This window comes from Pinus tabuliformis, chromosome 2_2 (genome assembly GCF_031772625.1).
Source record: "Pinus tabuliformis cultivar Carrire ecotype Pingquan chromosome 2_2, CPIR1, whole genome shotgun sequence".
Classification (NCBI taxonomy): Eukaryota; Viridiplantae; Streptophyta; class Pinopsida; order Pinales; family Pinaceae; genus Pinus; species Pinus tabuliformis.
In genome coordinates this window covers 1,156,616,431-1,156,688,519 of record NC_142300.1, presented here as the reverse complement: position 1 = coordinate 1,156,688,519, position 72,089 = coordinate 1,156,616,431, and the positions used below count along the sequence as shown (strand labels likewise).

General features: G+C 38.5%; 1 protein-coding gene, 2 non-coding genes and 1 pseudogene across 3 annotated transcripts; all 4 read right to left on the bottom strand.

The window, feature by feature from the left end:
* Positions 1-6,864: 6,864 nt before the first annotated feature.
* LOC149197510 (DEAD-box ATP-dependent RNA helicase 42-like) lies at positions 6,865-8,904 on the bottom strand (annotated as a pseudogene).
* Positions 8,905-29,200: 20,296 nt separating this feature from the next.
* On the bottom strand, positions 29,201-29,272 carry TRNAG-UCC (transfer RNA glycine (anticodon UCC)). The gene has a single exon. It is a non-coding gene; the product is annotated as a tRNA-Gly (tRNA).
* A 103-nt stretch (positions 29,273-29,375) lies between these two features.
* TRNAS-GCU (transfer RNA serine (anticodon GCU)) lies at positions 29,376-29,457 on the bottom strand. The gene has a single exon. It is a non-coding gene; the product is annotated as a tRNA-Ser (tRNA).
* An 18,418-nt stretch (positions 29,458-47,875) lies between these two features.
* Positions 47,876-48,565, bottom strand: LOC149197507 (coniferyl alcohol acyltransferase-like). Its single transcript, XM_089408712.1, has one exon. The coding sequence runs from the start codon at positions 48,563-48,565 to the stop codon at positions 47,876-47,878; it is 690 nt and encodes a 229-aa protein (XP_089264838.1).
* Positions 48,566-72,089: the final 23,524 nt, after the last annotated feature.

Sequence of the window (72,089 nt, the reverse complement as noted above, 5' to 3'; positions counted from 1 at the left end):
TCAGCGCCCGATAGTCAATACAGAGTCTCCAAGTCCCATCCTTCTTCTGTACCAACATGATCGGGCTCCCACAATGCGATGAACTCGGACGGATGTGACCTTTTTCTAGCAGCTCTTGAATCTACCTCTTGATTTCATCATTCTCCAGAACGGAGCACAAAAGGGTATGAAAAACATTGGTAAACTCTGACACATCTTGGTCCCTTCCCTACCGCAGCGTTGTCCACCTTATGTATTTATTCTCATAGCTCCCGACACAGTAGTACTACTCCTTGATGGAATCTTGGAATGAGTTCCAAGTGGGTGTGGCTAAAAACAATGAGGTCATACTTTCATCCTTCTGCTCATAGTAGTTTCCCACCAGTCCTTGACATGGGGGGGCGACTTTGAGAAGAGAAAATGTAATCTTTTCTCGGCTAGAGAAATCATGAACATAAAAATATCCTTCTAGAATATTTAACCATTTATCTACGACATCTACATCTATTTGGACCTCAAATATGAGAATGTCAAAGTTTACTTATACATTTAAAAGAGTGGAGCCTCCAGAGTGGCTGCTGGATGTGGATGCACTGCCTATGGGCAACCATTGAAGGATCTGGGGAAAGCTATCCATCATCATGTTCCTTTGTTTCTCGAGGGCCTCCTCGAGAAATATTTTTATAGGATCTCCTGCCCCTTCATCTTTATTTTCTTCCCCCATGGGTGACCGTTGGGGTTTGTGAGAATGATCTTGCAAAGGTTCAACCAGATCAATACCTAACTCCTTATATCCCAACCTCATTTGGGACATGCAAAGAAAAACAGAGAAAGAGCAGGCCGCTCTGATACCACTGATCCAAATTTACACATGAACTCAACAAATTACAAAAATAACCATAAATACAAAGATGCAGTAGAAATAACACTTCATTTCATTAATATCAAATACTAAAATATGATTACAAACATGATAGAAATAAGACTAGCTCGGGCGATGGTAGCTTATCTTTGAGAAGAGATGTGGTGGCTACATGCCTCTGAACTATGTTACAATGAGGCTCAAAGGCCTGTTTATTATTGAGAAACAATGGAAAAGTTAAACATCCAAAAACATAACCGTAGGAGATCAAGCGCCAAACTATGGGCCTCATTTGGGTAAATCAGTACATCAACTTCCCGGGGTCGTAACTTTGGCATACGATTTTCGTTTGACGGGAACAATACCTTGTTAGAAAGATCTATTCGAGGACTAGAACTTTTGAAATACCAACATGGGTTTTAAATCCATGTTGGTCCCAATTTTCCCAAAAAACGTCATTTAGTGCCTGAAAATGGTTTTGGAAGTTCAAGACCCAAAAAACTGCCAAATATAGTAAATTGTGCTACAAATAAGGAAACTGAAAAACTGAAAGAAACAATAGTGGGGGTCCAAGTGGAATAGGCGGGTGGCCACCAATATCCACCTGGATCATTCCTCCCCCATTAGGAAGAAATGGCCCCATTGCATTGAGTTCCTCCATGAGATGAGGAAACTTCTGCTGAACTTGGTCTCCGGTGAGCCACTTGCCCTGCTGAAGGAGTTTGTCTGCTTTGATAACTCGATATAGTTGGATCCTTTGTTTACAGGTGTTCTTATTCTGCGTGTCCATGATCTGATTAGTTGTAGCTTGTTCCATGCAATCTTGATTTAACTCTATAGGTGTGAGTTGTTCTGCAATGTTTGATGTGTCTAGCAATGGTGGGAAGTATGGTCGAAGGCGGTCCACATTAAACACTGGGTGTAGGCCAAGGAATGGGGGAATGCGGAGCTCAAATGAATTATCTCCCACAACCTTGGTAATGGTGTAAGGACCATATCAAAGTGGTTTGAGTTTCCGATATGCTTCGGTAAGGCGTTCCTTATGCAAATGCAACCACACTTTGTCACCCACCTGAAACTTGTGTGACATTCGATGTTGATCATTTCATTGCTTTTACTTGGAATTTGATTTCTCTAAAATGTCGTGGACCTGTTGGTGGATATGTTGGATGTGCTCAATGAAGTTTTTTGCCTTATCAACTTCAGACTAGACATGAGCCAAATCTGCCTGAGTAGAAGCAAATGGTATGGCCACATCAATGGGACATAGTGGATGGAATCCCAAGCCCACCTGAAAAAGGTTGTGGCTAGTTGAGCTATGGAGAGCTAGGTTATTGCTATGCTGGACATAGGGGAGGATCTCATCCCATGTGCGTGGGTGCTTTGAGTTGTACATGCACAAAATGTGTATGATCATCATGTTGATGATCTCTGTCTGGCCATCAGTTAGGGGATGGAAAGTTGCGGACTTAGTGAGCTTGGTGTCCAGCATCGACCAGAGACTGGAACAAAATGTACTGTAGAACTTGCTGTCCTGATCTCAGATGATCGACAGTAGGATCCCAAAGTGTACCCAAACTTTTTCAAAGAAGAGTTTAGTAGTGGATTATGATGTGATATTCTTCTTGAAAGCTGCCATAATGGTCATCTTTGAGAATCTGTCGACGATACAAAAAAAATTCATTGCCATGCTTAGTGGAAGAAGGCTCGACATGAAATCCATGGAGATGGATTCCCATGTTTGACTAGGGGTATGCAACGGAGTATAGAGGCCTTGCTTCTTGATGGTAGGTTTGGAAATGGCTTAGGCCGTGTAGGATGTAATGTACTTCCTGACATCCTGTCGAAGATTTGGCCAACAAAAATACTTCTGCAGTACTGCCACCATTTTCTCGACCCCGAAATGCCCAACAGTTAGGCTGTAGTGCGCTTCCCAAATCATCTTAGCACACTCGCTTGAAGGAACAAAAAGGTGTCCCAGGTGGCATAACAGGGCATACCGGAGGTGAAAATCTAGAACTTGCTGACCCTCCAAGAGCGTCTGGTATGTGTGGCCAAATTCTCGATTGCTTTTGTAGAGAAGTGACCAATTAAAAGTCTCGTGCCCACAAGAGTTGAGCACGATGGTTAATGCCATGATCGATGGTCGACTGAGGCAGTCTGCAACATTATTGGTGCTTCCCTTCTTACACTTGATATTCAAATGGAATTGTTGCAGGTATGTGGACCACTTCTGATGGCGATCATTCTGCAACTTCCCTTGCATTTGTATGAACTGCAGGGGTCGGTGGTTTGTCTGGATGACCATTTCCTTCCCCAGAATGTAATGCTTTCATTGTCGAAAGGCCTCCATAATGGAATACATCTCTTTTTCATAAGTGGGATACTTCCGAACTGTGTCTGAAAGTGTCTCACTGTGATATGCCACTGGATGCCCCTGTTGAGTAAGGGCTGCCCCAATAACGTAGTCATAGGGAATCTATCTCGATCTCAAATGGTTGTTTCACGTATGGTAATGTGAGCACTGGGGCAGAGCAGAGGCGATATTTCAACTTTGGGAATGCCTTCTATTGAGATTCATACCAAAATAATTTTGCTTTCACTCCTCCCTTGGTGACTTGACTTAAGGGCCAAGTGATATGAGAGAATCCCAACACGAACCTGCAGTAGAAATTGGCAAGACCTAGAAAGCTGGAGAGCTCTATCATAGTGGTTGGGGATGAATAATCCCAAATGACTTGGATCTTAGCTAGACCCACATGCACCCCCAATTCATTAATAATGTATCCTAGATACTAAACCTGGGTCATGCCAAAAGTGCATCTCTCCAAATTGGCACACATCTTGTGTTGTCGCAGTGTTTGGAGAACCTGTCGGATGTGGTGGAGGTGATCTTCCCAACTATGGCTGAAGATCAGGATGTCATCCAAGTATACCACTACAAATGAGTTTGTGAATGGTTGCAAGGTTTCATCCATCAGCCTCATGAAGGGCCTCATGAAGGTTGCAGGAGCATTTGACAACTCGAAAGGCATAACCAACCATTTGAAAAGGCCCTCCTTGGCTTTGAAGGTAGTCTTCCACACATCAGAGGGTTTGATTGTCACCTAGTGATATCCAGACTTCAAATCAATCTTCCTAAAATATTTTTCCCCCTTGAGTTGGTCTAAAAGTTCATCAATCTATGGGATCGGGTACCTATTCTAGACAATGATCTTATTTAGCGCTCGATAGTCAATACAGAGTGTCCAAGTCCCATACTTCTTCTTACCAAAAAGATCGAGCTCCCACAGGGTGTTGAACTTGACCAGATGTGACCTTTCTGCAACAGCTCCTGAGTTTGCCTCTTATTTTCGTCGTTCTCCAGAACAGAGCGTTGATAGAATGGTCCATTGGGTAATGGTGCACCTGGGATCAGGTCGATGAAGTGCTTGACGTGAGAGTGCAGAGGCACCCCTGTAGGGGAGGTGATGATGTCCTCTTACTCCTCCACGACCTTTTCCATTTGTTGTTGTCATGGGGAGGGACCCTGTCTGGAGGTCGTGGCCACCGTCTTCTTCTTTCCTTGAGGGTGTATGATCACGAAAGAAAATTTCCCAATTTTGGAAATGAGCGTACTGCATTGTTTTGCAGTAACCAAAGAGATGGCGGTAGGCTATGCTACCTCTCGTATCGTGTACAAAGTATTTCCCAAAATAGCAATAAGAGCACAAGGCCTTGACTCATACACATCATGTCGCTTCCACAATTTTGGTTGGCCTAGTAATAAATCACAAAAATCAAGGGGAGCAATGTCACATAATACCTCATCCATGAAGGGCTTGATGCTATATGGAAGGCGACATTGCTGGCTCAGCCGAAGATCCTGTCCTTGGTGAAGCCACCCAATGGTGTATGGTTGTGGGTGTGATGTGGTTGGTAAGCCCAACCCCTTCACAAGCTCTACCGAAATAAGGTTCTTTTGGCTACTACAGTTGACAATGAACTGTAGCGAGGAACCCTTTACCCACATCTAGGAGTGGAAGAGGCGCTCCTCCTCCTCTGGATCTTCAGGTTCCTCCTTCTAGATCTTTGTGGTGGCAATGTTGGCGTTGGGCTCTGCATCAATAATCTGCTTCCCTTTTTCATTCTCCTTGTGGGGTTTTGACTCAGAGTCGGAACATGCATATGATTTTGAAGCCTTTAGCTTGACCACCGGTGACTGCTTGGCCCAACACTCACTTGTGTTGTAAGTAGAGCTCTTATGGAACTCACACCACTTTCCCGTGTCCTTCTTCAGTTTCGCGATGTTGTTCTTTTCTTGTGGCTTTGGCGGGTTATTCTGGGCCACCCCACCTTGGATTTGTCCTTTGTTCAACAGTTTGTTGGCACCTTTCCCTTGCTTCAGATTCACAGATCTAAAGTCTCGCTTCTTCTGTTTAAACTTCTGTTTGATCTTGAGGACATATCGGTATGCCGTGCGGAGCGAGGAGATATCCAGAAACTCCATCTCGTCCTGGATGTACCTATGTAGGCAGCCGCAGTACTTAAGTACCAAATGTTTCTCAGAATCCTTGATACCCAACTCCGTGCGAAAGGTATGGAAAACATTTTTAAACTCCAGCACATCTTGGTCCCTTCCCTGTCGTAGCATTTTCCACTTTATGTATTTATCCTCATACCTCCCGACAAGGTAGTACTTCTCCTTGATGGCATCCTGGAATGAGTTCCAAGTGGTGCAAATGAAAACAATGAGGTTGTACTTTAATTCTTCTGTTCTCAGTAGGTTTCCCACCAGTCCTTGACGGGGGGGGGGGGGGCGACTTTGAGAAGATAAAATGTAATATTTTCTCAACTGGAAAATGAACATAAAAATATCCTTGTAGCATAAAAACTTATGTTGATGCACGAAACTGATAGCTGGTAAACTTGAATGTTAAAATACACAGAAGGTATTTAAAAATAATAATTTATTATCATAGAAAAATGTATATGATGATTTGAATGTACAATGAGGACCCTACTTTTATACCTCAGCAGGTGACCTTTCGTGAATGGGCATGTCTTTTAGACATGTCTTTTCACTTAATTTAATGACTAATTAACCTAATTAATTATTAAATTATTTAATATTTATATTCATTTTATTTCGCTAATTGTTATGAATTATATTCATAACATAGCCTCTCCCTTCGGAAGCTTTGTCCTCAAAGCTATATTGCTGGCAATTGTCTTTGGGATGGTTGTCCTTTTGGCATATAATCTGAGCATTGTTTTCATCATGTAGTTCATCAGTAATATTACCTTGGAACATATATATATATATATATATATATATATATATATATATATATATATATATATATATATATATATATATATATATATATATATATATATTTTATTTAATTAACACTGTATTTTTTTAATAATAATTTTTTTATTATTAATATTTTTTAATTATTTTTTTTTCAATTATAAGTAAATGGTATACTTCATCTAATACATTATTATTATTTTTTATTTTTAATAATAATTTTATTATTATTATATATATATATATATATATATATATATATATATATATTTTTATAAGTAAATGGTATACTTCATCTCTGAATAGTTTATAAAGGAGTAAAATCTCTGTCTAATTTAACTTCTGTTATACACTTCTACTAGGAAGAGCAAATAACCAACACGCTCTTTAGCCAAAGTACCACAACTATGAATAACAAGCGTCGACGGAGGAGTGTTGCAGTGCCTTATAAATATTCGGAACAAACATTAGAGAGTCTATAGTCGTGAGTCATATTTTCTTTTTCTCATGGCGTCGTTTCTGATATATGCTTCCATTTCTTTTCATTTTCTCGTGTAGATTTCTTAATGGTTTCTTTTATCATTTTTTGTTGTTGTTGTTGTAGTAATATTCCCGTGGATATTTTAATTATATAATCGCACTATTATGAACTATATAGTGTTATAATTTTTATGTCTAATCCACCGATGTCATGCCTGACCATCACGATGTTTGACCGAGAGTCATGCTACATCGTTGACCTTTTTACGGATTTCGGAAAAGCTTCGTTATCTGGAGAGCGAGGAGCTTCTGACAATTCGTTTTCTGGAGAGCAAGTTGGTTCGATCGCCTCTTTCAAAAGGCGCAGGAGCTCCGTATTTCCTCTTAGAACGTCGGCGGCATCGAACCGATATGGCTGATATGGGACGCCCGCTGCAGCATCAGCTTTCAGTTTGTTTAATATTTCAGTCCCGCGTCTCATTATGATATCGAACGATGTTAACCGTGTCTCATTAGGGTTGTTGACACTAGCAGCAATTAAAAAATTACAGACATTGCTTTTAAAGTCAGAAATTGTAGACTCCCGATCTGTCTGGTCCTTAGCCCCATGAAGAGAAAGACATGGATAGCCATGTTTAAGCAATTCCTTGAACATAACGTCACATTTTTCCTCTGAATGTACAAAGACTAAAATTTTTCCCTTTTCATACCACTCACCACGAAGCTCTGAAAGTCTCAAGAATCTTTGACCTTCGGGATGAAACTCTATAGATTGCGTTATATTCTTATTAACAACACTACGTCCACCAACTTGAATTTCCACTAGCTTATTCAATACTTTGCGAGCAAGAACCTCTACCTGCCTAGGAAATGTGGTAGAGAAGAGCACAGTTTGTCTGTCTAGTCTGGTATTTTGAACAATTATAGTTATTTGAGGCTCAAAAACCATATCAAACATCCTATCAGCTTCATATATAACAAGGTAGGTGACTCTGCGAAGATTTGATATCTTACTGCCACTTGTACATAAGATATCAATCATTCTACCAAGTGTGCATACCACGATTTCAGTACCTTTCTTCAAATCACTAATTTGTTGTGCCACTCCTGAACCTCCATAGATAGGTACACAATTCAATCCTACAACCTTAGCAAATTTCTTGATATCAGAGTGAATCTGTTGAACAAGCTCTCTCGTGGGAGCCATAATCAAACCAATTGGTCCATCAAATACAGGAGTCTTACCCGAACCTGTTTTTGCTATACCGATACAGTCTCTTCCACTCATGATCACAGGAAGGGCCTGAGCTTGAATAGACATAGGATTCTCGAAGCCTAATTTTTTGATGACTTCGAGGACATTACGAGTCAATCCAGTCTAGTTCCATGTCTTGACAGCCTTCAGTGTGTCTTTTCCACGAATCTTCAACTCAAGCTGCTTTCTGTAAAGTGCAACTTTCTCTGATGTCATCAGAGATATTTCTCTTACTTCCCGGTAAAAGTCTTTCTTGAAGGGAGCATACTGCACCTTGGAGTGGTCCACAATAGATAGTTTCTCAATTTTAGTTTTCTTCATTCTCTTCATGAACTCGTCACCATTTTCGTCATCCACTTGATCTTCATTGAAGTCTTCATCTTCTTCGTTATCCGTATCAGACTCTTCACCTTGTATAATTCCCCCGAGAGTGTTTTTGATAGTCCTCTTTCCTTTGGAGCCTACACCTTTGGCTTCATTATCAATTTCATTACCAGACATGGAATTTTCTATTGTACTATTCAAATTTTCCATGTCAGATGTAACCAAGGTATTCATGAATGCATCCAGAGGATCAATTTCATCTTCAACATTGGCATCGAATTTATCAATCTTCATGGCCTCTCCATTCAGCATATTTTGAACCTTCGAATCAACCATTACAATGTTTCCATTTTCAAACCCAGGAACATCTCCATGTGTTTTCATAACAGCCAATACATCATCATCATCAGATTCTTCACCTTCAAGGGTCCATTTTTTTCCAGCTTTAGCCTCTGGTTCACCCTTATCCTCCCCTCTCTTTTCCTTCATTCGCTTCAGCTCTTGCCAATCTGATTCGGATGGTGAATATGTATTGATTTTTGCACAAGTCTCCTTAAAACATGTTGTAGCTTCAGCACATGATTTTTCTAAATGACAAAATACTTCTTGAATTTTATTAGAATTTTCCATGGATTCAAAACGTGAATGTAATGATATATTGTGCGGCCAACTACGTTCAAAGGCCAACATGATTATATCGTGTGCCATAGCTCTGATACCACTATACCATAAAAACTTATGCTGATGCACGAAACTGATAGTTGGTAAACTTGAATGTTAAAATACAAAGAAGGTATTTAAAAATAATAATTTATTATTATATAAAAATGTATATGATGATTTGAATGTACAATGAGGACCCTGCTTTTATACTTTAGTAGGTGACCTTTCGTGAATGGGCATGTCTTTTAGACATGCCATTTCACTTAATTTAATGACTAATTAACCTAATTAATTATTTAATTATTTAATATTTATATTCATTTTATTTCACTAATTGTTATGAATTTTATTCATAACAATCCTTCTAGCATATTTAACCATTTATCTACGACATTTGCATCTATGTGGCCCTCAAATATGGGAATGTCAGAGTTTACTTGTACCTTAAAAGGAGTGGAGCCTCCAGAGTGGCCGCTGGATGTGGATGCACTGCCAGTGGGCAATCGTTGAAGGATCTGGACAAAGTTATCCATCATCGCGTTCCTTTGTTTCTCGAGGGCCTCCTCAAGCAATATTTTGATATGATCTCCTTCCCCCTCGTCTTTATTTTCTTCCCCCATGGGCGGTCGTCGGGGTTTGCGAGGCTAATCTTGCAAAGGTTCAACTAGATCGAGCCCTAACTCCTTATATCCCAACCTCGTTGGGGACATGCAAAGAAAAACAAAGAAAGAGCAGACCACTCTGATACCACTGATCCAGATTTAAACAAGAATGCAACAAATTACAGATATAACCATAAATACAAAGATGCAGTAGAAATAACACTTCATTTCATTAATATCAAATATTGAAATTTGCTTACAAACAGAATAGAAATAAGACGAGCTAGGGTGATGGTAGCTTATCTCTTAGAAGAGATGTGGTGGCTACATGCCTTTGAATTGTCTTACAATGAGGCTCAAAGGGCTATTTATTATTGAGAAACAATGGAAAACTCTAAACATCGAAAAACTAACCCTAGGAGACGAAGCGCCAAACTATGGGTCTCGTTTGGGTGAATTGGTACATCAACTTCCTAGGATTGTAACTTTGGCATACGATCTCTGTTTGATGCACACAATACCTCGTTAGAAAGATCTACATGAGGACTACAACTTTGGAATGACCAACATCAATCAAATACCCATGTTGGTCCCAGTTTTCCCAAAAAATGTTGTTTAGGGCCTCAAAATGACTCCGGAAGTTCAAGACCCGAAAAATGCCAAAAATAGAAAATTGTGCTACAAATAAGGAAAATGAAAAATTGAAAGAAATAATGGTGGGGGTCCAAGTGGAATAGGCAGGTGGAGACCAATATCCACCTGGATAAAAAAAAGTGTTGAAAATGCAAAAAAGGTCCTTACCTTACCCTAGCATGGAAGTAAAGATGTATATAATCTTATGGTCGAAGACAACATATATGTTGAATCCTTAAAAGACAATTTATCTTCATTGGATCTTTGATCTATACAAAAAATCTCGCCTATGATCTCTTTCCAACACATCTGAAATGGGTTCTTTAAATGCAGATACAACATCCTTTGACACCAATTTTAGCTCTGTCAAATGCCCTAACGTCACAACCACTGCTAAAACAATGTGGAATTCGCAAACTCTTATGTGGATCTAATTGCGAAAGGCAGTGTTGCTATAGGAGTGGAGCATAGGATAAAAGATGTGAAAGCATGATTGAATAATTTTTCATATGCGCTACCGACTTATGGTTCATGTTGAATATTTATTTGAAGAATTTAATGGATAAATCCAGACAGATAGATACACATTTTTAAATCCTCTTTTTCGTATTTGGTTAGTTTTTGTTGTATTCATTTCTGCATTTGAGTAGTGTTGTTGGATTCATTTCTACATCTAGGTAGTGTTGTTGGTGGAATTTATGCTTTTGAGTTCTATGTTGAATGCAATTTTTTTATCTTGGGTGGTAATTTGAATGCTATCATGTATTCTGGTTATCAGAGAATGTGTACACTTCTTTATTGATTTGAAATGTTTTGAAATAGATATGGCTCGACAGATATGCCTCACAGGACGTAAGAAACATAATTGATACCTGAGGTAAGAAACATGAACTTTATTATAAATCTACTTGTTTGTTTGCCTTTTTATGTGCCTGTCATGGTTGGGTTTCATAGGGTGAATGTGCAACGCAATATGGGGTGGTTTTGTTCATGGTATATGTAAAATGTAAATGGTAGAAATGAGTCACCAAAGGACCCGATCTTCAACAGAAACTAAATCAAGCTCAGGAGAATTTGAAGAGTGTTAAGGAACAATTGTCCTTTGTAGAGAAAGCTAAATCCAAGGCTCTTGAAAAGTTAGAAGAGAGTAAAATGGAATTTGATGAAGCCAATGTGAGAATGAGTGAGGCTCTGGTGGTTGAGAAAAGAGCATTAGAGAAATATGAGAGTGATAAGTTTCATGCCAATGACCTTGAGCAGGCCATCATTGAGGTTTCTCAAAAGAGGGATTAGGCCTAGCTTTCTGAACTTGAAGCTGTGTAGAGACAACATGCTCTTGATGTGGCTGCCTTGCAATCTGCAACTCAAGAGCGTAAGGCCACCACGACCAAACAGGTTGAGGATGTCGTCAGTGCTTCAAAGGCCAATGCCAAAAAATTAGAGGAATTGTCTACAGAGATATGTTCTCTAAAAGAGGCTATCGATTCTAAATATGCATCAGATCGATGGTTGAGGAAGAGACAGAGGAATTCATAGGAAGAGGCAGCGTACTGGAAAAAGGTTGTTGCAGTAATGACTTCTCATAATGGAGAAATGAATGGAAAGATAACTGAAAGATCCACTTCTTTTGTGCAACACTCACCATCTGAATCTTTTGGGGATGCACCAAATGTGAAATTACCATCACCAATGCATTCAAAAGACTTGAATTACACTTAAACCATGAAGTCAGAGGAGATAGATCATACTGAGATCTCATCAACAATCAAGAAAAAGAAACCCATGTTGCGGAAAATTGGGGAGCTTATAAGAAAGAGAAGCATACATAGGTTGGGTTTCAAACTATGATCACATCAATTTCAAGCTGGTTGTTCGTGGAGCATTCTGAAATTTCTAGTATTTTATACTTTTAGTGCTTCTTTCAGTGTATATTGGACATGCTTCGGTTATAGTCTATGTTGTTTGTTTTTTGCTATATCTTTTGTTTGTATTTTCGACATTGTTGCAACATCATCAACACCTTAAAATTATTCCAACCTTCAGATGCTAACAATATAGAATTCAATCAATTTATCTATTTTTGTCGAGTTTACTGTGCTTGATATCATGGTTTACTGATGGTAATTTGAAACCCTAACTTGTTTTTCCAAAACCAATGTGCTAGAGAGATGACAAAGCTTAATGGGTCATGGGGAAAATTGTTCAGATTACTCGACAATGGTAAGACCCAATTTATTTTTAGGTTCTACTTTGTTTTAATTCTACCTCCTATGATAATTTAATCACTGGGATTTGTTTCTCCTCAAGAACACCGTTGATGGCTACCAACGAAAAATGTACCATCTAGGTAATTCCTCCTCTCTTTACTGTTCAAATGTATGATTTTTTTTTAATTGCAATTCACAAGTCTATTTTTATTTTTCCCTGTCCACTATCCACAATCAATTCGAGATTCCTTGTTTTCTTAACCAAGTTCCATTTATTGTTATGCCCTTTTTTTTACTTGCAGGTGCGATGAAATTTTACTCAGATAGGGTTTCTCTTATAGCCTTTTATATTGCCTTTGCTACCCGAAGATATGTTGATGAATTTTGCCTCTAGAATTAGAATGATCGGCTTGCTTATTTGTTGGGCATCAGATCCCCCGCAGCATGTTTTTGGGGATCAAAGCCCAATTTTTGGTCAAGTATATTGTAAAGACTCCGCAAAGTAAGGGCGTGGAGCGCAAAGTAGAGGTTAAGTCATAGGGTTGTCCTCCCTAATGTAATGTAATGTAATGTAAAGTCATGTCGGCCTACCCATGGTCCACAGACCATGGGATTGTATAAATAGAGCGAGGCTCTAAGTTGTAAAGATAGTGGATGAGAGAGAGAAGAATAGGAATGGTTCAAGCTTAGAGTGGGATTCAAAGTGTATTGGGTCATAGTAGTAGGAAGAGGCTCCGCAGGTGAGTGCGCAAAGGCCTGGTAGAGTCCACAACTGAGTGCGCGGACCCCTGCAGTTGAGTGCGCAGGGGAGAGTTGAGGTTGTAATTAAAGGAAGACCTAATAAAGATAAGGTTCAAGGATAATTTTAGGGGCGAATGTTCGCCCTTTGGCGAAATTAAGGGGTTTTAAATTTTTGGTGGGCAAATATTTTGTTTCATAGTACATTTTTACAAATCACCTCAAATAGCCCACCTTATTTTAAGGGAGAGGGTAAAAAAGGTAAATTTAGCCCTTGAAATTAGGACTTACAACCTTCCATTCGCCCATTTTCAAGAATAGGTTTTATTTAAGTGAATCCATTCGCCCATTTTCAAGAATAGGTTTTATTTAAGTGAATCCATTCGCCCATTTTCAAGAATAGGTTTTATTTAAGTGAATCCTATGGGCCAAATACCATATTTATAAAAGAGGTATGGTAAATTAATAAAAATATAAATAAATGAGAGGTATGGTAAATAAATAAAACATTTTTTATATTTACTCCATAAGTCACCTTATATACATGTAAGGGTGTAAACAAATAAAAATATAAGTAAAGTGGAGGTATGGTAAATAAATAAAGCGTCTTTTTATACTTACTCAAAAGGTATGGTAAATAAATAAAAATATAAATAAACTAAATAAATAAAACCTCTTTTTATATTTAGTCCATAACCCTCGTTCTATTTATGAAGGCTCAAGAAAGAGGTTTTATTTAAGTGAATCCTATGGGCCAAATATCATATTTGTAAAAGAGGTATGGTAAATTAATAAAAATATAAATAAACGAGAGGTATGGTAAACAAATAAAACATTTTTTTTATATTTACTCCATAAGTCACCTTATATTTACGAACACTCAAAAAATGGGTAAAAGAGGTATGGTAAATTAATAAAAATATAAATAAACGAGAGGTATGGTAAACAAATAAAACATTTTTTTTATATTTACTCCATAAGTCACCTTATATTTACGAACACTCAAAAAATGGTTAGGTGAAACCTATGGCCAAAATACTATGGGACAAATACCATGGACTAGATTGTTATTAATACCATGCAAAAAACCATTATTAACGCTAATATTAGAATTAATAAAAATAAAAATGGCACATGGTATTGACCCATGGTATTCACCAAAAGGGCACATGGTATTGACCCATGGTATTCACCCAAAGGGCACATGGTATTGACCCATGGTATTCACCTGGAATGTAGCCTATTTAAATGGGGGAATTAAACTAACATGTAGCCTATGCTAAGATTCACTAGGACTTTACAAAGTTTTATTATTCAGTGAAAGACTCGCCAAGATCTTACAAGATTTTATAACTGAGTAAAATATTCGCCATGCCTGGTGAGAGATTCGCCAAACAATTATATATACATATTATATTATTGATAAAATCGCCTTCCATTTTTCCTATATACCATGGAGATTCGCCCATTTATTATATTTATAAATTTAGGGGGGGTTCTTAAAATTTTCCCTGATAAGGTTGATTCTAAATATTGTGTATCTAGGTTTCCTCTTACTTTTATGCATTTATACTGTTTTGATGATTGCGCGCACTTATATGAATGTTGAATGATAAAGAAAGAATACTCGGCTCACATAGATAAGTTAAGTACTATAATAATACTGCAGTAAGTATAAGGAATTAGGGTAATACTCTCTTCACGCTATGAGCAGAGCTGTGCGAAGGAAACTTCATGGTTTCAAGGGATAGATAGCTGCGCGGAGCAGCATGTGCGAAGGGTCGAACCACGAACCTCCCCAAAATCATCAAGACATCCCTAGGGTGCGGAAACATGGTTCCAGCACCCTCCCATACTACCTCGGGTGAGACCTGAGTCTGCGCACTGCGGGCTGTTGCCGAAAGGGCCGGTAGTTTGCAGGATTTGTTTGGCTAAATCACCACCGAACCTGGGTCAGGCCTATAGAAGCCAAGAAATGGTTCCTTTGTTGGGGGGATCTGCATAAGGGATGTTGGATGTCGTGCCACTGGAACCCAACAAAGAAATAAATTGAAGAGTGGTTGGACAAGAAGATTCACGAGTTCGCGACATAGGAAAACAAAACTCCGTGAGTATCTAAGGAACAGTGGTTGGAGCGCTACTTGTATATAGAAATCCATGAAATTTTCTTTGCATCCTTTCCTTCTGAGTTGCATGAGTGGATCGCGAAGTTAGCAAATAGCCAGGGGAGGTGTAGGCTCGACAAACCAATAGTATGGACTCCGGAATTAGTGCGCAGACTAGAAGCGTCAGAAGATAAGATCGCGCGAGCTATGGACCATTGGCTCAACCGGATAATAGGATGATTTATCACTGAATTTGCGGTAGACATGACTGTTAGCTACAATGAGGCAAAACGGCGTTTTCTCAAGGGACCACAAGGTAAGTATATTAAATCTCTGACCACTTGGATTAAGATACTATTGTGTGAAAAGCGGGTTATGCGAATAAATTAATGTTTGGGACTACGCGGAGCTAGAAGATCTACAAAAGTGGAGGTAGTGAAGAATTAGAAAACAGTCCCTTAATTTCACCCTCGCGAGAGAGCGAGGATGAGCTCGCGAAGGTTTCTCCGAGAAGCGTGGTCAGTATGATAAGGCAGCGAATTCCACGTCTACCACCTCCACCCACGCCACCACCCATTTCACCCCCCTCATCTCCATCTCCACCCACTCCACCTCCGCCACCTCCATAGTTTAGTATGGCAAGTGCGATCAAACTGTCGGTGTTCATAGGAGTAGGAAATGAAGATCTGAACCAATTTTGGTTCGTGGTAAGAACAGTATGGGAAGCACAGGGCATCGTGGATGATAATATTAAAAAGGCCACGCTAGTGAGTGCGTTGCAGGATCGCGCATTAACGTGGTATATCAAGCATTCCAATGACCACCTGAAAGCAGGAATCGCAGAGATCTAGACCGCGTTGAACAGCGAATTTAGCAGGGCAAAATTAGAGACACAATCAATCATTGGGTTTAAGGAGATCACAATGCTCCCGAGTGAGACCCCCTGGGATTTGGACCAAAGACTGAAGAGTACGATCCGTGAAGCCAATATGACGTTAACAGATGCACAACGTTGCACATGGTTTGTGGCCTGACTTACGCCACACTTAAGGATGACGCTGTCACAACAAAAACTTTCCACCCAAGCCTAAGTGTTGGAGATGGCAATGAGGTTTCATGAGACCCCTATACAAGACCCTGGGTTGGGAGTCCAACAAATCCATGCGCAACTGCAGAATCTGTGTCTAGAGATGCAAAGTTTGAAACAAGACAGGACAACTCGGCTGGAGGTGCACGAGGAAGTATGGTGCATAAAATGCAAAGGCCAAGGGCACGACAAGGACCACTGTCCAGTGTTCGCGAACTACTTGGTAGGGGGAGGGCCAATGCCATTAAGACCAGAGGCACAGGCGGGGCCAAGCGCGGCGTCTGCATTATGGTGCGCGATCTACTAGATAGGAGGAAAACATACCACAGATAATTGTCATCTGTTGCAGAAGTATACGTAGACGTCCCAACAATTGTTTTGTAATTTCTGCAGGTCGGTAGGCCATGACGAACGCACTTGCCGAAGCTATGAACTAATGATGGATCAGACTCCTACCTACAGGGTGCAGATCGAAACACGAGCCCTCGACCCAAATGTAGGGATGGCGCGTGCTGGGTTTCAGGGGCGCGGTCGGGGTCGAGGTGGAATGGGACCAGGAAGGGGTCGCGGACAAATAATTTGTTACAATTGCGGAGGGCCATGGCATTATGCCCACAATTGTATGAACCCGACTAGGATATCATGTTGGTATTGTAATCATTTTGATCATGAGGCAGAAGATTGCCCTTCGCTGATAGCGAAGATGCATGAAAAGGGGGTACTCCAGCCCCCTCTGACCCAGAATTTACAAATGATGAGGTCTGAACTGCGCGAAGAAGACCCAAATGTAAACATGATGCTCAGGAGTGGTATGGCCGTGGGAGATGATAAAGAGAAGTAGCCAGAAGTTAGCACGTGTGTTCGCAAGGCTCCTACAAAGGAACCCGAGTTTGATTTAGAACGCGTGAAGGATAAATTCATGGAAGCTAAGAAGAGCTTCACAGAGGCCTCCACTTCAGGTAGTAAGGATCAACTAGAACCAAGGATGGATCCTTCAATGCTCACTACCTTTTTGGAGACATGCATGAAACTAATGCGCTACAACAAGGCAGTCAAAGGGCTACAAGAACTTATCACTAGGTGTGCGGGGTCAGGAGAACCACGCGTGGTCTGAAAACTTGGACAACATCATTGCGCACAGGAAGGGAAATGAGGTTGACTACGTAGATTGGTGAGTATCAAATGGATCAGGTAATCCTAGATCTGGGTTTAGACACAAATGTATTACCAAAGCAAACATGGGAATGCATGGGAAGACGTGCGTTACAATTTTCCCCTATTCAATTATGAATGGCGAACCAATAGAATATTTTTCCCATGGGGAGATTGCAAGAGGTAACAATAGATATTGAGGGTGCGAGCGCGTAGGAAGATTTTGAAGTAATAGAGATTGTCGATGACAGTAACCTCTATCCAAAGTTGCTAGGAATAGATTGGGCCACCGATATGAATGAAGTCATAAATATGAAGAAGCGCAAAATGATCATCGAGAAAAAGTCACTACGCGTAGTAGTACCACTGGATCCAGCCGAGGGAGCGCGCTACACTAAACCAGTGTGCAAGGATGATAATGATGATGATCTTGATTTTATTTACAAGATAACTCCGCAAGACCAGGATTGGGTGAATCTGGCTGCAGATGGGAGAATCTCGTGGGAGCGCGAAAGCTCCTGCACTTCGGATTCAAATGAAGAAGTAGAGCGATGGTAGAATCGGCTGCACGAAGTAACAACACTTAATTGCAACATGATGGTTAGATCACTGCATTGCGTGATAACAGAGGCAAGGGAGCTACCGACATATGATGGATTGTTAGCGGTGGATGAATTTCTAAGCAAATTTGAAAGCGCAGTACCAGAACAGTAGTGGTTTGATGCGCTGAAGTGGGCACTGCGCGCAACACCCGCACGATGGTGGGGTATGCATCAAGGAAATTTTGAGGACTAGTGCGGATGCAGAAGGATGATATGCCTACATTTTGGGAAGCCCCAACTTCGAATGAAAGTTAGTCAGCAAGGGCGGAACAACTTGCGCACCCACCTTTCTCGATGGGTACAGACATGTTGTACAGCCTGCACAAGCGCACCCCAACCCTAGAATAGAAAGTCAGAGCAATCGCAGCAGCAGGAAAGGCGACGTGCACTACAAATTTTCCACATGGAAGCATTCAATAGGGTGTGCGGAGTCCTGAACAAGGTTCACCGGGCGAGACGAACTGATTGGGACCTGCACGTGCCAACGGTTCGATGGGCCTATAGGACCATGTGCAAAAACCTGAGTACGGACATGATTCCAAAGATGCAGAACCGAGTCACAACCGTAATTTCAGAAGAAAGGAATCCACACGTAATAGCTCCCACAGTTGTTACAGTGCGCGAAGACTGGGATGAAGGAATCACACGGCTACGCGATGACGAACATATAAGGATTCAGGAAGCTATTCGGTGAGGGAATCTTCGACTTCGCGAACTCGAAGAATACCGGGTATGATTGAGGAAGAAAAGCATGTTGATAGACACTGAGATAAAAAAACTAGAAAATGAGATCGCGCAAACATGTCTCATCGATAAACTAAGGATGACAAGGAAAGATACAGACAACCATACCACTGTATTAGAAGATTATCGTCGAGAATTTATGACTCTACTACCATGGTTGCGACCGCACCTTACCAATCGTAGTAACTAGGGGAGTACACCGCATAAGGTAGAACGTGCGGCGTTGACTGTCACGAGGTAATTGAGGAGTGCCCACGGACTAGACTGGAAGGCAAATTGAAGTCTCGCATAGGTCGTGCGACCACCAAACTAGCCGTAGGGAGCACAGTATCAATGCTCCAGGCAGTTGAAAGAGAGCGCGGGACTCTAAAAGAGTCTGTTTGGGAACTGCGCGGTGAAGGAGGTGCACATAGAATCAGCATGGTACAAGGTTCGCGCCCGTGCATGGGGGGCTGTGCTACTGCGCGGGTAGACTGGGAAGTAATTGTTGGTGTCACTATTCATGACGAGATGTCCAATTTAAGGCAAAAGGGAGCGGGCGACGGGCAATTGAGACACGAATTAGGAGCTAGATTTGGGATGATCTGCCGCCAAGAATGCATTAATGACTCAGAAGTGGGGGAATGGTTGAATTCAAATTCAAAAGACGCTATAAAGCTCCAAGGACTAGCCATGAGACAACACTTGGTTGTTTGAGATTTGAGCAGTTGCAGAGTATTGAGCACTCTTTGAGTACACGACATAACATATACCGTGCAAACACGATGACTGCTACCAAGCCAGGTGTGAGATTTGCTGAAGATACCGCGGGCGAGGCTGTGTCACCCCATATGGTCCATGAGGAGCCCGGAGATGCGGCGGTTGTGCTAGAAGTTCCAAAATCACCATGAATGCCGCGACTGAAGAAAGATAAACAAACTATGGGACCAGTCCGTGTGTCCCCAAGAAACCCGCGGTTCGGCAAGATATCAATGGAAGAAAAAGGCAAGGCTGTCACCATTGAATCAGACGAAGAGGAGGAGGACTTACATGCTCTAATTGATCAAATAGAGGAGCAAGAAGACGTGGAGGAGGACGTCCCACCAATGCCTTCTGTAGCGAAGTTACCCGCGTACGTCCCTCTGTGGAAAGGGAAAGCTAGGGTGCCCAAAGACCTGGAGGCCACAAAGAGTGCACTCTAGACCCCGCTCCTCCCTAACAGAATTACTTTTGAAGGTCCGCTCCTAGGCTGGGTGCCTACCCTGAAATTTGAAGATTGGGACCTCGTGGATAGCGAGAAGTTCCCGCACCTAGCGACAAAGAGCTTGATGAAACAAAATTCAGAGGGGCCAGTAATCACGCTGGAGCCACGAAAATGGCTGCGTGGTGTGGAGAAGGTCGGGTTACTTCATTTATGATGGATACCCCACTTTCACCGTGCGCCCATCACCATTTTCATCATTAGGCAGCTGCTGTGCCTGGTGCATGATGAGTATCAATGGCTGGAGGAGCTTATTCCCATCATAGCCACCCTCATTCACCGGATTTCTCGACTTCCCTGTAAGGGAAAGGACCCCACGATGAAGGCGGGCAAAAGCAACGGTTTGGCTCTCATAGAAGCCATGAAAACTAAATACAAGCTAGAAAAGAAGAAGCGAGGCTATGCAATCGTGAGTATCAAGGACACAGGGGTGCGCGTGGCCACCCGGCTCTTGGTTGGCAAATTAATGTGGAAGTGCCACGCCGATGAAGTACCAGCGCCTGTGGTTGCGTTGGCCGAACAGTGCGCAGAGGGGGTCCAGTTCAACTGGGCTAAGTTCCTCTGTGAGGAGTTTTTGACAAACTGCAAGGAGGCCCAAGAGCAGGGTAAGACCTTCCACTACGCGTGGTTTCTCTTATCCATCTTGTTGGTAGCGGGCGAACTACCGGAAGATAGCCAGTTCCCGAATATCGACCGAGACCTACCTGAGGTTGTGAAGTATGCTTCGCTCTAGGCCACTAAGGACGTGAAGCGGATTCACGAAACCAAGGTTTTTTGGGTGCTGATGGAGGCAAGCATCCAGATGTGGATTAATAGAAGACCATGATTGTCTCCCACAGTGTACGCCACTCTGCAGAGCTTTGCAGAGTTTAAAGCGGACATGCACAACATTTGTGTCTGTGCGCGGAAAGATCCGGAAAAGGACTGGACGAAGCTCTCGTTCATTGCTACTATTGACGCCATCTTCATGGTGTTGGAAACATGGCCTCCGGAGTGGCACGCCCCAGACTTGGCAGGAATGGAAAGGGCCACAACTCATCAAAGAAAGAAGGACGCCAAGTTTCCCATCACGCAGCTGGCTAAAAAGAGGCGCTAGGAAAAAGCAGTAGCAGGGGCAACCACACAACAGAAGACGACCGATCTAGCAACAACAGTTCAGACAACAGAAAAAACAATAGCGCAAACAAAAGAGGCTGAGGAGGGCCAAGAGATGTCCACAGGGCAGGGGGCTGAGGACACAGAACTGGCCGAAGAGCGCATGGACCTAGAAACCACCTCACAATAATTGAAACGACCGTGCATCCCTGAGAGACTGGTCCCTAGAAAGAAGGTTAAGGCATCGAAGACGTCCATTGACCCGATCACGCTTATAGAAGGTGATCTTTTTGACATTGGCGAAATGGTTTGCGATGTCACTAAGGATGCACTCCAAGAGGTGATGATCGAGCAAAACACTGTGTTGGGGGCACTAAGAGCGCAGTTATAGGAACTACAGGTGCAACGCCCACAAACAGGAATGATGGCCCCATATGTCGCAATAGGTAAATCAGAGGCGGAACAGATGCTGCACACCTGAATGACCAACTCTTTCATGTTCCTCGAGGGCGCGTTAGCAGCAGTGAACAAAGTTGACTGAGCTACGGTGGGCGAGCTTAAGGGACTGGGCTTAAACTTGGCTGCCCTTCCACCAGAAACCATGTACCAATTACACGATGGGGTCACAGCCGAGCTCCGTGCTAGAGAAGGTCGCGCGCTACAGGTATTGAGCGAAAAAAATATCAATATGAAATAGCTCAGCCGACAGCGTGATGAACTGATTGGGCAGACTCAAGGACTGGAGCAAGCGGTAGACAATGCCTGTAGAAACGTCCTGAAATTGGTTGTCCCGACAGATCTACCAGTAGCGGAGCGGATCCACTGATTGGCGACTGGAGTCCGCGAGGCCAAGGCCGAAATGATGAAGGTTCAGTTGGAGCTGAATCTACAGATTGTCGAGCTGCAGTTGAAGGCGCAGCCATCCACACCCCCAGAAGTCAGAGAGTAGTGCGCCCGCGCTATCCAAACGGGGATGGAAGAGATAGGACGGGTGGTATGTTTATGGGAAAACTAGTGTCTTTTTGATCGACTAGCCCTCTAGGATTGGAAGCTACCCTAGAAACAAATAGTTTAAAGCAATTTGCGATTTCCTCTATGTATGATAGATAAGAGAGAGGCAAAGGAACCAACCTGGATCTTCTGCTTAACTCATTGCTTGATCTCTCTCCCCCTTGAAAGAGCTTTCAACTCCTCTCCTACTTATCCCGCTTAGAGAATACCCGTAGAAAAATAGTAACAAAACAATTTCAAAGCATCTTGATCTATTATATCATAAGCAAATTACAGAATCAGAAATACAATGAACATACAATGGCATTCACAAATAACAACATTCACAAATACACAATTGTATGGAAGAAAACTCGAAGAACTTTATTAGATAGAAGGGAGAATTACAACCCGGTTGTCTGATCCAACATCATCCTCCCAACGTCAAAGCCCTCTTCACCTCATGAAAAGAAAGATCACCCAATAATACAATGCTCTTTCTCAGATATAAACTATCAACACTTCCTTGCAAATTACAAAATTCCAGCCTCTAGATCTCTCAGATGAGGGATCCATTTATAGATATGTGAAAGGGTGTGAGTCATCTCTGGGTTTTTGATTAGTTTCATTCCACTTGTTGTTTTTGGTTCCACTTGGAGATTTCTTGGATCTCTTACTCATCCTTGGGCGAATTCAGAGAGGCAAGTGTCATAGGAGAAGTTTCTAGAAGATTCCATGAGCATCCACTTAGCAAACTGTCTCGGACTTTTGTACATCCTCGCTCATCGCACCCTACAGAAGGCCTCTTCAGTATGCATCATCCCTGGCTAGTGTAGAAGTCAGTATGCATCGCACCCTGACAGTGGAGCAGTCAGTATGGTCCAGTTTTGACCAGTTCTGGATGGTTTTTCAGGTAGAAATTTTGGGGAATGATGTAATCAGTTGACCATGATCCTTTAGGGTATGAAACAACACTTTTAGGGGTTAAAGAGTCTTAGTTTATCGACATATAAGATTGGGGTTGAAGTGCCCAAATATGTCTATAACATGGTACAATATTGTACCGATATGTTGGATCAAGCGCTTTCCACTCTTACATCATTGCATGAGGATCCCAACATACAACGCCTGGAAACAAAGGTGCGTGAGCTGTAGGAGCAGTATGACAGTGTCCGAGGGACTACGCAGATAGTCGTCCTCACTCAACGGCTTGCAAAAATGCAGCAAGCAAGGACACTGAAGGAGCAGGTGGACGCCACGCGACAAAAGGAAGTAGTACTTAAAGCGCGCATCCAGCCATGGATTGATGAAGCTTTCACGATCACGACGAATATTGAAGGAAAGCTTGCACAGATGCAAGGAATGTACGCGCTTAGGTAGGTATGTGACCCTACTAAGGAAGCTTCAGAGCAACATGTGCAACAGATACAACAAACAACAGAACAATGTGCCGCGGACCTCCGAGCAGCGCAGGACCTGCTAGACGGACTCCACGCCAAGATCACCGCACCGACTGAGTGACTCGAGGACGAGTCACGATGTTTGTGTTGGGGGCCTGTTGGGCATCAGATCCCCCGCAACATGTTTTTGGGGCTCAAAGCCCAAGTTTTGGTCAAGTATATTGTAAAGACTTCACGAAGTAAGCGGGTAGAGCGCGAAGTAGAGGTTAAGTCATAGGGTTGTCCGCCCTAAAGTAATGTAATGTAATGTAAAGTCATGTCGGCCTACCCATGGTCTGCAGACCATGGGATTGTATAAATAGAGCGAGGCTCTAAGTTGTAAAGATAGTGGATGAGAGAAAGAGAAGAATATGAATGGTTTGAGCTTAGAGTGGGATTCAAAGTGTATTGGGTCATAGTAGTAGGAAGAGACTCTGCAGATGAGTGTGCAAATGCTTGGTAGAGTCCGCAGCTGAGTGCGCAGACCCCTGTAGCTGAGTGCGCAGGGCGGAGTTGAGGTTGTAATTGAAGGAAGACTTAATAAAGATAAGGTTGATTCTAAATACTGTGTATCTGGGTTTCCTCTTACTTTTATGCATTTATATTGTTTTGATGATTGCACACACTTATATGAATGTTGAATGATAAATAAAGAATACTGGGCTCACACAGATAAGTTAAGTACTATAATAATACTACAGTAAGTATAAGGAATCATGGTAATACTCTCTTTGCACTGCGAACATCACTGCGCGAAGGCAGCTTCACGGTTGCAAGGGATAGATAACTACGTGGAGCAGTGTGTGCGAAGGGTCGAACCGCGAACCTCCCAAAAATCATCAAGACATCCCTAGGGTGCGGAAACCTGGTTCCAGCACCCTCTCATACTACCTCAAGTGAGACCTCAGTCCGCACACCACGGACTGTTGCTGAAAGGGCCGGTAGTTTCGGGATTTGTTTGGCTAAATCACCTTCGAACTTGGGTCAAGCCTATACAAGCCAACATTATCACTATTGGACGAAGTGATAAAATTATTGCATATAATTTTATTGGTATTTTACATTGAATAGCAAGGAGAATATTTATAATTTTTGCATTGTATATTGATCTAAACCCTTTCTCCGGGAAAATGACGACTATTGTTTTTTTTCTTGATTTTAAGATGGGTTCGTAGCTTATTTCCTTGAAATAATTATTGTGGAGTTTTTGTTGTATTTTTGTGCAATTTTCCACTAGCATTTGGTGCATATTGGTTCCTTCCAATTCTTATTAACTTACTGCTTCGATATTCCATTGTATTATATTATATATATGACAAAAGGTTTACCTAGGAGATAACTAATCGTAAATACCCTCTCTTGGTTCAATTTCTTATTATATCATATCTAAATTGCGATAGTTGTTTTTATCTAAAGTATGTAGACTTTGGACTATATACTTAGATTTTTTCCGTTCGAAACTAATAATGTTTTTCTGCTACTGAAAATTTGTAGGTACTCAATACATTTTTTTTATCTATCAGTATAGTAGTCCAGAGATCTTTAGCCTTTTTCACATTTTATTGTGATTGAGTTTTAAGCAAGTTAAATTTGTTACAAATACTTCACCAACAAAATATTAAGTATCTTGATGAATTTAAGTATATTTTATTTTTCAGTCAAATGACACTATCACTAGTTTTAAATATTTTAAATATTCCTTACCCATCTTTTATGGCACGAGTAAATTCTACATAACTATTACCGCTCTATAAATCTTCCTAAACAATGAACACAATTTATTCCTAATTACCATGTTCCAATTTTGTTTGTTAATCTTTTTTAGTTATTATTATAATAATAAATTATAAACATCAAAACATTTGTAACTTTAAAGAAAAATACTTTTACAAATAAATTTGTTTAACAATAAAATTTTAATATTACAAATTATAAATGCACATAAGATGAATACTTTCAAAATGAAAAAATAAATTTCAAAATTTTCTACTGCCCTTTGAAAAGGCATAATAATGGTGTACTAATATCAATTTTTTATACTATGTTATGAAAAAGCAGAGCACAAAAATGGTCTGCTAATGATCTTGTCATGTTCATGTAAAATATTGCAAAGAATACTGATCCCAGTCAAGTTCATTGTAAAGAGAAGTAAAATTTAAAAGAAAAGAGAAGTACAATATTTTAAACATTATCTTAGTCTTGGATTTCCATTGTGACTATAGTCCACCCAATGGGAATAATTTGATAGCGTTATACTCAACTTTCCATTGTGACTGTATTCCACCCAATGCGAATAATCTGATGGCGTTATACTCAACTTTTTTAAAGAAATCCCGTGAGATTTTGGTGTTGTGCGATACATATGAGCCGCTTATCACTTTCTCCAGTCGAGGAAGCTCGCTATAACCGTTTCAATCTGATGGCAGAGGATTCTTTAATTTTTAACATTCAATTCTACGCTACAGACGAGTACACTGTGGCAGCCGGGGGAGTTGTTTTGAAAGGGAAATGTTTTGGGGCTTAAATATATTAATGCATTAGAGAATATTAGTTTGATGAGATTTTAGATTAGGTTGAATAAAATTAATGAAAACAATTTTTCAAAAATAATTTGCATATTTTATTTATCTATTAAATAATTTATACATAAATTAAAAAAAAAATTATATGGATAATGTATCTATAAAAAAATAATTTAGTTATCTATATATATATATTATTTTTTTGAAATTGAACTTATGATCTCTTATGAGAATGTATAACTTTTTAACTATTAAAACAAATCAAGCTACACTATATATATATATATAAGAGATACTTATTTTATTTATAAATTTGGTTTTCATGGCCGGTACTATTTACATTCCATTGTTTTTTTTTTTTGTTTTTTCCAAAAGAAAAAACTGTAATTTCATTAATAGCCATAACAAAATTACATTACGCATATACACCAAAAAAATGCATTTCACCAAAGGAAATTGGCCGATCTAGATTTTCAAAGAGACCATCACAACAAAAAGCAACAGATATGAACAAAAATTTTCACTCCATCAGTATCCTGACATCATAGAATCCTATTAAGCAAAGTATTTTGGTAAAAATCATATAAGAGAAATTTTTGGCCGACGTGTTTCGAATCAACAAGTGTGGTTCATCCGACCCTAGTGATGAACCACACTTGTTGGTTCGAAACACATCGGCTAAAAATTTCTCTCATGTGATTTCTACCGAAAGACTTTGCTTAAATCATAAAATCCTATCACAAATGGACTGATATCTGAGCAAAAAATGCCACAAGGGAAAACCAATAGACTGATGCCTGTCAAATAGTATGGAATCTCAAAGAAAGAGTCATCAAGGAAGTTCTGTTCAGAGCACCTGAGCCAAAGACTTGTAAGTTGTATTAAAAAAGAAATCTATTTGTATGAAAAAGTTCAAAACCATAAAAAAAAAAATAAATAAATAAAAAATAAAAAATAAAAAATAAAAAATAAAAATAAAAATAAAAATAAAAATTGTTGATGCTTGGAATTAGGCCAATCCTCCCGGGAACTATGCCACGTCCATGTAGGGCCTATAGTAATACTCAAAATGATCCAAAACATGATACTCATTCACCTGCCAGAGCCCCTTGTCCAAAATAATACCTTCCTTATAAAGCTTGTTTGCTTCCTTGTTTCTTTCCCTATATATGTGCCTGCAAAAAAAATATGAAAAATCAAGACATAATCATCTAGAATCCTCCACAATGTTGGCCAAGACAATGTTTCTGCATTGTTGAACCCCATTGATCAAATTTACTTTCCACTGCTATATCAGTTGCTGCAAAATTCCAGAGCATCCATAACATAGTTTTCTTACTTCCCCGATCCTTTTGGACTATTACATTGCATTGATAGTGCTCGCATATCCTCAAAAATTAACCAAAAAAAGTTCAAACTCATAAAACATATTTTTAAAATGTTTCATTTTCCCTAGAGGGGCTAGGGTCCAAATTACCATCTTGCTCCATTGACTTGCCATGACCAAGGTCTTCTTTTGCCAACGATTTTCTTGTTGCAACTTCCTGTGGACTAAGAATTGGGATCGAGAGACCATGATCCTCTTCTTCCTCAAATCCATCACCCAAATAATGGGCCTTCATCTTCAACAACAATATCTATTTTTCCATGGCAATTAACCTCCTCTCCATACGAGTCTGCATCCATTCTAACTTGTGGTTGACCATCTTTGCTTTGTCGTCCCTATCATTCTCCATAAGATTTAAGCGTCTATTCACCAACTCGTACATTTCCATCAGAATATTAAAGAGAGTCTCGATTGACTTCTTCCAGTGAGCTAGGTTGTTTTTCGAGCCCTGTCCCTCCATGAAAATGAACTCCCAAACCCTCGGTCATTCACTCAAGCTCAAAGCAGTGATGGTTGACCCAAACTTGCCACCACCGAGCATATAAAGCATGCCCAAATCTTGTCAACAAATTTTCTCCCCAATAATGGACATTAATTTTGAGTTTAATCCCTGCCTTGATAAAAATTCTTCTATCATTCTGAATGTCCTCATGTAGTGACTTCGCAAGAGTGAATAAATGTGTAGTATACCTAGGGGGGATAATATGGGGTACAAAGGGAGGCACCCAATGGAATAATAATGGGATGGGCAATAGTAATAAATAAGGTGGTTAACCCATATTATGTAAGGGACCACAAGTATTAGATTGATGGTATTAGATAGATGGTATTATGTAATAAGCCCATGGTATTAGATAGATGGTATTGAGGGAACCATGGTAATGACCCATGGTATTGTATGTATGAGGCCTATATAGAGGCTAGAGACTCCACATTGAGAGATGTCAATGAATTATTGTATGAACATGCATATGACTTGTGGAGTGCTCTCATTCCTTAAGGAGTGAATATTTGGTGTTGCCCTACCTTAAGGGTTTGATCAATAAAAAAGCATTTATCTGTATTCAGATCTTGTTATTTTTTGTGATTATTCTTGGGTTTATTTATATTATCTTATATTTTTGGGTTAGATCCATAACAAGTGGTATCAGAGCACTTTCTTGGGCAAAAGTGGAGAATTTTATTTTATTTTATTAAGAGTGATTGATTACGGGAATAGGATTGGTCATCATTCAATGAACACTTAAGCATGAGCCATCACTAACCTGTAGACCAACCTGTTATGGAGTTGAACCATATTGCTTCTATTGCACTATAAGGGTAAAACAGGTAGTTAATCAAAAACCTGATAATACTTGTACACATAGCTTGAATCAATGGAGTTAATTCATCTTATCATATAAGGTGCCGTAAGGCCGCTTGACCGTAAGGGAAAGGTGAGTAAGGCCGCTCGACTAACAGGCCGCCATCATGCGAAGCATAGCTCGACCGTTAGCCCCCCACCCAATAAGCAATCAAGGACCGGAAAACACTCTAGAACTTTTTAGTGTTTTTTTAAATTAAAATTCAAAGAAATAAATTAATTATCTTTTCTTCTTATTTTTCTTAATAGAAAAATAAAATTATAAACTTAACAACCAATTTTTAAAAATAATTCAACTACTTTTAATTTAAAATCATATGTTAATATTATTTTTTTTCACAATATTATAATATTTAAATCATATATTAATGTTAATTATTTTTTTCCGTAAACATTAACATTTCTCACATCACTTCCGTAAACATTTCTGCATCTTGCGTCTGCCGGGAGTCGAACCCGGGTCTATTTCTTGGAAGGCAATTATCCTAACCGTTGGACTACAAACGCTATGTCGTAATTCCGGGTCGAACCCGGATTCATTAACGCACTTCTTGGACGCTTTTCAAAATGATAATTTTATAACGTATAAAAGAGACGTCAGTAACTTGTACGTCGCCTGAGAGATTCGAACTCTCGCGGGGAAACCCCATGTACTTAGCAGGCACACGCCTTAACCACTCGGCCAAAGCGACGTTGGATTCTGAAAATCAGAATATTTGCAACTAAAGCGTTAGTTACCTCCAGATTTGGTCATATCGCGTATTGTATGCTTCATAATTTTCTTTGCTCGAAAAGTAACAAAATAGGGATTTTTCTATCAATGAAGGGCCACGAGGACAAAACCTATGTACTTTTAGCCGCAAGCCAGTTAGTTTAGGATTAGTTATTTCAACTTGATTAATATAATTTTATAAACAATTGGCATGGAAAGGAAAATTATTAACATTCCATGTTTTTTTTGGGTTATTAATGGTTTAGTGTTATTAGTCTGCCTTTTAAGTTTTTTAATTAAACTTCGAAAATACAATTGTGATTGAGATTCTTATATTTGATTTTTTTAAATTTTTTTTTTTTTGAGTTTAGTAGGACTATTTCATTTTCTATTAAATATAAACAAGTTTACACTACACAGATAAATTAAGTGGCCTCAACTTGCTTCGGGGGGAAACTAAGTTTGTTGGTCACCGGTCTATAGTGTAAGCCATCCAAAAACAATATTGTCTTAGTCTTTCCAATCAAGCTAGATATGTCTCTACTTCATGACTAAACACTACATAACTATATAAACTGACAATTACAACATGGAAATTAAAATCTATCTGCATAAGACAAAATTATGCATGGGTGTTGTTCTAATCCTTCTTTTCCTCTGAGACAGATGCAATAGGTGTCGGGTCTTAGGCGGATGCTCCAAGCATACCATACAGCTCCAGGATGCAAGGGATATGGTGGTCAATTCTGTCCAGCCGAATATCCTGCTTATGCAGCTGAAAGAGGATTTTCTCCATATCCTTCTTGTAGTTCGGCAATCCTTGTAGTGTCACCGCCATCCCCACTGAGATCTGCTCCATAGCCTTGCCTAATAAACTCTTCATTAGCCAATACAAGTACAGAGTTTGCTTGAATTGAGTGATTCTTCCACGGGTGTTTCCCGGATCCGGGACTAAGGTCCTCCAATTGTCCATCTCCTCCTCTGTCTCACTGCCTTGTTTCACTTCCTCTTCCCATTCTTCTAGCAGCTTCCAGATGCCCACATTCATCCCCTCTTGGTAAGCTTCTGCCACCTCTGTTATGAGATGTTCTACTGATTTTCTGCCCTTGCGTGGCTCCGACGTGCTTGACCCCTTATCTTTCCTGGGTGTCGGGCCTCTCCTACCACGCCCATGGCCTCGCACAGCACGAGCCATAACCTATTGTCCTAAGCACTGATGACATCCGTAGTAAGTTAGTTTTAAACACATAATTGAAATTATACACCACCTCACCCATTCCTTATTTCTTGCAGCGGGGTACTTCTTGCCTTGCTTCTCTTCTCTGCCAGTTCTCCCCATAGTTACTGGGGTGGGTCGAAGCCCACAACCCCCAATGGGAAAGGCCCTGGCCCCAGCCCCTTGAAGCGCCCTTTCCCCCTCTCCATTTCTCTCGATCGTATGCAGGTCTACCATCCCATGCCCATGCCAAGCTCGTAGTCCCCCCTTGCATTCTGTTACATACCAGCTATGGATCAGGTACCTTTCCCCCTTTGCCTTAGCCTTAGAGCTCTTGCCTCTCGGTTCCCCCCAACTGGATCTCCACCCCCAGTTTCTAGTATTACCCTCTCTCTCGCATGGGTTCCAAGTAGCCTAGTGCTTACTATGCAATTCTCGGGTATGACTGCATCCTAGGCTGCCTACCAGCTGCTTTCCCCTACCCCCATCTATGCTCCATTGCCCCTTCTGCATTACCCTGTGACATACAAGCTTCCCCCCCTTGTTCACAGAGTGCGAAGCTTCCCATCCTAACAACAAGAAATTGCCCCCCCAACTGTCATGGGTTTCACCCATTTGACATAACGTAAAGACGTAGAACCAAGCCATGGCAAGCAATTGCCTACCCCATTTCCACTAGCAATTTTGTATCCCCTAGACAGAACCCCTTGCACCCTAGTGAAACCCCAGTAAGACCATAATTACAGGTTTGAGGTGGAGCCGAATAACATATCCGAAGTCCGCAGTTGTTCGACGATGGCCCTGGTTCTTCGCATTCCGATGATCACCACCAGCTCTGAGCCACCACCCTTCTCTACAAGCTCTCGTGCTAAGACTACATGTTGAAATGCCTCTCCATCTGTTATACCCTGCCTTGCCTCTAGTCCCGCCACCTTGCCCACCTCCCCATAATGTAATCATGTGAGGAGTCACCGCACCTCCTCTCTAGAGCATGTGGGGGGGGGGCGGTATTAAGTGCCCAGGTACCCTTCATTACTATTCCCTTGCGCTCCCAGCTGTCGGCCTGCATCTCGATCGGGATAAAATATTTTTTTTATTTTATAAATAGGTTCAACACATTTTTAAAAGCTTTTAAAATGTGTTTTTTTACCCGTTCAACACATCTTTAAAAGTTCTTAAAATGTTTGTTTTTATTATATAAAGAGGTTCAACACATCTTTAAAATCTCTTAAAATGTAATTTTGACTATATAAATAGGTTCAACACATTTTTAAAAGCTCTTAAGAACACCTAAATTGAGCAAATTACACAACTCAAACTTGTAATTTTAAAACATGGTTGAAAAAATATCAAAATACTCTAAAATGTAAAATACTTGGACTACCATTTACCATTTATTTGAGACAAGATTGTAAAATAAAAAAATTTAATTCTATAAGGGAAATTGCTCACTAACCTATCAATATAGTTAATAAAAGAAATATACTAACTACTTAAACATCAACATATAAAAATTATCATGCTAACTAGCTATGTTGCGGTAGAGTTCATTTAACTAGCCTTAGGATTTGCTTCCTCTTCGTCATTATAAGGGAAATATAGATCTACAATTTTCTTTACCAAAGTGAGCACCTTCTTGTCCAATTTTTTAATTGCAACTAATGTTGAGGATAATTTCTTAGTATCTCACTTCTTTCCACCAAAACCTTATTTATGAAATTTTTAAGCTACCAACAAAAATCAATGGTTTGCATATATTGAGTTTCTAGTAAAATGTTGTGTGGGTTTTCTAATATGACCAACATTCTTTTGATTTCTAAATTAAACCTCAAAATATTAAATTTAATCATAAATAAAATGTCCTTAGAATATGTATGCAATAAAATATGAATTCAAATGTTTTAATATTTAATTTTTTATGATAAAAAATGCTTTGAGAATATATTTATTAAAATATGAGTGAGAATATTTTAATTATGTCCATATGTGGTTTTGTGCTAATTTTAGAATATAAATTCAAAATATTAATTTAATTATCAATAACTATTACATATATGGTAAGGATTTAACCTTACATTATCTTTGGAAAAAAATCAGTAGCAAAAATAATAAAAAACCTATACTTTATTTAATTTTTATGATTTTTTTTAATATTGATAAAGTGAGATGTATTACGAGATATGTGTCTTGACGCTTACTATGGATTGGTGCTTATCATTATTTATTAATAATTTAAATTACAAGGTTGTACTAGTAATAATGTCTTAAAATGTGCAAGGGCAACTAAAGTAGGAGGGGTGGTTTATAGCCTTGACAAACAAAATGAATATTGTTATACTTGGGGTCTAGATATTGCAAAAAACAACAAGGCCAAATTTTGGGCCTCGTGGAAAGGTTTGGATGTAGCGAGGAACAATACAATTAAGTAGTTAATCGTCCTGGAAGATTCAATGGTGGTGATAAGTTAAATCTCCATGACATTAGCCGAAGATAGCAAAGGACATCCTCTAGTTGTGAGTCAAATAGTCTTACTATCCTTGGAATTTCAAGCAATTTCCTATTTTCATATCCTTCGAAATTTAAACTCTACAACGGACAAGCATGCTTTCATACTAGGAGGTAACTCCTCAAATGTAATCATATTATTCATTCAAGTTGTTCATTATTATATACAAGAGGGAGTCACTGTTCAGTTCATCTCTCGATGACTCTTCATTTTCTCTATTATTTATTTACACTAATTACAGTTGTTCACCCAATCCCTATGATTAGGTGTCAGCGTTCCCCCCCTTAATATGAAGGGATGTTGGTGAGTCCAAGCATATTTCTGAATCTTTCAAGCTTTTCTCTTCCAAGCGCTTTGGTGAAGATGTCTACAATTTGCTCATTAGTGGAACAATGACGAAGATGGATTGTTTTGGCCTCAACATGGTGTCGAATGAAATGATATTTTATATTCATGTTCTTCGTTCGATCATGGAACTTTGGGTTCTTGGCCAACTTTATTGCCGAGGTATTGTCAATCATGAGTGGAGTCGATTGTACTTGTTTTACCTACAAATCTTCTAGAATTTTCTTGAGCCACACAGTTTATTTTGTTGCCTTAAATGCTGCCAAATATTCTGCCTTTTTTGTGGAATCTGTTAGAACTAATTATTTGCATGATCTCCAGGAGACAACTCCTGATCCAAGATGCATAGCATAACCCGAAGTAGATACCCCAGTTTCTTTGTCTCCATCAAAGTTTGAATCAGAGTATCCAATCAAGCTGAAGTCACCCACTTGTGTATACTTGATTCCAAAGTCTCGAGTTCCCTTCAAGTACTATAGAACTCTTTTTGCATCAAAACAATGTCCCTCACAAGGCTTTTGCATAAACCTGGAGAGGATTCCAACAACAAACGAAATGTCTGGTCTGGTAGTAGTTAGGTAGTTGAGACTTCCTACAAGTTGTCTATACTTTGTTGCATCCTTAAATTCTTTTCCTTCAATGGATGTGAGCCTTAAGTTTTGTTCCATTGGAGTAGTCAGAGGATTGCATTCAGTCATGCCAAACCTATTCAACAGATCTCTACGATATTTCTTTTGAGAAAGGAATATGGACTTCGGATGTTGAGTTACTTCAATACCAAGATAGTAATGAACATAGCCCAAACCAGTCATTTCAAAACCTTTTCTCAATTCCTTCTTTATGGATGCAATGTAGCTCCCACTGTTCCCTGTCATCAAAAGATCATCTACATATACCACAAGATATAAAATTGTTTTTCCAACCTTCTTGACAAACAAAGTTGCATCATCAAGATCATAATGTTTGAAATTGAGTTTTAGAAAATGCTCAGTTAGCTTTTCATACTAGGCTCGCACTGATCCCCATATCAATATAGATTTAACTAGGGCATGAGAATGTTTAACCAAGCCTTGAATATTTATCTTGGCCTATCAATTGACATGGACCACAGAATGAATGGGGTGAGCTCATTTCACTTTATTGGACTACTTAACCGTTGCCTAACCCGTGATGAAATACCATAATACCCCCCACGCGAGATATTAAAGTATCCACCGTCTCCCAGTACCAAAACAGTATTACGGACGCCAATTGCAATCCGTCGAGAGTAGGCTGACAGGGGAATACTAATTTTCGACGGTAAGCATGCTGTCCAACCACAGCCCATGCCAATTAATTACAGTGAGGTAGCCCCACTCAAAGTGGTTGCTTAATCGTAGAAGTTGAGGAGAGTTAATGATTTAAAGTTTACGTGAATACTGTTATTGTGCTAATTACATTGGTTATCCAGCTTTTAATCTAGTTAACCTCATTTGTGCCACTTACTAGTTCAAGCCTTGGAGACCATACTAGTAGATCTGACTGATTGATGTGTCACTTTATTTTTTGTTGTTTTATGGACTTGAGCTTAAAACATTTTATCTAAAGATTGGCAACATGCCTATTGTACTTTTCTTTTAAATTTATCTATGTTTATGTTTATGCAGTTGGGAAAGTCTATCGATGCACTTGTTGCTTCCTTTTCTTTTCTTCTCGCACTGTGACAGTAGAGCATCTGCGCAACTATCGAATGAGATACACACATAGAGACTGATGATCAAGTCTTCAAAGTTGGTGAATTCACTTACAATTCCTTGACAACACAATGATAATGTTTTGAAGTGATGAAACAATATTTCATGTGTAAATTGTAGTCCAACCAATATTAAGTTGGAAACTCGTATTGTAATACTTGACATTTCATATAATATAATTTATGTGGTTGAAGTTATTTATAGTTGCACTTGATATTATTTAGTATTGTAATTAACATATGTAACTTTGCATTTTCATATTAGATGAACATGCACATTGTATGAGATTTTTTTAATTAAGTCGCAAAATCATACTAATTAATTTATGTTAATTAATAATGAACATATAAAATTAATCTAAAACTACTAAATTAGTAGTTTATATTGATTAATGATGAACACAAATAAAATGAATATATGACTAAATTAGTCGTTTATAATGATTAGTAATGAAATTAAATGAAATGAATATAAACTATTAAATTAGTCGTTTATATAATGAATATGAAATTACCAAAAAAAGATAAATGACTACTACAAATGATAAATTTGTGATTACAAATGACGATTAAATTTTACATATATACGACTATTAGTAGCTAATTTACAGTATCTTATAACGCGACCAAAATTTAGTCATATTTCATTGGTCATTAATTGGTTTCAAACGATGACTAAAATTTGCATATATATATATGAATATTAGTATCTAATTTACAGTATCTTATACAACGACCAACATTTTGGTCATATTTTCTTGGTCATTAATTGGTTTTTTTTGGTGATCCTATAATAATATAATTTGTTGTATATTTGGTCATTAATTGTGGCAATTAATGACTAAATCAATGACTAAATATACTACTAGATGATAAAATTGAGACAACCAATTAATGACTAAGTTAAAAACAACTAAAAGTTGGTCACGTTATAAGATACTATAAATTAGCTACTACTAGTCACCGACTGAAAAATGGTCGTTTATATGCAAAATTTAGTCCTTTTTTTAGTAACTAATTAGCCATTTTCTACTAGTGCCTGAAAGTGTTTTTTCTCGTCCTTGGAAAATCTTGTAAAGCATCTCAGCCATCACTCCCTATTCTGCCTTCATGCTTTAGGGGGCATCTGTTATACGATATTTTGTCACACCTCCTGCACTTCCCTGTGTCATCCCCTGGAGTGCCCAAAACTTGGCAATTATGTAGTGTACCCATCTTGATATGCAGTCCATATCCTCCTTGAGGACATGATGAAAACATTTCATGAGTCTTCCCTCAAGAAGTAAGCACAAAACCCTAATTTCAGGGTCAGCGCAATTGTGACACTGCCAACTCATGTTGATGCCAGGTTGCAACATATCAGCCTCATGCTGTTAGTGCTGTTTTGACCTGGATACTCGTGTTAATACATAAAAGGAAAGTTTTCCCAAAGAGGACAAGAATCTTCATGATCTAGAGGCTTCCAGAATGACAAGTTGAAGGTTTTTCATTGTGGATGTGCTCGAATTCTCCCAATATTTCCCTTTGATGTTATCCCTATGAGATTCCTCCTTGAGATGAGGAACTTCCCCTATCTTTGGAGAGATCCTAACTCCCTCTCCCTATTAATATATTCATCTTCTTCCATTCCCAAATGGTTGGTCTCTGGTTATTTGCACCCTTATGATGAGATAGTGCCTACATGTTATTCACTTTGGCTTGGAGAAGGAGTTCTTGGAGAGCTTAAGCTTGGACTTGGACATTCACTCAAGGGTGGCTTACTAACATCAAGAACTAGGTTGTATTTTTCCTCTTTTATTCATTAATATATACAATTGTTGGTTCACTTTCCATAAATGATTGTGTTAATGATTCATTTATCTTAATGCTCCTTGATTTGTTAAGTGGATTTCATTCAATTATGTTTGTTGCACTTGTATGCTTTGTCGTGTCTTTGGCCTCTTATGCAGGTATTAAAACGATGTGAACAGTAGGGACTGAGCCTGAGGAGCAAGCGATTAAGATCTTAAAAAAATGAGTGCGTTATAGCATCAAAACGAGGTAGGTCTCCTTCATCTTCTCTCATTTCGATTGTGATTTAGGAAAGTTTCTTGTAGATGCTCACAATGGTTTCTAGTCCGAGTCATTGGGCTATAGGGATCGTCTCTGTCCACAAAGAGGATTTACCTAGACAACAACACCGAACTCATAGATGCAAGTAGTTTCTCACTATAGGCTACAAATTTACTGAGGCTCCAACCTACTCTAGGCTTCAACCTCATTTGTGGCTCCAACCTCTACAAGGAGCAGGCTCCAACCTACTCTGGGCTCCAACTTGATTTGAGGCTCCAACCTCTGCAATGAGTAGGCTTCAACCTCCTTCCTCTGCTTCCTTGTGGACCTCTATTTCATCACATTTTCAAACTGGGTCCACATTCATAATATATCACTGATTAAGTAACATGAAAAACTATTATTACAACCTACGTACTCTACCATACAACATGCAACCACTATACTATCATGCAACGTGCAACCACTTCTACACAACCTACAATCCTCATCTCAACTATCACATAATTCATGTCAATATCTTCTATTGGTTGTCATATTATTTTCCCAAACATTGCTTCAACCATATTTGCAATCTAGTCACTCAAACCCTTCCTTGGAAATTGTTCACTTCATGGAACCAAAACACCTACAACATGCTCATAGACTTCCAAAACAAACAAAATATATTTTGATAATCAAATATGAGTCCAAATGAAATCAAACATATCTAGTTGCATCTAAATCTGAACCCTGATCACCCAACATCTTTTGGTTTGCAATTTGGATCAATAATGACTTTGAAGAACCATAAAAATATAATAAACCATATATTAAATTAATTGTTCAACATAATCATAGTTTTAGATCACATTCTACAATTTGACAAGAAATTGACACCAATTCAAGAAAATAACCACTGGATTTCGATGTAAGTCACTGGAAGTTGTTAATAATGTGACAAAAGGGGGTGAATATATTAAAATTAACCAACCTGTTTTGCATCGTGGGTCAAACCCTCGACCACCCACATACTATACCAATGATTTACTAATTGTGCTCTCGATGTATATTGGCACAAGGAGTGATCCATAATTTAATATGTTATTTCTATTGTATTAAACAAACCTACTGACTTTTCACCTTTCGTGGCTCCATGTCTAAGTCCTCTTTTAGATATATGGTGCCATCGTCGATTGACTAAGTCCATGTCATTCATACAGTGGGTACCACATACAACTATGTTGGTACACAAATCTCAGGCTAATGGTGATTGTAACAAGTCACTGACCACATTTAAAGCGATGCATACCACATCGATGATGTATATGTATATATGGTTCTCGTACTTCCACTATGTCACATAGTTATTTCTCTTCCTTCCATGGAATTTAAGGGGATATATATATGCTCGACCTCCCCCAGCTCGATATTTCACTATGTCATGGAGCTCTGGAGTTTGCAGTGATATCTATATGCTCAGCCTCCCACTATGTCACAAATCTATGGTGTTTTCCATATGCTCGGCTTCCACCATCTTGACCTCTCTACTATGTCATGGAGCTATGATGTTGTCTATATGCTCAACTTTCACCAACTCATCCCACCATTATGGCTCAGAGATACGGTGTTTTCTATATGCTCGGATTTTGCTAGCTCAGCCTCCCATTGTGTCACAAAGCTAAAATGTTGTATGTATGCTCATCTTCCACCAGCTCGTCTCTCACTATGTCATGAAGCTATGGTGATGTTTATATTCTTGGCCTCCTCCAGCTTAGCCTCCCAAGGTGGCACGAAGTTACTACAACAACAATGTGCTCAATGGTGATCAATGTATCCTCAAACTTTGTCGAGGGTTGAGACAACAACAATGTGCTTAGCCTTGTCACAATGGTGATCATTATATACTCGGCCTCTGCCATGGAATCACACCCAAACTTAGAAATCCCCCATCTTGTAAATGATCCATGAAGAAACTAGAACACACACAAAAAAAATAAAAACAAAAAACAAAAAAAAGATATTCCTTAGACCACAAGAACTCACTCTAATTCGCAAAGGATCATATGATTTTCCAAATCCATATGTTCTCAAGCCATGAGAGGAATTATATTTATAGTGTTCAATCCATGGAGGGTTGATCAATAATTCCTGGAGAAATCAGAATTTTTTATGTTAAAAAGGAAGGGGGTCGATGTCATACATCCATGTGTCAATACATAATTGGATCTTGAGGAGCTAGTTAAACCCCACACTATTTCCATTTATCTATCTGTTGTTTTGTGGAGAAAGCTATTGATTCGATGGGAACTTGTACACCATCTCAGTATGTTAATGATGTGCTACTTTTGTTCTTGTGACTGTTGATCTACTAAGCCAACGGTGGATCTGCTTCATACTTGCATCATATTTAACCAAATCAATTTTTGAGTTTTGGCCCTATAGTTTGGCCTTTTAATTTTTGCCCCAACTAATGCTAACATTGAATAGGCCACAACTTCTCGTTTAGGAGAAGTTTTTATAGGCATAATATATCATTGGAAAGGTATCAACGAGCACTATGAAACCATGCTATTAGTAAGATCATTTGAGCAAATTAACTTAATAAAAAAATTCAAATAACTCCAAGTGCCCATATCCACATGTAATGAGACCTTATGAAAGATCAAGAGGTCATACTTCTTCACAAAGAGCCTTATTAGTTTTGTCATCAAATATGGTCTCGTTGTTAATGTCCATATATCCCCTTTGCATAAATGACATCTTGTTTTCATCAATGAAAACACATTATGCCACAATTTCGCCCTTTGTCATTGATGGAAACACTCCTAGACATTGATGGTCATTGGATGTCAAAGTAAATCAAGAGCTCCAAGTAATGTGTTGTAATCTCTCCTTGCTACAAGAATAAGTGTAATTCCTACCATCTCTCCTATTGAAATCCATTTCTACAATCTCTCCCCCTTTGACATCCATGGAAAAGTGTCATGGATATCTATAGGTAGCTCGTCATGAGAATGAACCTATATGAGAACCTGTTCCTAGATGATCTTGTGGACGTGTCATGAACCATGCTCCTTTTTTGCTACCATATAGTCTCCCCCTGAGACCACACTCCTGCTACATGCTTCTCTTGAAATTGCGTGTTGGGCATGGAACCCCCCCACGACATGTTTTGGGGCTCAAAGCCTAAGTTTTGAGTTGATATTGTTGTAAAGCTCCATGAATTGCGGGCGCGAAATGTATTTTAGAGTCATAGGGTTGTCGCCCTAAGTTTTGAATGTAATGTCGGCCTACTCTTGTATAAATAAAGTGAGGCTCTAAGTTGTAAATATATCTAAGGGGATGGAATAGAGAATAAGCATGAAAGGTCTTAGGGATTAAGTGGAAGTGTGAAGTGTATCTTGTGTCGTAGAGTAGGGAAAGGCTCTGCAGCTGAGTCCACAGAGGCCTAGTAGAGTCCGCAGTTGAGTGAATGGATCCCTGTAGTTGGGTGCACAGGGTGGAGTCGAGTCTGTAATTGGAGAAAAGATTAATTAAGAAAGCCTTTGTTACCAATTCTGTGTATCTGTTTTGAGTTATTGCTTGTTTGATATCATGTGTGGATATATTGTTTCTTTACTGCGTGCACTTGTATGAATGGTGAATGTTGTTAAGTATAACTGAAAGCGTACATATAAGCTAAGTTAATCAACTAACATTAGATTACTAGTAAGGACTTGGGTAATAACACTGTTCGGCCCTCGGGTAGGGCTGCGCGAAGGCAGCATCGCAAGTTGCGGGGAATGGGTAAGTGAGCGTAGCAACGTGTGCACTGCGGACCACTTGAACCCATTAGACATTCCCAAGGTGTGGAAACCTGGTTCTAGCACCCTCCCATACTACTTCAGGTGAGACCTCAGTCTGCGCTCCATGGACTGTTGCCAAAAGGGCTAGTAGTATCGGGATTTGTTTGGCTAAATCACCTCCGAACCTGGGTCAGGCCCCAACAAGCCAACAAATGGTTCTGTTGCCAGGACCGGGATCTACATAAGAGATGTCTAAAGTCGTGTCACTGGAATTTGACAAAGAAGGAAATTGAATGGTGTTTGGACAAAAAAATTCACGAGTTCGCAGTGCAGGAAAACATGAATGCGGGAGTATCAAAGGAACAGTGGTTAGAGCACTACTTATATACGGAAATCCACGAAATTTTCTTTGCATCCTTTCCCTCTAAGTTGTATGAGTGGATCACGAAGCTAGCAGACAGTCACAATAGAAACGGATGAGGAAGAAGAAGACTTGTAGGCCTTGATCGCTGCAAAAGAAGAAGAAGTAAACATGGAGGACGATATCAAACCATTACGCTCTGCAACAAAACTGCCTGCATATGTCCCTCTGTGAAAAGGGAAGACTAAAGTGCCGGAATCTAGATGAAACCAAGAGTCTACTTTAGACCCCGCTCCTCCCAGATGACATCGTGTTTGAAGGCACGCACCTGGGCCGCGTGCCAACCATGAAATTTGAAGACTGGGACCTCGCTGACTGTGAGAAGTTCCCTCATCTGGAGACCGCGAACCTAATGAAGCAAAACACTAAGGGGGCGGTGATAACGTTAGAGCCGCGGAAGTGGCTGCGCAATGCGGAAAAGGCTGGGTTGCTACACTTATTATGGATACCACATTTCCACCGCGCACCCATCACCATTTTCGTCATCAGGCAGTTGCTCTGCCTAGTGCATGATGGGTATCTATGGCTGGAGGAGCCTATTCCCATCATGGCAGACCTCATTCACCGTATTTCTCAGCTCCCCTGTAAAGGAAAGGACCTCGCGACCATCACTGGAAAGAGCAACGATTTGGCTTTCGTAGAAGCCATGAAGGAAAAATACAAGCTAGAGAAGAAGAAGAGGGGCTACGCCATCTCCAACATCAAGGACAAATGGGTACGTGTAGAAACCCAACTCCAAGCCGGGAAAGTTATGAGGAAGTGCCATGCCGATGAGGTATGGTCGCACTGGCCAAGCAGTGCACGGAGGGAGTCTAGTTCAACTGGTCTGAATTCCTCTGTGAGGAATTTTTGACAAACTGTCGCGAAGCCTAGGAACAGGGTAAAACCTTCCACTACATGTGGTTGTTATTATCCATCATGCTAGTAGCAGGGGAGCTACCAGAAGACAGTCAATTCCCAAACATTGACATAGACTTATCGGAGGCCGCTAAGTATGCTTTGCTTTGGGTCACAAAGGACACAAAATGGATTCGCGACACCAAAATTTTTTGGGTGCTCATGGAGGCGAGCTTCTGGATGTGGATCAATCAGAGGTCGCGCCTGTCACCTACGGTGCACAATAGTCTGCAGAGTTTTACAAACTTCAAAGCTAATATGCACAACATTTATATCAGGGCGCGAAAGGATTCGGCGAAGTAGTGGATGAAGCTACCTTTTGTAGCCACTGACAATGCGATTTTTATTGTCTTGGATACATGGCCTCCTGAATGGCGCGCCCCGGATCTGGAAGAACTAGAGAAGGTGACAACATAGAAGAAAAAGGATGATGCCAAGCTGCGCGTCACTCAATTGGCAGAGAAAAGGCGAAAGGAAAAAGCAGCAACTGAGGTCGGCACAAAAAGTAGCACAAAAAGCTGTGGAGCAAAAGAAGGCCACAGAAGCAGCAACAACAATAGAGGCAGCAGAGGCAACAACAACACAAGAAGACCAAGGCCAAGCAATGTCCTCACAGAGGCAGGAGGCAGAGGAAACAGAAACAACAGAAGGGAGTGCGGACCCCAGGACCGCGTCCACACAGTTAAAGCACCCACGCATCACAGAAAGAGCAGGACCAAGGAAAAAGGTCAAGGCCTTGAAGTTGGCCATTGACCCGATCACCTTAACTGAAGGTGATCTCCATGACATCAGCGAGACGGTCTGCGATGTCACAAATGAAGTGCTTCAAGATTTTATGCAGGAGCATCAGACTGTGTTGGGGGTCCTTAGGGTGCAGCTATAGGAATTACAGGTGTGGCCCCCTCAGGTGGGTAACCTTTCTACCCACCTTGCAGCAGGATCCTCGGCAGCACAGCAGATGTTGCACGCATGGATGGACAATACGATAGTATTGGCGAAAGGGGCCATAATTGTAGCGAATATGACCGATAAATTTTCGGTTAGCATGTGGAAAGGACTTAGTCTTAATTTGGTTGGCCTTCCGCGAGAAACGATGTATCAGCTACAGGATGGGATAATGGCTGAGTTATGCGCCAAGGAGAGTCGTGTGATCCAAGTTCTAGGCGAGCAAAAAATAAACATAGAATAGCTCAGCTTGCAGCGTGATGAGTTAGTGTCGCAAAATCAACATTTGGTGCAAACAGTCGATGACACTTGCTGATGCATCCCAGAGTTGGCCATCACAACAGATCTACCAGTAGAAGTGCAGATCCACAGTTTGGCAACTGGAGTCCACAAGGCCAAGGAAGAGATGACAAAGGTGCAGCTGGAGCTGAATCTCTAGATCGTCGAGCTGCGGTTGAAGGCGCAACCTTCCATTCCCCCAGAAATCAGAGAACAACACACTAGTGCTATCATAGCAAGGTTGGAAGAAATTGGAGGTGTAGTGAGAGACTGTACTGGCATGTTGGAACAGGCACTTGAGGTCCTCATGACTTTTCAGGAGGACCCCAACATCTAGTGCCTGGAGATAGAGGTTCGCGAACTCCAGCAGCAGTACGACAATGTCAGAGGAACTGCGCAGACAATAGTCCTCACTTAACGGCTTTTGAGGATGCAGTAAGCCAAGGCATTAAAGGAGCAGGTGGATGCGACACGCCATAAGGAAGTAGTTCTCAAAGCACGTGTTCAGCCATGGATTGATGAGGCCTTCATGATCATGACAAATATCGAAGGGAAGCTTGCGCACATATAGGGGATGCACATGCAAATGCAGGGAAGCACGTCGGCCACAGTAGTCTTCGAAGAACAGATGTAGCAGGTTCAACAAGCAGCAACTCAGTGCATTGCAGACATCAATACCGTTCGAGAAAAGTTGGAGGGACTCCGCACCAAGATCGCTGCACCGATAGAGTGACTCGAGGGCGAGTCACGATGTTTGTGTTGGGGGCCTGTTGGGCATGGAATCCCCCCACGACATGTTTTGGGGCTCAAAGCCCAAGTTTTGAGTTGATATTGTTGTAAAAGTCCGCGAATTGCGGGTGCAAAATGTATGTTAGAGTCATAGGGTTGTCCGCCTAAGTTTTGAATGTAATGTCGGCCTACCCATAGTCCACGGGCCATGGGATTGTATAAATAGAGCGAGGCTCTAAGTTGTAAAGATATATAAGGGGATGGAATAAAGAATAAGCATGAAAGGTCTTAAAGATTAAGTGGAAGTGTGAAGTGTATCTTGTGTCGTAGAGTGGGGAAAGGCTTTGGAGCTGAGTGCGAAGAGGCCTAATAGAGTCTGTAGCTGAGTGCACCGACCCCTGTAGCTGGGTGCGCAGGGCGAAGTCGAGTTTGTAATCGGAGAAAATATTAATAAAGAAAGGTTTTGTTACCAATTCTGTGTATCGGTTTTGAGTTATTACTTGTTTGATATCATGTGCGGATAGACTGTTTCTTTACTGCGCGCACTTGTATGAATGGTGAATATTGTTAAGTGTAACTGAAAGCATACAGATAAGCTAAGTTAATCAACTAACATTAGATTAAAAGTAAGGACTTGGGTAATAACATTGTTCGACCCCCGAGTAGGGCTGTGCAAAGGCAGCATCGCATGCTACGGGGAACGGGTAAGTGCGCTTAGTGACGTGCACGCCGCGGACCACTTGAACCCATCAGACATCCCGAGGGTGCGGAAACCTGGTTCTAGCACCCTCCCATACTACTTCGGGTGAGACCTCAATCTGCGCTACGTGGATTGTTGCTGAAAGGGCCAGTAGTACCGGGATTTGTTTGGCTAAATCACCTTTGAATCTGGGTCAGGCCCCAACAAGCCAACATTGTGCTTATGTTGCTTTCTTGTGATTTTTCTCATTATCCCCCTAAGAAAATGGTATCATTGTTGTTGAACTCCCCCTGAGATCATGCTCTCTTCTTGTTTTGTTATATCCTTGTATTCTTTTTACATCTGAGATATCACTAACAACACATATACTCTCCTTATAATTGCTTCTTCAAGTTTTGATATGTTGAATTATGATCTTGAAGAAACTTTCTCAAGGGATTAGATCCAAGGAATCAGACCTAATTGAGGTCCTCCTTGACCTCTTCTCCATCCTACTTTGTTGTACCATCTAGAATTAAGTCTATAATTTCAAGCAATGTGACCTTCATTCTAACATGTGACATTCCACATTGGTCTTCAATACTTGTTCATATGGTTGGAACATTCTCTTTATTTAATTCACTTGTCTCCATCTACGTACTTGACCATACCATCTATACCTAACCACATTATTGGTTCGGAAATCCTATTCTTTATGTCTAAACTTAGTACATGAGTAACAATAACCAAGAAACTTGCTTTGATACCTAGGCAAAGAAGGAGATCTCGATCTTCTCAAAATGCTTATTAGAGGGGTCACATTTTCTTGTTGCTCAACTCTTGCATGAACCATATTCATTTGTTGGCTTTCAACACTTGTCCCGTTATTTTTTGTGGATGCTTTCACTATCTTCCCTGTATTATTTCTATTTGTGGATCCCTCTATATTTTGGCTCCTCACATTTTGCTCTTTTCTAGAGTTCCCTTGAAAATCATTGAAATGACCTCCTTGGCCTATGTACTACTTGCTTTGTATCTTCATGATAGATGCTACTCGATGCTATAAAAATATGATCAATCTTCTTGGACTTGATGAGCTAGGGGAACATCATCTATCCATGCCTCAACTCCTTGATAACCAAGAAGTGTCTTGATATGCAAGGATATTTGTATGATGAGAATATGTTCTAAACACGGGTGACACTACTTGAAAATCTATTCCAAACACCAAAACTCTAGAGGTTGGAGTTGATGATGGGACTTACTTTCATATTGCTTGTATCCTCTTAAACTAGGGGAGTATGGGTGATGCCTCTAGAGATTTGAACAAGTGTGGGACTACCTGCAAATCTATTCCAAACACCAAAACTCTAAAGATCGGAATTGGTGATGGGACTTGCTTTCATATTGCTTATATCATCCTACTCTACGGGCGTATGGGTGATCCCTCCAAAGATTTGAACACTAGTGAAACTATTTGCAAATCTATTCTAAACACTAAAACTCTAGAGGCTGGAATTAGAGAGCCTTTATTGAATTTTGAATTGAGTTTCTTTAATTCTTCAATAAAAAATATCACACACTTCAATCAATTTAAACCATAACCGATATCGCAGTCCATGACTAAGAACTCATTTCGCATGATAAGGCTTAAGTAAATTGAAATAGAAATAGGTTAATAGCTACATACCACGGGATGGCCAAGTGAACCTGCCTGCCTGGAATACCAACTCATTGTTATATGCTACACACTAATCCAAACACCAATTTGTGAAATCAAACATCAAAGCGATGTGTAGGAAGAGTTAACGAATTTTCCATAATCCGTTAGTTAATTAAATCTTGCCCACCAAACTCATTCTGGAATTCTATAGGCTGTCAGAGTAGTACCAGAAGACCATGTTAGTGGATTCTACCCCATCAATAAAAAAAAATGAACCAATTATGAAATTTCGCACATTGTCATAAATGAGCATGATGAGATGCGATTACCAGAAGAAATCAGCGTTGTGGTTTAGAAATGAAGGAAGTTGAGCAGGAATTCCTATTGGATTTCTGCAACAAATACTACGTCAGGGATGTTCAGGAATTTCTGCAACAAATACTACGTCAGGGATGTTCAGGGATTTCTGCAACAATTACTACGTCAGGGATGTTTAGGGATTTCTGCAACAAATACTGCGTGAGGGGGCAAAGGAGACCAGCGACGAGGATTTATAAGCGTTCTACGCGTCAAGGAGGACGTAAGATGTGATAACAATGGCTAAAACACACAATTACAGAAACTCAAATCATATATTATGCACAAATGGTGTATGTGCAAACACACTCACACACGGATTACATTCAGATCACTCTATTAAATAGAGTTTTTGAGATCCAACTTATTCCTAATTTAGAGAGAGTGGTTGAGAGAATTTCTCAACCATCACAAACCAATTTCTCAAATATGGAATGTAAGCATTAACTCCAACATCCCCCCTTAATGATTACATTACATGAAAATAACAAAATAATCAAGCTTATCAGTAGATGCTCCATCAAGTTGCCTCATAACCCTCGGAAAGGTGTAGTTGGCAAGTTGGATTCCCGAGTTCCCTTCCTCAACTCCCGAATCAAGGACCTCCCGAAGTCAATTACTGGACAACATCCCAATCTGTCGCATAACCTCATTAGGAAACCACCACGTCTACCACTAATGAGGGATCCTTCCCTAGATCCGCAACTGCCATACTATCTGGACAACCATCCATATTGAGCCTTACTGCTACTTGATCTTTAACTACTGGCATCAGACACATAGTTGAACTGCTGGTTATATTAAAAAAGTTTAATAGATTCCGGAAAATGCACCAAATACGGATCTATCAAAGTTAGGTGCCAACATTTCAATGGACTCCTTTCGAGTAAGCTTTGCCCACGATAATAAAAACATATTGGTAGAAAATGCATCAACAATCCTATGATCAAATGTGCACCCAATAATAATACCTCCGCAACTGAATTTTGTTACCTGGCTAGAAAACACGGAGTTATTTGAAAGCATTGGAACGAGCTTCCCCTCAATGGTTTTATCTGGATTGTAGAAATCTAACTCAGCAAGTCCTATGTTCGCAGCAGCTTGAACGAATTCAACACCCTGGTCGTTGCAGAGCAGTTCTGGCTCGCCAGAGGTATTGCATACCATTTGGCCAGCAAAAACATAGTAATAAGCCAATGCCTCTGATAACGAAATTTTCAGATCATGGGTAGCTTCCTCTGCAAAGGAGGATACTGATCTGGAGGTGGGCTGCTTATAACATAAGAAAAGACTCACCGAAACAGGAGGAATTGTCAGTGAAAAGTATAGCTCTGATTCGCACTGTAGGTCTGCTTTTACCCTCGGCTTTCTCTTTCGATCAGATTCCAAACATGGATTCCCTGTGAAACATGACCGGGTGACCAATCCCCACCGGGTAGTTGGAAACAAAACAAACAGCTTGCTAATCACAAAGCCAGCCATGATAGGTACTGTATTCATATCGACAGATCCCTAAATATCACAATTCTTAAACCATCATATCCTGAAACAATGGCTGATTTCAGAAGTTAAACCCTCGATTTGGCCGAATTCAGAGTTCTACAGATTTAGAGAGCTTAATTGAAATGAGCTATGAACCCTTCTTGTAGTCATTTCACCCCAGTGCAACGACTCTCTCCGATCTCACTATTATACGCTCTAAGCTCAGCTCACAGACTGTAAAAACAAGCTACCGCTGCTCCACACTAGTCTGCACATCGCAACTATGATTTTCCTTCAGCACAATGGATCCAAATGCACCTCCTCACAACACAGGTTCAGATCTTAGCAACTCTGATACCATGATAACAATGGCTAAAACACACAATTACAGAAACTCAAATCATATATTATGCACAAATGGTGTATGTGCAAACACACTCACACACGGATTACATTCAGATCACTCTATTAAATAGAGTTTTTGAGATCCAACTTATTCCTAATTTAGAGAGAGTGGTTGAGAGAATTTCTCAACCATCACAAACCAATTTCTCAAATATGGAATATAAGCATTAACTCCAACAAGATGCTCACTCGAATTAGAATTCCACGGACACTGTGTAGATTGCTCCATGTTTCCAGTGTGGTGGGGGACTGTGAATTGTGTTCAAGGTTGACAACCACATATTTTGTTGGACATGCCTTACCCGTTACGTTGATAAATTGTTAGCTTAGTTTAATTAATAAAACAAATAGTCTTTTGCTGGATATTTTTTGGGGTCAAGTACATTAAATTGTTTAATTGGTAAAATTTGAGTGTTTTTTTAGGTAAATGAATATTTCAAAAATTTATTTCAAATAATAAAAAATTATAATTTCACTTGAATATCAGATTTCTTGCTAAAAATATCATCATATTTCATAAAAAAGGACATTTAGTTTATTAATCATTATACGCCTAAATTTTCAATAGCTAAATCTAAATTGGAGTTCCATTTTTATGGATTTAATGTTTTAACTTCTGAGTTCAAATACATTGAATGTCAACACTAAGAAAAAACAAAACAAAGCATTGTATGTCATAATTTTATTTAGAAAGCTAATTTTAGCTGGTCTTTTTTTTTTCAAAAAATCTTATTTTTGATGGTGGAAATGGATTAGCACCATAAAAAAATCCATGTGACAATCAAAATTTTGAAGTTTGACAGCTATAACCCAAATCACCCAAAATTTCTTCCAAATCTTAACTTTTTTTTACTAATTTCTAAACAAAATTATGAACTCATTACTTATTTTTCACTTTATCATTTGATCAAAACATACTGATAGACAGATTGCTTCATCACTCTTTAAGCCACCTACCTACTTATCCCTTCATCATCTTATTTATTATTGAACATACCAACAAGGCCTTTGCATACTATAACCCTCTCTTGAAGCCATAAAAAAATATGAGAGATTAACTCTTTGTAATTTTTATTATATATATGATTATTATTAGAAACATGATTTTTATAAATTATGTGAATTTATTATATTTATTTAGGAAAAATATGAATAATTTCAAAAAAATATAAATAAAATTGAAATTCCAAAATATTTTTAAAAAATAAATCCAAAAATCAATGGGGACATGTATTGTACATCATTTGAATAAACAATAAAACATTTCACACTCGTGAATCCCTCTTATATTTACATTTGAGTTCACAACCACTTGTTACAATGAGTTCCAATAGTGATATCACAGCCACTAGTTCTGAAAGTGACTACAAGCAGTGATATCACACCCACTATTGGCATCATTTTTTTGGTGTTTATGGCAACATTTATTAGGTGCTTATTGTATTACTGAGGGTGGAGAGCGATGAAATTTGATGGGTGATTTGTCTGTTACTGTATCAATTTTTTTTGTTAATATGATAAAAAACAGATATTAAAGTGGTAGAAACTATCAAATTTAACGGGTGTTACAGTGATCAAAACAGATATGGTGTTACAATGATCAAAACAGATACAAATATTAAAGTAGAGAAAACCATCAAATTTAACAAGTGTTTTAAATTTGAAATTCTTACTCATCATCTATGAAAGGTTTATAATTTACTAAACAACTGATGGCACTCTTTCTGAAACTGATAGCCCATGATGCCCCATATGCCAACCATCACTCTGAAACTGACAGACCATGATGCCTCATGTGCCAAAATTGTTGTATGTTGTGCAATCGTTGTTGACTTAACTTGTCATCATGTGCCAAAATTGTTGTATGTTGTGCAATCGTTGTTGACTTAACTTGTTCCAGACAATGGTTTAGTTGTTTGACGTTTGAGCCATCAAATTGGGCTTTGTGTCAAAGAAAACGACAATTAGTAAGGAAACGACATGGGACAAGACCGTGGAAATTGTGGCGATAATTATTTCATTTGAATTTAGGAGATGTGACTTAGACAGAGAAGACTAAGCGGAGAATCCAAGTATATTGATGATCTGTTACATGCATTCTGAACCCATATGTGAAGGATATAGAAAGCCAAACTTAATGTGAGCAGAGAAAACCGATAACGAACGCGCAATCAACAAAAGGAGGTCTTGATCCTGCACTGCAATGAAGTTATCTCCATACCAAAAAGTTTTTATAATTCAATAGTTCCACCAGAGGATCAATAGTTTCTTCTCGAGACAATATAACGTTTGGATTTATATTAAGCGAGAAGATCAATGTTGTCAAAGCATGCTACATTCCCATCTATGGAGACAAATTTCCTGAAAGCATGGTCAGACATTATATTTTCGGTTTCTCCCTTTATTACAACAAGGACCAACAACTCATTATTGAATTCTATTCCAGAGCTTTTTGAATGGTGTGCTCGTCTCTCCAAAACCCGATGAGACAACACTCGCACACCTAATAGATTGTCCAAGAGCTTTTTGAATGGTGTGTTTGTCCCTCCAAAACCTGATGAGACAATACTCGCACACCTAAAAGATTGTCCCTCCATTCGGTGGCCGTTCATGTAGGGAAAGAACTAACCAGTCATATATTGGGTATTTAATATTTTTAGAGCAGCACGCGACTTAACGCAATAACACGGGAGCAGGCAAATTCGGCATTAAATAATATTTGCCCGCTCCCGTGTTATCGGGCTAAGTTGCGAGCTGCTCTGGGGACATTAAATACCCAATATATGGCTGATTAGCTCCAACCGTCCATGTAGTAAGTCTTCATCGATGTCAGAGACAACGCCAAATATGGGTCCTTGAGCTTCATTTTCCAGAGTTAACAATGACGAATTCGTTGACAAGTGCTTTGAGATTTTGGCCCGATGATCCATGCCACCAAACAAGCCATTCTCTACTGCCCTGGTTGGAAGCAGTTTGGACTCTAGACACCATTTGCTTTGTTTTGGCATACTCATAAAGCATCAATACCGAGTGATGGACTATTTGTGCTTGGAAGCAGTTTGGACTCTAGACACCATTTGCTTTGTTTTGGCATACTCATAAAGGATCAATACGGAGTGATGGAGTATTTGTTTTGGGTTGTTTAATGCTTCATCCTAATTCACTTTGAAACTCTCTATGTTTTTTGGTTTATGAAAAGTGGTGTTACTCCAATACTTGTTTTTTTTAGTATAAGGGAATGTTGATTTGATGTGTATCTATTTCATATCGATACGTTATATCATATCATTATTAGTTTTTTTTACTATAAGGGAATGTTGATTTGATGTGTATCTATTTCATATCGATATGTTCTATCATATCATTATTAGTTGTGGTTATCATATTAGCCATTTGTCTTTTGCATGGAGGTTGAGTATATCATTATTTTTTTTATGGAGGTTGAGTATATTAGTAGACCCCTCATTTTTTTATTTGTTTTGTATCTAGAGGAATAAACAACTCGGTCAGTCTCATACTAGCGTGACATGGGGTTGATTTTAGCCACTACCACTATAACGTTTGGGGCCTATAACATGTCCTCCCCTCTGTAGACCAAGTTAAGTCCAAGGGAATTGAACCTTCAATCTTTTGCTCACAAGACTTAATTTTCATAGTGGTGATCGTCCACTGAGCTACACACAGGGACCGCTTTTTCTATTTTCTTATTCTCCTTCATGGTTTATAATATTGTACCCACAACTGTTACCCACACCTTCTTCACTAAGCTAACATATAGTTACCAACTTTTCGACAACATATATTTCATTTGGAAATCAAAGGACTCAAAACATTGATGACACCTTTCATTTGTTTAGCTTGAATTATTTAGAAAATGACTTAGATTGATGAGTTATTAGAGTTATTGAATATTCTAATACACTCTACTATTGACAATAAGGTCACAATTGACAAAGGAACTATCAATTATGTTCAATTATATTTTCAAGATGCACTAGATAAAATGGACTTTTTTCAACTTATATCATAGCTTCAACAAGATGAAATACAACAAAAAAATCATTATTATGAACTAGTACTTGCTTAGAACAATTCTCTATTTCGATTTGAGAGAAAATCTTGTTAGCAACGAGTACATGATAAGATCAATGATGTCATTGTACAAGTCTAACTTGCACTTCCCAAACCCATAATCAAACATTGGGAAAAATAAAAAAATATTAAAAATAGTAAAATTTTATTACACTTATTTAATAAAAATATTAAAAATAGTAAAAGTTTGTTACACTTATTTAATAAAAATATTAAATAAATATTTTTGTTTATAAGCATTAATAAAAAAGTCTTTTTAACCAATAGCTAACTAGCTAACTTCAAACCTTAAGACTTAAATTCTTATTAAGATTGTTATGACAATTCTTTCAACGTTCATCAACCATTCAACCTATATGATTAAACTAATTTATTTAAAAAAAAAACTTAAAATAAATTTAAAGAAAGTACAAATTTTAGGTAAAATGGTTTTTGTGGATTAATAACTAAACCACTAAATATGGTACCGATCCAATAATTAGAAGCTACAATTCTAACCATCTAACCATTTCTAGTCAGATTTCCGATGAAATTGATTAAAAACTCTACCCGAAGAAGAGCAATTTTTAAGCTGCAAATCTCTGAGCAGACCATTTTACAAATTATGACAATCGCGTCTAGTAATCTAAGAATATGATACATATAGACCCAGAATGATATACAAGAAGCAAGCATGCTCCTTGTGATCAAAGCGAAGAATCCAAAGATTGAAATCAACGAAATTATCCCTCACTAAACCTCACTAAAGGTCCAATGAAGGCCTATGAATGTCGACATTGGATTGGGATCGTAAAATAGGGAAGACGCTCAGGCATCTGTTGACAATCAAAAAACTATTTCCAACCCTGAATTGCTTTATTCTGTGGTCAAAAAATAATAATATTTGAAACAGAAGTTGGCAATCAATCATACACTATAATAGGAAGACCAACATTATGGTTTTTCCATTTAATTTGTTTTAAGATACAAAGAGTAAATAAGTGGAGTTGCAACGAAAACTAATAATTGTTGTTATAAAATATTGTGACAGGCATTCAATGATACTGCAACTTGGTGCCCCAAATAACAGAGCGGGGACATCACAATCCCTCAGCCTGAACTTGCTTTACATGTTCAATATTTACAACATACACCACTTGATTGTTAGTTTGACAACGAATTATCTAATTTTGGGTAAGATGTAACTAGTCAGTTCTATACCGAAATGTTAGTTATGTAACAGAGGTGGATGGTATAAAACTAGTGAATGCCCGAGAAATGTAATGGTGGAGAATCATTGTTTAATTAATATATTCCAATCCCTTGCCCCGTGAATGTTTCCTTGACACCATGTCGAGGTTTTACCACGTAAATCCTGTGTGTCTATTTGTGTGTTTGGTTTCCAATTAGTTATGGTGTTTTCTTCTTCAATATATAACTGAATGTATGTAATTCTTTCCTATTATTTCTCCTATTCTACCAACAAGTGGTATCAGAGCGTGAGCGTGAATCTGCCTGTGGTGAAAAAAACAATTTCAGCGTAGAGCAACTGGATCACTGCGTGGCTGAGTGTGTGGCTGAGCGTAGAGCGTGCCAGAACTGTGTATCAGAGCAACCTGCCCTACGTAAGAAGAGAAGGACCTGTTGCGTGTTAAGCCTCTGCATAAGAAGGAAAGGACGCTAGGAAGGTTACGTGCAACGTAAAACCCTGTGTGTGCAGCCATCAAGGAGTCTGTGTGGAGCTGATTGCTAGCCCTGTTTAGGCTGTCAAGAAGTGAGGCAGCGAGGAGGCCGAGCCATTGCTGGCTCTGTCCGGAACCGTGGTGTTGTTGCGTACTAGAGACCGAGGAAGGCATACTGTGTGCTGATGAATACTGCCTCTGCATGCCAAAGCTGTCAATGCGTGGTGCTGGTCCTGCATTGAATATCTCTGCCTCTGCTGTGTGAAAGAGGGGGAGCTGCTGTTTTGTAGTGTATTTTCTCTGTCTGTGGAGCCAGAGCTATTGTTGTCTCTGCGTAAGGGAAGTTGTTGCGTGCTAGAGCTATTGTTGTCTTTGCGTGAGGGAAGCTGCTGTTGTGCTGTATATTCTTTGAAGACCAGCCGTGAAGATCAGAGTGCTAGAGAAGTGGTGGAGAAGACCTCTGCGTACTGGAGCAGGGAGGGAGCCATTACCAAAGCTATCTGCAATCTGAATCCTGAAAGACTGAAACCCTAGGAAGGAGGAAAAATGGCCAAGATGTCGAGGTGGAGAAATTCATCGGAAAGAGCAATTTTTCTCTTTGGAAATTGAAGGTTAGGGATCTTGTTGTGTAACAAGGGTTGCACAAGGCATTGGATGGGGCAACTAAGAAACCTGCAACCATGACTACTTCAGATTGGGAGGACTTGGATGCCCGAGTTCTCAGTACCATCCGGTTATGTCTAGCAGATGAAGTTCTCTTCAATATTGTTGAAGAGACTACAACTTCAGGATTGTGGGAAAAACTTGAAAAATCTATATGACAAAGTCATTAACCAACAAAATTTATTTGAAAAGACAGTTATACAGTCTTCGAATGAAAGAAGGTTCAAACGTTGCAGAACATTTGAATGTTTTTAATACACTTATATGTCAATTAACAGATATGGAAGTTAAAATACAGGAGGAAGATAAAGCCATAACCTTGCTGTGTTCTCTCCCTGAATCATGGGATCACTTCGTGACTTCAATCAGCTTAAGCACTACTGATTCTTTGAAGTTTGAATCAGTTGTGGGAGCTCTTGTGTCTGAAGAAGTACGAAGGAAATTCAGTACTGACATAGCTGCATCAAAAGCCATGGTAGCTAGAGGACGCTTAAAGGAAAGAGGAGAAAAACCAAGGGGGTCTTCCAGATCGAAATCGAAGGGAAAGAAGTGTAAGGAAAAATTTTAGAACTGCAATAAAATTGGACACTTGAAGAAAGACTGTTGGAAACGAAAGGAATCTGAAAACCAGAAGAAGGAAGCGAATCAGGTCGATTCAGGTATGATAGATGAAGTTTTATCTGCTGAAGAATTATGTATGATAGATGAAGTTTTATCTGCTGAAGAATTATGTATGATAGATGAAACTTCACCTGAATGTAATGTCTCTCAGGGTTTAGATAGCTGGCTGTTAGACTTTGGTGCTTCACATCACATGTTCCCACATAGAAATTGGTTTACTTCGTATAAAAATGTAAACGATAGTTCTGTGTTTATGGGTAACAATGTGTCATGTCAGACTATTGGGATGGGAGATATCAGGATTTAGATGTATGATAACACAGTTAGAACATTAACTAGTGTTAGACATGTATCTAATTTGAAGAAAATTTTGATTTCTTTTGGAGTGTTGAATTCAAATGGTTATAAGTTTACTGGTCAAGATGGCGTCTTGAAAGTCTTTAAAGGAGCCCTTGTGGTTATGAAGGCAGAAAAGGTCGGAAATCTTTACAGGTTAAAAGGAAGTACTCAAGTTAGTGAAGCAGTGGTTGCGTCAGAAAAGGAAGAAACAGGTACTCATCTATGGCATCAACAATTTTGTCATATGAGCGAGAAAGGTCTTCAGATACTAATGAAACATAAATCCCTTCCTGATTTGAAATCCTTGAAGTTAGATTTCTGTAAAAATTGTGTGTATGGAAAACAGTGTAAACAGAGATTTAAAGTTGGAAATCAAAATAGTAAAGATGTTTTAGACTATATTCATTTGGATCTGTGGGGACCATCCCCTGTTGTGTCATATGGAGGTGCACTATATTTTTTAACGTTTATTGATGATTACTCCCATAAAGTTTCGGTCTATATGCTAAAAAGGAAAACTAATGTATTAAATGTCTTTAAACAATTTAAAGTAATGGTAGAGAAAAGAACAGACAAATCTATTAAATGTTTAAGAACTGACAATGGTGGTGAGTTCACTTCAGTTGAATTTGAACAATATTGTAAGGATGAGGGAATTATTAGACACAAAACTGTTGTTTATACTCCTCAGCAAAATGGTGTTGCTGAGCGTATGAATCAGACTCTTATGGAAAGAGCCAGAAGCATGATCAACAATGCTAACTTGCAAAAGGAGTTGTGGGCAGAAGCAGTATCTACTGCTTGTTATTTAGTTAACAGATCACCTTCAGTAGCAATTGATTGTAAAATTCCTGAAGAAGTTTGGATAGGTCAGTCTTGTGACTATTCACATTTGAGGATATTTGGCTGTGATGCTTATTATCTTATTCTGAAAAATCAGCGTTCAAAATTAGATCCAAAGTCGAAATGTTACGTCTTTGTTGGGTATGACTATGTAGTGAAAGGATATAGGTTGTGGGATCCTACATTGCGGAAGATAGTCATTAGTAGAGATGTAACATTTGATGAATCCTCTCTTTTAAAATCAAATGTTGAAAGAATTGAATAGGAACAGGTATCGCCAAATCAACGAGTTCAGTTGGAGGCTAGACCTTTCGGTGACAGTCGAAAGGAAGGAGAGACTTCTGGAGAAAAAGGTGTTGAAGACACAAAGGAAGCCGTTGAAGCTTCTGAACCAGTGCAAATTTCTGAACCAGTTCAGCAACCAGTCGCTCTAAGAAGGTCTACAAGGGAAAGGAAAACTCCCAAAAGGTATGAAGATTCTGCTTCATCTTTTGCTTTGATTACTGAAGATGGGGAACCTTCTTATTATCAAGAAGCAGTAGATGATACAGATAGCGAAAAATGGAAAATGGATATGGAAGAAGAAATGGACTCCTTAGCCAAGAACAATACCTCAGATCTTGTAGAGCTTCCTGAAGAGAGAAGTGTTGTTGGATGCAAATGGGTCTTCAAGCTAAAATGGAAAGTTGATGGAAGTATTGAAAGGTATAAGGCGAGACTGGTAGCAAAAGGGTATTCTCAAATTGAAGGTATAGAATTTCATGAGATTTTTTCTCCAGTTGTAAAACTTGTTTCTATTCGTACTGTGTTGGCACTAACTTCGTTACTTAATCTTGAGTTAGAACAGTTAGATGTTAAAACAATTTTTTTACATGGTGATTTGAATGAAGAGATATATATGGAACAACTAGAAGGTTTTGTACAAGGTCGCAACAGAAGATTAGTTTGCAAGCTTAGGAAATCTTTGTATGGTCTGAGGCAGTCTCCCAGACAATGGTACAAGAAGTTTTATTCCTTCATGGTGAGCCAGAACTTTATAAGAAGTGAGTATGATCATTGTGCATACTTCAAAAGTTTCAATGGCATATTCATTATCTTAGCTTTGTATGTTGATGATATGCTTATTGCAAGCAAAAGCATGGAAGAGATCAAGAGGTTAAAGGCTCAACTCTCTAGGACGTTTGATATGAAGGATCTTGGAGCGGCAAAACATATCTTGGGCATGGAGATACATAGAGACAAGAAAAATGGTAAGCTTTGGTTATCACAGCAGAAGTATGTGGAGAAAGTACTTGAAAAGTTTTCTATGAACAATGTGAAGCCTATTAATGTTCCACTAGCTTCCCATTTTAAGCTTTCTTCGGTTCTGAGTACTAGAGCTGATGAAGAAAAGGAGTATATGTCTCATGTACCATATGCAAACGTTGTAGGCAACTTAATGTATGCGATGGTATCTACAAGACCTGACATTTCACATGCAGTTGGAGTTGTCAGCAGGTTCATGGAAAATCCAGGTAAAGAACATTGGCAAGCAGTGAAATGGGTGCTTCGATATCTAAGAGTTACAAGTGACCATTGCATCATCTTTAATGGTAGTGAAGGATTAGTTTGTGGATATGTAGATGCTGACTATGCAGGTGATTTGGACAAAAGAAGATCTACTACAGGTTATGTCTTTACTCTTACAGGTGGAGCAATTAGTTGGATGTCAAAGCTTCAAGAAACAGTTGCGTTGTCCACTACCGAAGCTGAATATATAGCTGCTTCAGATGCTAGTAAAGAAGCAATCTGGTTAAAGGGTATGCTCGATGAAATTGGAAGAACGCAGGAGAAAGTGAATGTACTTTGTGACAGTCAAAGTGTTATTCACTTGGCTATAAACCCTGCCTATCACAACAGAACCAAGCACATTGATGTAAGGTATCATTTTCTGAGACATGTGATCGATGGCGGAAAAGTAGCTCTTCAAAAGGTCCATACGCGAGAGAATTGTGCAGACATATTCACAAAGCCAGTTATAGTAGAGAAGCTGCGGTGGTGTTTAGCTTCTCTTGGATTCCAGAAAAGATGATGAATGGGCATGGGCGAGGGATTAGGAAAATTGTTGTCAAGGTGGAGTTTGTTAGTTTGACAATGAATTATGTAATTTTGGGTAAAATGTAACTATTCAGTTCTATACCAAAATGTTAGTTATGTAACGGAGGTGGACGATATAAAACTAGTGAATTCCCGAGAAATGTAATGGTGGAGAACCATTGTTGAATTAATATATTCCAATCCCTTGCCCCGTGCATGTTTCCTTGACACCCTGTCGAGGTTTTACCACGTAAATCCTGTCTATCTATTTGTGTGTTTGGTTTCCAGTTAGTTATGGTGTTTTCTTGGTCAATATATAACTGAATGTGTGTAATTCTTTCCTATTATTTCTCCTATTCTACCAAAATTGATAAAGATCAGAATGATATACATAGCTAATGCTGTAAGACTGAGATTGTTGATACTTGAATTTTAATAACTTAACTAAATAGTAAGAAATTCTAGACTGGAGTTCCAAATCTCTATTCGAATCCCTTGCAAAATTACACATCACAAAGAATAAGCAATTTTCAAAACCCTAGTTTCACAGACTATACTTGTACCTGACTAAATACACCTCCCACTAGAACTATGCTATAATTACAACACCTCCAACTACAAAATTCGGAATATAGCATAAGCATCCTAGATCACAAAAACAAGCTCCAAATGAACAACAAAGTAACTCCTCCAATTGGTTCTAATTGGAGACATAAAGATGGATCAAGTTTAAGGAACAACATTAGATGCCTTCATTTTGTCGATCCAATGTTCCAAAGAAGTCTTTGTATTTCGAAACCCAAAGAAACCATACTCTTTACTCTTGTTCATGCTATGTACCGTTTCCTGGGGAAGATTTAATGTGAAATCTACAAACCACCAATTTCCCACTCCTTCAATCCTTGTTGGGTGTAGTTTAGTTTCGATGACAATTGCATCCCATACTATACCTTTTTCTTTCATAGCCTTAGGCAAAACAAAGCCTTGACACTTGTATGGTAATGGCTCCAGATCATTTTTTTCTGCTATGATCCCCAAAGGCGTTTCCATTTAAACACATCTCCATTAGTACAATTAAAATCCTGGTTCTTGGCATAAGGGTTTGTGGCTGCCCAAATTTCTTTGCATCAGATATATCCGTAAATTGTTCCCTTGTGTTTCTGTTGCCTGCGTATTTTAAAGGCAACCTCTCATGTTTGCAAATGGCAACATAAATACAGAGTGTGCCTACTCTCAGCTCCAAAGAGAGAATCCAAATATGATTGTGGGAGGGTGAATGGACCATGTCAATCCCTCTTTCTTCTTGACAGCCTCAAAAACAATATCCTCATAAAAATTGTGCACAGGTAAATCTAGGAATCTCTTCATGATAAGGCGCTTGGTGCAATTGAAAATAGTGATTCATGGCCACTGCATCAAATGGACCCAAGTAGTGTTTTTCCCCAGTCTGAGGACATATGTGTTGTAAATTCTCTGAGTTTGGCACGAGTGCATCTAACAACTTACTTAAAATTCTTCCATTTCCCTCATAGTTATGCTCCTTTGTTTCCCTGCTCACCCAAACAACCTGAAAGAGATGGGTTACATCCTTCAATGGTGAAATATTTTCCAAGGTGACTTCTCTGTTCAAAACATTACATTGAACGTATTGCACTAGAGTATCTCGTGACCAATCTGGCTTAGGCCTCCTCACAAATCCATAAATTTTCCAAGGTCCACCAGGATTCTCAGACAATGCAAGATTTCTGCCAAGTTATTGCCCACAATTCTTGTTACCCATATAACCAGACTCGTTGTTGTTTCCCCGATTTTACTTTAGAACCTTCATCTTTGGTTTCAAAATTTCTCTGCATTGAAACATGAAAGATTTACCAAAAAAAGCAATACCAACAATACAATATAATGAAGCAACAAATGCAGCAAAGAAGCCCACCTAAACACCAAAAGTTGTTAAGAAGTGTGCAAACTCTGAACCTCAAGAAACCTTTTCCAAATTTTAATATTTAATAAATGTGCCATTCGTGTGGACTTCGAAGGATAAAGTATCTTACTTGACCCAATTTTGTCGATTAAAGCATTTATTAACCTTTTTTCTTCGGTAAATTTAATAAGTGCATTTCTATTGATAGTAAAATGTATTACATGAGATATTACATTGGGAGCTCTTTATTTCATTGTTTGACCTCGAGGATTATGGGAGTCCACCAATATTACCATAAATATACAAAAAATTACTATTAACAAAATTTTGCAAAAAAAGACTACCTTATTGAATATCACAACGATTGTGGACTATAGACATGCAAAAAGCGAGTAAAATTAATATAGGAGACAAACAATAAGTTTTGGAAAAATTGACAAAATAAGCTAAGATTACTAGACAAGACTAGTCCCTTCCAACGTCAAAGACTAAAACCAATTGCTTGATGGACATATTAGTCCAAAATGATAAATTGGCTAATGAGGAGAAGAGTTTGCATGGATGTTGTCCAGAGGTGGAGAATTAATGACTCCTACCTCTTCATGATGATCATTTGAATCAATGTCTGAGTCTAAAACCACAAAACGTTCCACACGACTCAATCTTAACACTATATCATCTAGATTATTCCTGATGTCCCTCAAGATTCTCTTAATCTCCTCCTAGCCTGTAAAGAGTTTGAGTTGTCCTCCTATTTGTCACGGATTACCATGTTGAGCAACGGTTCCATTTGACAGTGTAGGGATTCTCTGAAACTTCCCTGGATCAAGAACCCATTTGAAGTTGTTGCCAACAATCTCTGAATTAGAGAAAATTTTGCGATCCCCAAACTCCTTGGCTTCTAGGTGTAGAATTTCATTTCTGACCTCAAGAGGGGCCGAATCAAAATAATTCACTACTCATTCCCACCCGAAAAAACACATGTATCTTAAAGAGGATGCCTGAGGAGCACCATCCCTGCATCTGGGTAATCGTTGGCATGGAGCCATATAGTACTTGCAAACAAACCACACGAAGACAACAATAGAGAACTTAATTACTACTTGACGAATACCCACACAAGAGTGCGATCCCATAATGAATCGAACTGTAAACATAACTGTAATACCAGAGAGATATATATGTAGGTGGAAGAGGAGTAATTTACACCTGCGACTAACCCAAGCTATTAATTTCCTAGACATCCCAAATGCCCTAATTTTTTGTGAACCTGAAGAAACTAGAACCAAAATAACTTGTAAAAGTAGATTGTGAGATATCATGACATTTTTCATAACCAAATGGAGAAGGTACCAGGGTACCACACTCCACAGACCAACACTGTACAACTAAACGAAATCCCGACGATGTTAGAGGTATGATGAGTCATCGAGGGTAAGATTGCGACCAATTTGAAGGGCAAGCTAGTCTCTAAGTTGTGTAAAAAGAGCACAAAGAACATTGACACTTAAGAAGAGAAAGAATACAACCCTGGAGAGCTCTTGAGTCGTGACAGTTGATGACCACAAGACACTGTAATACCTGGAAATTAGAAGGACAACAACACAACCCTATTATGAGCAACTAAGGGGATAATACTAGAAACAAACCTCCATACACTCTAACACAACTATCCTGTAGCCACCATATGATTAGAGACGCATGAGCCTCAAGGCCAACTGCGAAATGTCCACCTTTCTGCCACCCAAAGAGTAGATTAGAACATATATAATGCATTACAGACATGATGAGACTAGTACGTTAAGTGAGGTGAGCACCATACAACCTACATGACAAGGGTCAAGTGTACGTGCCGAACCAGAAATCATCCATCCCAAGACATTGTCGCATGATGAGATCATAAATGAGTTTTCCTCACCTATAAATTAATTTCTTTCCCACAACCAATCCCTCATGGGAGGAGCACGCCATTTCTGAGCATATAGAAAGAATGGCCTTACTCAAAACATTGTCGCAACAAAAACCACAAGGTCTCGGTTGCATACAATTAATTTGAGAAGACCTTGGTAGGTGACCCAAGGTACTTGAGGTGTGGAGTCACCATGTGCATTCCATTTGAGGTCATGTGTAGGGCCTCACTCTATCACCAAGGGTCGCCGCTCCTTTGCCCATACAATATACACACATGCAAATTATAACTTTGAACAGAAAAATGAAGTTGAGAGAGAGCATCATCATTGTTTTAAACCTCCTACCCGGAATTTGCCTTGTAATCACCCCATGAGGAAAAGCATGTATGGACTCTCACCATCAAATATTTAAGACTATTTGTGTGAATTCTAGTTAATTTTGACCAATAAACATGTATCAACCCTCATCCTCAAATATTTAATAAATTCATCATTTATGTGAATTCTGAAAAAAAGAAAATGATATATAGACTATTATTAAATTTATATAAAGTAAAATAAAAACTATTATTAAATATATATAAAAAATGTTTATATTTTATTTTCACTATTTTATATTTATTTATATAATTTCACTTAAAATATTATATTATTAAATTTAAATTAAAAATCATAAATATAGAATAACTAAATTTTACAAGTATAATTAATCAAAATGAATATTAAACATCAAAATTCAACACTTCCATATAAATCCTCTGTATGTAAATAAAATATAATTCCACATTAATATTCAGTAGATTATTCATTACAATATTTATACATCCACATAATAATTATAAATTTTCCACTCGACAATCACCTGCTAAAGAACCTCAATTTTCATAAATGATACATATACATCCACATTGCAATTTAAAAATTATAAAAAAATAAAGTTAAAGTAATGTCCATTTTAAATATACCCAATTACACTTAAACGAAATCTCAATCACTACCCTCTGCACTTAAATCAGATCTCAATCACGACACACTACCATCACCACCCTCTACTGTTATATTTAGTTTTCAGCACAGTAAAATAAATAAAAACATTAACTTACTAATTAGAAAAACTAATAAACTAAAAAATAATGCTAAAAGTCAAACCACTTACACAAATTTAAACCTAATAAAATATTAGTTTATAACCGATGAAATTACAAAATAAAATATTAGGTTATAAACATACGAAACTACAACATCAAAAAGAGTCTAATCGTTTGACTGGTAGGTTTTTTCATCACTGATTATAATTTTAAACAATTTTATAATAGTTTTCTCACTAATTATTATTTTAATAATTTTATTAACCAAAATTTTGAGTTAGAGGATTTTTCATAAGTAGTTGTCTATAATGAGATTTTTTGGAAGTTTTTCTGGTGGGTTTTTTGGGTCAAAATCCGGCAGCAATTTATTGGAATCTCAAGTAGCTAGTTTCTGCACAATCAAAGGGTCTCAGGGGTTTTTCAGGGTGCTGAATCCAAATATGCAGTTAAAAAACCATTTTAACTGCAACAAATCAAGATTTAACCTCAATTTCTTCACCGGATTTAGTCACCAAAATCTCCAAAAAATCGCATTATAGACAACTCCTTTTCCATAATCCATTAGTTCATTAAATCTTGCTCACCAAACTCATTCCAGCATCCTCTAGTCTATCAGTTGCAGTACCAGAAGACCATGTTAGTGGATTCTACCCAATCAATGTAAACCAGTGAACCAATTCTGAAATTTCCACGTTATCATAAATAAGCATGACGAGATGCAGCTACCAGAAGAAATCAGCGTTGTGGTTCAGAAATGAAGGAAGCTGAGCAGGAATTTTTATTGGACTTCTGCAACAAATACTATGTCAGGGATGTTCAGGAATTTCTGCAACAAATACTGCGTCAGGGATGTTTAGGGATTTCTGCAACAAATACTGCGTTAGGGATGTTTAGTGATTTCTGGAACAAATACTGCGTCAGGGATGTTTAGGGATTTCTGCAACAAATACTGCGTTAGGGATGTTTAGTGATTTCTGCAACAAATACTGCGTCAGGGATGTTTAGGGATTTCTGCAACAAATACTGCGTTAGGGGTGACGGAGACCAGCGACGAGGATTTATAAGCTTTCTACGGGTCAGGGAGGACGTAAGATGGCCACTACAATTGAATTCTACAGATACTGTATACATTCCTCCATGTTTACCAGTGTGGTGGGGGCCAGTGGGTTGTGTTCAGGGTTCACACCCACATATTTTGTTGGTACACGTTACGTTAATTTGATAAATTGCTAGCATAGTTGAATTAATAGACCAAATAGCTTTACCCGGATGCGGGTGGTTACACTAGTCTTTAAGATGCCTTACGTCATGCCACATGGTCGCAGGACGGCTTGCCAGCCCAGTACGCGGAGGACGGTGGAAGGTTTTGGAGTTTTAATGGCGTGCAGACGGACTCGACCAGCAAGTCAGTCTAGTTTTTTATCGGGTGCTATGTTCTGTCTTTTTGTAATCATGTTATTACATATGGTGTCTTTTTCTAGTCTACATTTCAGTTCACAGTCTCATTATAGCCACTGCTGTAAGTCTCAAGCCTCAGCAGTCAGCTCTTTTTGTTTCAATGTTTACAATGTAAACTGGCACTGTCTTGCCAGTAGCCATGATGTCTATGTTAGATGGAGTCCAGGTTATTCGTTGTCCAAAAACCATGATTATGGACTTAGTTTTGACAATCAGTTAAAACAGATAGACAGAGTTGTCAAGCTTCTTCAGCTTGAGGACTGGCCTCGGCCTCCTCGCTAGATCTAAACTCTGTACATATTTTCTATTCTTAATATAGCAGTAGCCTTTACATAGAAAAAATAGACCAAATAGCTTTTTGCTTGGATATTTTTTTGGTGAAATATTTTATGGGGTGATATAAAAGTCAGATTAAATTGTTTATTTCTTAAAATTTGAGTGTTTTTTTTGGGCTAAATGAATTTATTTATAGATTTAAAAATTTATTTTAAATAATAAAAAATCACAATCTTATTTGAATCTTTAAAAAAAACCATTTAGTATATTAATCATGCTACATCTAAATCTAAAATTTAATGTTATAACATGAATGCTTCCAAATACATTGAATATCGAGGCCAAGAAAAACTGTACAAAACATATGTGGTATTGTCTAATGCCACATTTAATGTTATAACATGAACGCTTCCAAATATATGGCATTGTCTAATGCCACAATTTTGTAGAGAAAGCCATCTTAACCAGGGATTTAGCTATTTTTAATTTCAAAAAATAGTGGAAATAGATTTAGCACCATCAAAAACTCCTGGGACAATCAAAATCTCTAAATTTAACAACAATAACCTAAATTACCTAAAATTTCTATCTAACTTTGCTCAAAATCTAATTTTTATTATAATAGGCAACGTGCTAGAGTTTGTAGATAAAAATAAAAGCCATTCTTGACACCCTGGGACAACATTACATTACATAGTGTGTCAACCATACGAATCAGGCAATGGAATTCGAAAATTAGCCAATTCTGTTCGATTCGATAAAATTGGATTCGGTAAGGTTGAAATATTTTCATTTCAATAATTTTATTTTTATTTTTATTTCACTGTTGAGATAATTTATTATCTGTTAAAAGATCCAAAATATTTTATATTAAAAAGATTGCCCGTGCATTTGTTAATTTGAGAGAATCTTACTTGTTAATCTGAGACAATAATTAATAGTGTGGGAAAAATAGGTAAGATTTATTTGAAGAAGAGGTATATAACTTTGTTTCTTTGTTTCTTTTAAGAACTTGTCCAGCACTAAACCACTTCAAAAAAGACAAAATTTTCATATATTTTTCCTGGATTGACTGCCAAATACTGCTTCCAGATATTGCTCGCTAAAAGCTCTTTATGAGGAGAGTCCATATGAAAATATTGATATCTTTTAAGCCTCATCCACCAAAGTCCTTCAGCTTTGTAATTTCACTCAAATGGAATAGATGAAGCTTTTCTCTTCCCTTTGCCCTAGGTCAAAGAAAATTTTCTATAATGATTTTGATTTTCTAAATGATTTTAATGGGTAACATGTATAAATACATCCAATAAACTGAATTGAATAACATTGATTGCACAAGAATAAGTCTCCCAATATCACAATTTGCAATTAAAATTGTTTGTAAGTCATCACCAATCCATTTCCATTATATTTCTATTTACTCGTGATTTAATGAAAAATGACTATATACACATTTAGATTTTTTATTTATTTTGGCATATTTTTCTATTTAATTATGGGTTATTAAAGAAAGAAAGTCACATGAATTAAGATATCAAAGTTTAAATCTAAATAAGATAATTTATTAAAAACCATTTTTGTAATTTAGAAGAGTATTTTAAATATTTTATTATTATAATTTTAATTAATTTTATTTAAAAATTAATTTAAATATATAAAAAATAAAATTAAAATATTAATAATTAAAATTATACTTCAATAAATTATTTTTTAAAGGCTAAAATCCAATTTAATAGTGCAAACAACAATTATTATTTTTTTAAATCTACATAATTTAAGACTTAGTCTAACTTGTAGATGAAATAGCTTTTTTTCACAGAATTCACTAAAATCTGCCAATACAATTTTAAGAATTTTGTTGTTTAAAATGCATTTTTGAATGCATAAATAGATTCAGTGCCACTAAAAACCATTGTGGCACTCAAATTATGCAGATTAAATAGTTTAAACTCAAGTTTTTAAAATCTCTATCATTTTGATTAAAATTAAACAGAAAAAATATCTTGAAAAAAACCATTTCATCTATAAATTAAACCACACTTATAATTTATAATAAAACTTATTTTGTGAAACTTACTCCATAATAGTATAATAACTCTCTAACTTACTTTTGCCTTTTGGCTTTACCATTAATTCATGGAAAGATTTAGTGGATGTGATTATGAATACAACTAAATTATTTTAATACATTAATTATTTTTAGGTCAATGAAACTAAATTTTAATGAAATCTATTCTTATTTCAACTCACCGTTACTTATTTCAACGCACGATAATTTTTTTTTTAAAGGCAACAAAACAAATTTAGTGATAAAAATATATTTTTCATCGGAAGAACATAAGAATTCGACGGGTAGTTTTTAATTATAGAACAACTAAATAAAGCACATTTATTTTGCGGAATGAATAATGGTATAACAACGTATTATAATATTGACTTTTTTTTAGAGGATGACAAGGGTGAGTGAGATAGTCCAATCATTGTATTTTTAACAATTTAAGAGGATGACAAGGGTGAGTGAGATAGTCCAATCACTTTATTTTTGACAATGTAAAAGGCTAGGAAGGTCAGTATTGCAACAAAGATTTTGAAACTGAGATCTAATGTGGTTGTACGTGGGTTTCAAAGTTATCAATGTCTTCTAATTAGAAAACTTCTTTCATTGTGAGGATTTCAAAGTTATCCATGACATTTGGAGATTCATAAAGCTTTTAAGATATGAATTCCAGTGGTGTAAAGCAATTTTATTATTATCTTTAGTTTTCCTCGTTAGAATCTGCCTCCATAATTTCTTAGGAGCTACCTTAGAGAGGTGTAAGAGATTCTCTTGTCTTTTACGAATATACTGCATTTTTTCCTTCTAGTTAATGCTTTGTATATTTTTATCTTGACAATTTTAAGAGATTATCAACAACTTCCTTAACTACTCTTCCAATTTTCTTCTAATTTTGATTTTTTTTTCATTTTTCTTTAAGATATATCTATCTATCTATATATTTTCAATTTCTTTTTTTAAATATATGTTTTTATCTCTTTTTACCAAAAAAAATAGAAAATAGAATTGTTGAATTTAAGCTTCAGTGATCCATATCTAATTTTTGAGAAGATTTCTTCGGGGGAGATCACATTATAATACATTTCTGGATGCGTTTCTAGCGTCAAGACAAGTTGGAAGATCTACTCTCCCTATCTCTGTCAAAGAAATCTTCTAAAAACTAGAAAATAGAATAATGATATTTTTCTTTTTAATTAAATTTTTATTTTTAGAATATAGGTATATTTTAGGTTTTATTTATTGTATTTTTTTTTTCAACTATTCTTTTAAAAATCATTATATTTTAATTTCTTCTTCTTCTTTATTTCTTTTAAATTTGTATTTAAAATTACCCTAATTTTTTTGCCAAATTTATTGATTTTTTTTTTTTTTTTTAGAAAACAAGTTTGATTGTCTGTTTTTTTCCATTATTTAATTTCTTAAAAAAATAAAAAAATCATATTTTTATTAAAATACATAGTTTTCCCCTGTTGGGGATGTTAATTTAGGGCAATTAATCTTCCAATTAATGCGGGAGGTACACGACATTAGTCTCGCATGCAATTAAAACCTTGGAGTGGGTCTTTGGCCATAGAGTGTAGAGTTGGTGGTTCATCTTGTGAGGTGAATACAAGAGCCAAGGGTTATTACTCGACCTCGTGGAGCGTAATTTCTGAGTAAGGGAGCTTTCCTAGTGTGGAATTTTCCTGTGAATTGCTTAAGGAGGAGCAGAGCCTTGGGGCTGTCCACTTGTTGGTGCGTGGAGGTGGTGTTTCGTGTTCGGTTTTATTGCTAGTTGATGGAGTAGTTTCCTTCTCTTTGTGGGATGGAGAGTCAGAGGTGTAATTTTTCTCCCTTTGTTTTGTTTTCCTTTAGGCATGGTGATCACGGGCTCATGTCCCAAGTGTCGTAAAATGATCAAAAATTAAAGTTCTTAGAACTTGTTCAAACTTGAACGATTGGAAATATCTCGTCCTCCTGATTCCGGTGCCGCAAACGGTTTGAAAAACGGTCTCCGTATTCAGAAGTTATGCCAAAAACAAAATCGCCCAATGACTCTTAATTTTTGAATTTTTTCAAAAAAAAATAATTAAAAAAAGATATTCCATAGAATATTCCTTGGAATATTCTTTTGGGCAGCGAATGGCAAGATTCCACGTGGCAGACTTGGAGGTCGCCACGTGGCCCATGGTGACATCAGTATATGTGGCGCATTTCAAAATTTTGTGGGCGAATGGAGTATTGAACCCACAACCTACAGTCCACAAGTGCCACGCCTTACCGTTGGGCCACAACGGCGGAACTCACATGCAATGCGGACCAAACTTATTTAAATGTTAAAGTTGGTTTGGGCGGGTCCCGAAGGGGGCTAGCCCCTAAAGTCCAGCCCCCATATCATATGTCCTCAAGCCCGGAACCGTGGGTTCCTCCCTAAACCGCCGGTGCTAAAGCTAACGGTCACCGCAGGTTAATACGTGGTCACATTACCACAAAGTGGGGGGTTAACATGCAGTTAAGGGCAGGTCAACAAAATGTGCTGGCACGCAATCCCATGCAAAACCGCCAAGCCGTAAACCACGCTCACATGCAAACTGAACTAGCAGTCCACTAACAGTTAATGCGCGGTTAAGATGGCGGAGTTTTTGGGCGGACCGCCAAATTTGGGTGGACCCGCCATAATTGGCGGAGTTAACTGGACTCCAACTAAAGTTAGCTGGAGTCTTTTTAGGACCAGCTGGCAGTTGGGAGTAAATGGCCATAACTTTGGCTAGGAAAGGCGGTTTTGGACGATTTTTTTTTGATTTTGGGTCTCTTCGACCTTCGGAAGCCATTGGCACAGGTTTTACAACCATCTGAGGTCATTTGCAGAGGTTTTGGCGCCATGGAAGTTCTAGGAGCCACTAGGGCCCAGTATTGTGAGAGCTGTATAGGGTTGCAGGTACCCATTGGAGGTGAACCAGTAGTCAATCCTGAAGGATTCGAGTGTTTTGAATCTGTTTTTAAAGTTTATTTCACCTGTAGAGGATTTTATTCAGTTTTATATTCATTTTGAGCATTTAATTAAAACGAGGACAGGCCCATTTGGGAGCCTTGGACCCAGTAGACGTAGCCCAAGAGGGGTGAACTGCTTTATCAAATTCTTTTGCATCTGTGGTTGATTTATTTTGCAGAACAAATTCGTTTTAGTGTGTTAAACAGTAAAAGGAAATAAATCTTATATACTTAAATGGGTCATGAACAACTGAAAATTTCATTTGTTTGTTTCCTGCAAGACATGGACATCTTTTAAACATGTATATTACTGAATTGAATACCTTGCAAACCAATTACAAGTAGTTTCAAATTCAGATCAAGTTGGTATCAGAGCTATGTTGTTGTTTCTTTGTATTAAAAGCAGTCAAATAAGCTATAGACAGAGCCTAAAACGAGCCAGGAAGCCTTCGAAATGCTCTTGTTATACAATTGCAAAGTAGATAAATGCTCTTTAAGTCAATCTCTGGTGTAGTTGTCTTTTGATTGTTTTTGTGCAAAGATCTTCTAACTTTCTTGCAAGTATTGATGCTTACCAGGTTGAAACTTAAAAGAGGGGAATGATAGTTGACTAGAGAACGAGATAATCCTCAGTCAAGGAAGGCCAGAGAGCCATCACCTCCACCTTCAATTTCACCCTCAAGAGTCTCAGCAGAAGCTTCAAGAATGTCTGAACAAGAAGGAGAAATTCCTGCAGACATGGATCCAAAAGAAGAAGAAAGAGTCTTCAGAAAGGCTTTCTTGGACCTCACTGAAATAGTGAGGATATTGTACCAAGAAAGAAATGAGAAATTGGATGGAGAAGGGTCCAAATATCCACATGAAGGAGAGGGCTCTTCAGGAGGTAAGAAGGATGATGATCATTCCAAGAAAGGACATGGAGGTAATGGTGATCCACCACCTCCATCGTTACCTTCTTCCTCTTCATCCTCATCTTCTTCTTCTGTGCATAAGCATAGATCCTCTGGAAAAAGTCCTTTTTTGAAGCTTGATGTAAAATTCAAATTACCTATGTTTAATGGTGAAGTGAATGCAGAAAAGCTTGACAACTGGATTAGGCAGTTGGAAATTTACTTGAGGATCCAGAATATGCATGATGATGCCACCAAGATTCAGTTGGCTTC

Coding starts and splice junctions, on each gene's coding strand:
- LOC149197507 (XM_089408712.1), bottom strand. CDS start 48,565: ATGAATACAGTACCTATCATGGCTGGCTTTGTGATTAGCAAGCTGTTT.